Below are 72,089 nucleotides of genomic sequence, written 5' to 3'. Positions count from 1 at the left end.
AGAGTGGACTTAGTTGGATTCTAGAGTTCTGTTTGGATCTAAGTGTTATGTATATTGATATTGGTAGCTCGGGGAGCTAGTGGAGCAGCGGTTCAGAAAATTGTTGGTCAGCAGTCAGAGGGTTATCAGCAAAAGTTCAATAGTGTATGTGAGTTCCATTTGTGTGAATGGGTCTACGACCACAATGCCGGCCCATGTAGTTATGAGTAGGAAGACCCGAGGGTTAGCCCTAGGCATTGTTTGCTTGTATGATATTTAGGACGAAGGTCCAATGCCGAGCGGGTGCCCAAGGGATGGTTTGCATGATAGAGTATACTTGTTGTCTGTGTGATGCATGTATGTGCCTGGTAGGGAGGTGAGTGTGGGCGAGGTCCCGTATCTCACCAATAGTAGAGTATGGACGGTGTCCCATATCTCATTAGTAGCAGAGAATGCGCAAGGCCCGAAATAGGTATGGAGTAAGTGTGGACGGGGGCCCGTATCTCAGTTTCAGTAGGAGCTTGGACGGGGTTCCATGACTCGCTAGTAACAGGATAGGTGCGAGCCCCAAGACAGGAATATAGTAAGGTATGTTCAGTTATGTGTTATATGCTATTTTGTATTATGTGGTTAGCGGGCGGGGCCCAGAGACAGGCGGGGCCTAAAAGAAATAGATCTGTATCCGAGCGGGGATCGAAGCCAGGCGGGGCCTGGAGCGGCGGGGCCGTTGTAGCAGGCGAGGCCCGGAATAGCGGGCGTGGCCTAGTATGTGCAGTATGTGTTTATGCATAGTATGTGGTAGGTTGGGGAACTCACTAAGCTTCGTGCTTACGATTTTCGGTTTTGGTTTCAGGTACTTCCGGTAGCGGAGGGAAGAGCTTGGGGTGATCGCATGGCACACACCATTGATTAGTCATCCTGGGATGTTTTACTCTGATAATGAAATAAGTTTTGGAATTAACACTCTGAATTTATGTTATGACGTATGATATGTTTTTATGAATATGGCTTTGGTAATGACTTCAAGAAAATTTTTGGTACGAATTTTGGGATGTTACAAGTTGGTATCAAAGCCTTGGTTTGAGGGATTCGGACATACTTTCAGGTGTGTCTGAACTCAAACTAAGGGATTGGTATAAAAGTTTTCAAAATGAAAGTCAGTTTTGTAAAAAGAGTTTTGAGAAATGAAATAGTTTTAGAAAAGTGAAAAGAATTCAAAAAGAAAAGAACTTTGATAAGAGAAAAGGGTGTGGTGGATGCAATCAGCCGAACTCAAGTAAGTACCCCAAAATACCCATACAAGTTTATGTTATGACTATCAGTTAGTAGAACAGCATGCTAGATTAGGACTAAGGATCTAGGGAGGATGCCTTATGTGCCTGTTATATATGGTTTTGAGCTGCATGATAGTACTGGTTAGACAATAGTAGGATAGCCTGTTTAGGTTATGCTTGAGTTTATGAGATTATGCTACATGCTAGTACAGATTCTTGATATGAGATTATGATTGCTTGAGTATGTTATGGTTAGATTTTCCCTTGTCTGAATGTTGCTTGCTTTGTGCATTGTGGGATTCTGAGTGATGGGAGTTAGCCATTAGGTGAATACGTCACGTCACATGTGATCAGGGTTGAATAATCTCAGAGTGCTGGATTTGGCCCTATTGCGCAACTCTTGTTTGAGTCTAACCGTTGTAGGGACGAGTCTTTTACTCCAAGGATTATTTGAGCCTCGTCACATGTGATGGTATTCAGGTGATGGATAATTGGCATCACAAAGAGGCCTTCAGCAGCTGATAACTGGTTTGGGTGGAGTCAGAGGTTCCCTAGGGTAAGCCTAGGATGAGATAGTGCTGGGAGCAGTAGTAGTAGAAAAAGGGACCTAGTGGAGTCGAAGCAATTCTTGAGGAAAGTACGGATAGATGTGGAAGGTAGTATGGGCCCGTACTCGATTCGAGAAAGGCCGAGACGAGACTGGGAAACTTGTAGTGTGTGTGTATGATCCCTCAGAGGTGACGAGTATCCTGATAGTTATGATGATATGTTTTGAGCATGGTGACATTGCGTGAGAGACTAATGGAGGGATCAGGCTCAGGTTTAGGAGCCGAGCAGCTCGAGGAGCGGATGAGGGCGTTGATATCAGCTGAGGTTACGCGCAGTATCCTAGATCAGATTCCTGTGATCTTTGGCACGGTCAAGGAGGGTATAATGGAGATCTTGGATGAAAGGCTAGGAGCCTTCCGTACCGAGATGATGGATTTGATGGGAGCGCGTACTTTGACATTCCGAGAGTTTAGAGCTTGCGGAGCACCAAATTATCATGGGGGCTAGGGACCCCATCGCTAGTAGCAGGTGGTTAGCCGATGTCACCAACGCATTCCGTACGAGTCGGTGTCCCGAGGGGGACAAGGTCAGACTCGCCTCCTGTTTTCTAAAGGACAGAGCGAGAGATTGGTCATGCCATTGGTGATGATGCTGCGTTGGACGCGATGACATGGAGCGATTTCTCGTCCAGGTTCAGGGCTGAGTTTTCACCGATTATTGAGGTGCTGCAGTTGGCACGGGAGTTTCAGGATTTGATGCAGACTACTGAGACTGTGGTGGAGATCACCGCCAAGTTCAGGGAGAGGGCCCTTCTTGTTCCGCAGTATGTCGCGGATGAGGAGATGAAAAAGACCCGATACCATGAGATGTTGAGGGATGGCATTAGGCAATTTGTGTGCAGGTCCAGCTGCAAAACGTTGGAGGATATGATCGCTCGAGCTAGAGAGAGGGAGATTGATTTGGAGCAGATCCGGAAGAGGAAGCCGGATGAGGTTCAGGTAGCCACAGGCTCGGGCAAAAGGCCCAAGGGGTCAGATTCGAGATCTAGAGATTACCAGAGCCGCGACCGATGCGGGAGGTGCGACAGGACGCACAAGGGAGCGTGTAGGAGTGGTAGTGGTGGAGATTCGGGCTGCTTCAAGTGCGGCCGAACTAGTCATTTTAGCAGAGATTGTACTGCTACCACCACACAGGGATCAGACCTGATATGTTTTCACTACAGTCAGCGGGGCCACAAGAAGGCCTAGTGTCCTAGTTTGCTTCCGGCAGGACGGGTGATAGCACCTGCCCCTACAACACTGAGGATCACAGACGGCCGTCAGGGCTGAGCAGAGGCGCCTGCGGTAGGAGGCAGGGCTTTTCAGATGACTACCATGGAGACGCGAGGAACTCTGGACGTTGCAGGTCTGTGTCTTCCGTTTTCTGTTTTCTTTATTTATGATTATATTGTTATGGTTTTGCATTGTTATTGGTATAAGTATTTTAGAATTGGGCGGCTTGCTTGTGATTTAGTTATATGCCATCTGCATACCTTGGATATTAAAATGGTAGTTAGGGGTTGTGCCCAATGGAAGCAGGTTACTTAGGATGTAGTAACTATAGCATGCTTGTGTGGAACTCAGTAGTGGTCTGCTGGGTTCAGGAAGGTGTTATTGAGTGATGGATCGGTTAGATCCCTAGCTATGGCAAGCTCGGTTCCTCAGCAGATTGATTGCGGTATAGCAGAGAAGATTGGGAATTCTTCTCAAGCATTGAGCAGTAAGGTAGGCAGGATCAAAGTGGGGGAGAACCCTCCGAGAGTACAAGGGTAAGAGCACGCAGATCCAGAATGAGTACACGATCTATGAGAAGGAAAAGAAGTAGCACAACGATGGATGGATTGATGAGTTCAGGGTTGGGAGTTTGAGAAACTTCCCTACAGAGAGTTCATGTAATCGAGATAGTTAGTAACTGGTTGGAATTTCAGGATGGAGGATCGCCCGTAGGACTCGAGTGAGTCGGAATGAAGATTTTGAGAACGTTTAGCATGGTATGCTTAGCTCTTAATAGTCAGTGGCGGATACAACATGTAGAGCATGGTAGAGCGGCGGGAGAGCCGCAACATTTTTTCTGTCAGCAAGCCAGTGGTGGAAGGTGTTGTAAGACTACAGGGTAGCCGTAGCATTCACCATTGGTCAGTTAGCATGGAAGGTGTTGTAAGAGTAAGAGTAAGCCGTAGCAGTCCCTAGCACCTTAGTTAGCGGAGAGTGGGCGGGGGCCCGTATTTCTTAGTTAGTGGAGTTTGGGCGAGGCCCTTACCTCCTAGTGATCAAGGTAGGGATCAAGGATGGGTAGTGGACGAGAGTAGCATGGAGCTTGCTTGCATAGCCCTAGAGAGGTGAGACCTTGGGAGAGGCCGCTCCAGGATGTAGTTGGGTGAGACCCGTGGGCAAGGCCCGTGTTTGAGTAGCAGTATAGGTGAGACCTGAGAGCAGGGTTGCTCGGTAGTATAGTCGGGAGAGATCCGTGGGCGAGGCCCGTGAGTTTTAGTAGCACAGGTGGGACCTGGTAAGGATCTTAGGGTCAAGTTTGGGGATCGAGGATCCCAAGACTTGTAGCGCCAGAGTGGCAGGGTAGATGGAGCAGTATTAGGTGGCCGTAGTTTCTCCGGAAGTCGCTGGGAGCGACTGAGAGATTACGATGGGAATAACGACCAGTAGGAGTCCAGTAATCTAGAGATTGATAGATTAGTAGGGACCGGGGTGGTCTCGGTTCATCCAGAAGGCGGATAAGGGACAGCAGAATTTTCAGTCAGTGGCAGTAATGGTAAGAAGACTATGGTATAAAACAGCTAGTTGACCGGAGAGTGCTATGCATCTCACAGTAGGGTTGGATAATATCATAAGGAAGGGATTAAACCTATTTCGCAGCTCTTTTTTGAGTCTAACCGTTGCAGGGATGAATCTTTTACTCGAAGGATTATCTGAACCATTCGCTGTGATGGGTGCTTAGCACTAAGTTATAGTAGTAAGAAGTATCCAGTGAGTACTGGCGGTAATAGCCCGCACTGGAAGTAGTGGGAGTAATGGATTCGGTGAAGGATAAGTCCTTCACAGTGATAGGGGAGGTAGTTGGTTATGGAACGTTGCCTTAGGAAGGCCAGTAAATGCACACGAAAAGGGGGGGGGGGGTGGACCCCTAGGATGTCCAGCATAAGTACTCGGGGAGTACCGGAAGGATTGTCAGTTAAGTAAGTTGTGTTTCCAGGATGGACAGGGTTAGGGTGAACTCGAGGATATTATCAGCAAGGGTCAAGGGTCGTTAGAATGACCGGGTGGAAGGCCAGCGAAGGTAGGCAGCTGGTATTAGATTTTAAGCAGGGTGTTGAAAGAAGATTGCAGGGCGATTGGCCGTAGAGAAACTTTGAGGATGAGGTTTAGTTTAAGTGGGAGAGAGTTGTAACACCCAGAATCAGAAAGAACAAGAAAAGAAAGAAAAAGCTATAAGTCGAGGAGTCAACTCGTCGAGTCCAGGGAAGAACTCGACGAGTCGGAGTGGGATCAAGGTTACAGGTTAAGTGACCGACTCGACGAATCTGCGAGTGGACTCGGCGAGTCTGGTCTGGATGAGAAAATCCCTAATCTTAGGGTTTGCACCCTATTTAAAAGACCTTATGTCCTCTCCTTAGTCCCCCTTTTCGGCCAGAAGCTGCTATGCACGATTCCAAACCCTAAGTTTAGTGAGAGAAGGAAGAAAGTGAGTTTGGGGCTTTTGCAAGAGGAAGAATTGGAGGATTTGACCACTAAGAAGCAGGAGGATTCAACTCTTTGGTTGTGAACATCAATTTGAAGGTAACAATCTGTCACCTTGCCTTTGTTGCTTCTAGATCTTCTCATGGATGATCTTTTGGGGCCATTTTGGTATGATAAGGAGTCTTTTCGAGTTAGAAGTCCAGATATGAGGTAGCTACTTTAGATCTAGGTGTGTCTTGGCCAGAGACCCATAAAGAAGCAGTTTTTGGTGTGTTGGTAAAGCATGTTTGCCCCAAACCCTAGCCCTAGAGTGTTTTAAGCCTATAGCTCCTTGGGTTCACATAAAGTTTTCAACTTTACATGAGGAATAGACTTTGGAAGAGTGGATCTATGAGTTGGAGCCCCTGCATGGCTCGAAAAGCCACTGTATGGATTAAGAACTGAAGCTACTCAACGAGTCACATGGGTGGACTCGGCGAGTTGAATGAAGATAGGCAGGAACTCGACGAGTTGGAAGAACAACTCAGCGAGTCTGTTGAAGATTACTGTGGACTCGGTGAGTCTGTTCTTGGACTCGACGAGTTGGATCGCAGAACCTCAACCTCTTTTGGTTAAGACTTAGATCGGTGATTTGAGTGGTGACTTAGTGAGTTGGACAGGATGGGACTCAAAGATCGTTGAACTCACCGAGTCGACGGGGTGACTCGGCGAGTTGAGGTGTATTGTGAGAGTTTCAGAGCATAAGGACGCGACAAGTGGAGTCAGTCAAGCAGTCTGAATTTGACCAGGACTTTGACTTTGACAAGAGTGGACTTAGTTGGATTCTAGAGTTCTATTTGGATCTAAGTGTTATGTATATTGATATTGGTAGCTCGGGGAGCTAGTGGAGCAGCGGTTCAGAAAATTGTCGGTCAGCAGTCAGAGGGTTATCAGCAAAAGTTCAGCAGTGCAGGTGAGTTTCCCTTTGTGTGAATGGGTCTACGGCCACAATGCCGACCCATGTAGTTATGAGTAGGAAGACCCGGGGGTTAGCCCTAGGCACTGTTTGCTTGTATGATATTTAGGACCAAGGTCCAATGTCGGGCGGGTGCCCAAGGGATGGTTTGCATGATAGAGTATACTTGTTGTCTGTGTGATGCATGTATATGCCTGGTAGGGAGGTGAGTATGGGAGAGGTCCTGTATCTCACCAATAGTAGAGTATGGACGGTGTTCCATATCTCATTAGTAGCACAGCAGGGGCAAGGACCGAAATAGGTATGGAGTGAGTATGGGCGGGGGCCCGTATCTCACTTATAGTAGGAGCTTGGACGGGGTTCCATGACTCGCTAGTAACAGGATAGGGGCGAGGCCCAAGACAGGCGATGCCTTAGGATAGGAATATAGTAGGGTATGTTTAGTTATGTGTTATATGGTATTGTGTATTATGTGGTTAGCGGGCGGGGCCCAGAGACAGGCGGGGCCTAAAAGAAACAGATCTGTATCCGAGTGGGGCTTGAAGCCAGGCGGGGCCGCTGTAGCGGGCGAGGTCTGAAGTAGCGGGCGAGGCCTGAAATAGCGGGCGTGGCCCAGTATGTGCAGTATGTGTTTGTGCAGGGTATGTGGTAGGTTGGGGGAACTCACTAAGCTTCATGCTTACGGTTTTCAATTTTGGTTTCAGGTACTTCCGGTAGCGGAGGGAAGAGCTCAGGGTGATCGCATGGCACACACACCATTGATTAGTCAGCCTGGGATGTTTTACTCTGATAATGAAATAACTTTTGGAATTAACACTCTGAATTTATGTTATGACGTATGATATGTTTTTGTGAATATGACTTTGGTAATGATTTCAAGAAAATTTTTGGTACGAATTTTGGGATGTTACAGATTGCTTAGTTTATACTCTAAAAATTGTATACGGTTTAGATTATATAGTCATAGACTGACTGGTTTGGCCTTATTTCCTATTCCTTGTTTGGTTATGGTCCTAGGGTAGAGTCTTTCTTTCGAAAATATATTTGATCCTGTATTGTGTATATTTTGTATGCATAAGGCAATAGGTAGTGAGAGTGGAAGTTCCTAGAACAGGTTGTAGTAAGTGAGCTACGGATGTTCTTTTTCTGTTCTGTGGCTTGGAGTGTTACTGCATGAATGTTTCTTGCTTTGTGCTTTGTGGCACTCTTAATGATGTGAGTTAACTATTAAGTGAATATGTTGCAAAGGTTAAATAATCTCAGAGTGACATATTTGACTCTATTGCGCAACTCTCATTTGAGCTTAACTGTTGTAGGGTTGAGTCTTTTACTTGAAGGATTATTTAAGCTTTATGGCATGTGATTCTATTCATGAAGTAGTTAGCTGACATTAGTGGGAGTTCTTCATCAGCTGATGGTAGGGTGAGGTCGGAACCTAGGAGAGCCTAAGAGGTGCTTTAGTGAGTTTGGTTCCGTTGTTTAGCGAGTACTTGGAGTACCAGTTTGAGAAGGCGACCTAGAGGTTTCAGGATAATCCTTGAGGAAAGTATGGATAGGTGTGGAAGGTAGTATTGGGTCCGTACTATTGAAAGCACAAGATCCATAGTCGAATTGAGGGGAGTCATGGAGAATCTAGGAAGCGTGTGGATGATGATTTTTGGGTATGTTCTCATTAGTGTATGGTTGCATTTTGTTACGATGATGAGCACTTGTAGTGGAAGATTTGGTTTAGGCTCAAGTGCTGGCACTGAGCCGATTGATGAGTGGATGTGGGAGTTCATCTAGTCGGAGATCAACTAAGGTATTTTGGAGTAGACACGTGTAATCTTCGGTTCGGTCAAAGAGGGGATCATGGAGATTTTGGATAAGTGTCCGGGCACGTTCCGCACTGAGATTATGGCTATTGTGGGGGGCTCACACTCTTTCCTTCTGTGAGTTTCGTTCTTGTGGAACTCCGAAGTTCTTTGGGGAGAAGGACTCCATTGCTAGTAAGAGGTGGTTAGCAGATATGGTGAATGCCTTCTGGACGTGTTTCTGCCCCGAGAGATCGAAGGTCAGATTTGCTTCTTGTCTTTTGAAAGGCAGAGCTCGAGATTAGTGTGAGGAGCTAGATTTCGCTTTGGGAGGCGAAGCCATTGAGGCGATGATTTAGGATGAGTTTGTGACCTGTTTTTGGGTAGAGTTTGCACTAGCTATCCAGGTGCAACAGTTGGCGAGGGAGTTTCAGGACCTTCGCCAGACGACTAAGACTGTGGCAGGGATCACTACCAAGTTTAGGAAGAGAGCTCTTTTGGTTCCGCAGTATTCCGCAGACGAGGAGATGAAGAAGACAAGGAACATTGGTGAGCCTAAATGGCATCATCATGAACTTGTAATGACAATAATGAGTCCAGAATTCGGTCTTCTCCACATCCTCCGCTCTGATTGTCATCAAATGATACCCTGACCTCAAGACGATCTTGGAGAACCAAGATGCACCCTGCAACTGATCGAAGAGGTCATCAATCCGTGGAAGGGGATAACCATTCTTCACCGTCAACTTGTTCAACTCCTGGTAATCAATGCACATCCGGTATGAACCATCCTTCTTCTTGATGAATGAAATCGGCGCTCCCCATGACGAATTGATCCATCTACTAAACTTCTTGCCTAGTAGCTCCTGAAGCTGAGAGGAAAACTCTTGCATCTCATGTGGTGCCAAACGGTACGACTCCTTAACAATAATAGCCGCACCCGAAACTAAATCAATTCTGAACTCGACCTGCCTCTCCGGAGGCACACCAGGCAACTCCTTCAGGAACACATCAACGAAGTCTCTAACCATTGGCACCTCTGAAATCAAAACCTGCTTCCCCACTTAAGCATCAACCACATAAGCAGGATAACCCATACACCCGTGTGGAATATACTATCGAGCTATGGGAACAGAAAAAAGGTTGATCCCAATCTAGTACCCTCTCCATAAATAACCAGTTCTCCCCACTTGGGGTTCGAACTATCACCCGCTGACCCTCACAATCGATCAAAGCCCCAAATATACCCAGCTAGTCCATCCCTAATATCACAAACACATCTCCCATGGGAATAAGGATAAAATCAATCGAGTAAGGCACCCTAAAAATCTCCAAAACACAATCCCGAAAAACACTTGATGCAGAAATCCTATGTTCGTTGGCGATAGAAACTTGCAACGGACGCTCCATCTCTCCAAGTGTCATATCAAAACCCTACTAAAAGATTGAGATACAAAGGACCGACTCGCGCCCGAGTCAAATAACACAAGAGCAGGCAAAGAATTCACTAAGAAGGTACCTATCAGAAGCATAAACATAAGCATACCATAAAATAATTGACATAATGATAAATGTAAACATATCAGTAACAATGTCTGAAGCTTCCCTTGCCTCTTCTGCTGTGAGCTTGAAAGCGCAACCTCGAGCCCTCGGGGGCTCCGCCCTACCCTGCCACCCGTATGTGATCCTCATCGTAGCTAGTACTGGAGCCTATGCTGATCCCATAGTGAGCAAAGGACAGTTGGCCTTAATATGGCCAACCTAATCACAGTGATAACAGATCCTAGTGCTCGGTACTGGAACCTGCTGGCGATAATCCTTGGCATAATTCCCTTCCTGTAAGCATGGCGAGAGCACATAACCTTCTGGTAAGCATGGCAGGAGCACATAAAGAAACACCCTTTGACATCGGCTAACCACCTCATCACAATCATCAGATCCTGAACTCCATAAAAAACCTAAGGCTTCATATTATCGAATTCCCGATACTGGAAGGCCCTCTCTCCATGAACCCCAACGGCTACAAAAGTCGTTGTAGCTACAACAACAACAACCTCATAAAGTGCCGCATAACAATCATCGAAAAGCTCAATTATGGTGGTCTTGATAGACCCAAACAACTTCGGTATCGATCCCCAGACAGCAGTAACAACCTCAGCAGAAATCAACTCCCTAATTTGATCCTCAATCAACCTTGGCCTATCCTGACTGCCCGCTCCAGCTCCTTAACCTGATCCCCTCATGAGCACCATACTGAAAATAAACCAAAAAAATATCCAACAAGATGAATTTCATACCACACGAGCTATTTTAAATAACGAAACCCTGCGGGTTGTGACTTCCCTGCTACGTGTACGGATCCTGTGCTTCCGGTTGTATGGATCCAATACTACCTTCCACACCTACCCTATTTGTCTTAGAAGATCATCACAAAAACCCTAACAACACACACTAGAATATCCATACATCCTATTCTCACTCCCTAAAGAAAGGCTAGACATTCCTCAATTGGCCGACTGCTCACACATAACCCATCCATGAAACTTCCACCAACCCTACAACACTTGCATATGTTAATCATACATAACATTGGATCCTATAGATAGTTAATACTTGATTCTAACCTAAGCCCTTCATCAAATAAGAACAAGAAACAAGGCTAGACCAAACATTCTTAAGCTATAGAATCTTAGTTATGTACAACTATGATGCATAAACTAAGCAACTATAGTAATGATGTCAATTCCATACAAAAATAATACTAGGCTATCAGGTATCACATAGCAGGCAATTCTATCATGCAATTCTAGAAGATCCCTAGCCCACCACTAGCATGTTGTTCTAGTATAAACAAATATCAATAATAGTGTGGGAACTTGGGGTATACTTTCTTGATCTTGCTAATCATACACATCATCACACCCTTCCTTGGTTACTTTTGAAAATTATTTTGAAAACAGTTTAAGAAAACTTTTGCAGTTCCCTAGTTTGAGTCTGGATTCACATGAATGTTCATCCAATTCTCTCAAACCAAGGCTCTGATACTAACTTGTAATAATCCAAAACTCAAAGAAATTTAAAAAATTTATATCAAACATTAACCAACATTGTTTACAAAAAGTGTCATTGTTTCCAAACCATTATTCAAAATCAGCGTTTCCCAAGACCAAGAAACATAAAACAGGAAGATGTGTACGATCACACCTTTGCTTTCCCACAATCCTTAGAAGTACCTGAAACAATAAACTAAAATTGTAAGCCAAAGCTTAGTGAGTTCCCCCAAAGTACCAACACACTATATAACAAACAAAGGATGCATAAATGAGCCTTTAACCTGAATTGACCGCCTCATAGGACCTACAACCTATCTGGAACACTCTACGAGCCTTCGACATGACTGGACCGCCTTGTAGGGCCTATAGCCTATCCAAACCGCTTTACGGGCTGCCGGCCTGATTGGACCACCTCGTAGGGTATACAGCCTATCCGGACCGCTCTATGAGCTGTCGGCCTGACTGGACCGCCTCGCATGGCCTATAGCCTATTCGGACGTCCCCGGGTGTCCTGGCCTTCAGCACAAAGCAGGACCGCCTCAACCCAAACACAATATGTCAACATATGTAACAGATAAACATAAAAACATAACCAACAAATATAGATAATCATACATATCTACTAATTAGTCATATACTATCATAGTACTATCCTATAACCAAGATACATACTCAAATGGGCCGATATTGGTGCCTTCGACCCACGGGTACAGTAAGGAAAAGTCACATCTCAGTCTGAAAAAGGTATCTGACCGAACAAAACTCCAAATGATAACTCCACTGGTCACCTAAACACCAAATAATGACCAATATCAAAACCACTTAAATTACCTAAACTACCCTTAGGTCAAACTTATTCAAAGGTCAAAGTCAACAAACCAGCCGAGTCAACCTAGCCGAGTATGCTGGATGTACTCATCTGTATGTGGGGCGTACTCTGATTGACCCAGAAGTCGGGGCCTTGACCGCGTACATGCAGTGTACCGCTTGGTACGCCCAACATACGCACCTGGTCAACCCTTCTTCCCATTAAGAGCTTAATACATGAAGTCCTTACGTCTAAAGTCAAATCCAATCCCCAAATGACGTCCTTGACCATAAAGTTTCCAACTATATGGTATTGCATGGCAAAAAAGTGTTTAACACTAAAAACCTTAACTACTTAACCCATTAAGACCTTGTAACACATGCATGGAAGGGAATAAATGATCAAAACCACATTTTTATTCTTCTAAGCACCTCAAAACGTCTGAAAGGACAACCATTACTAGAAAACAGCCTTTTACAACGCGCAATGCGTGTCGTAAAACGCTCAGACGACGCACAAATGGGTGTCAAGGAAGGCCCTGTCATAAAGGAAGACGACACGCTATTGCGCGTCGTCTATTTACGACGCACATTTACGACGCGCGCTTACGATACGCAATGCGTGTCAAGGAAGGCCGTGTCATAAAGAACACGACATGCATTTGCGTGTTGTAACCTTACGAATTTTACGACTTGCATTGCGTATCATTAAAGCCTGTGTCATAAAGAAAGATGACACACATTTTTGCGTGTCATAATTTTAAAGGTCTTAAATATATATATATATATATATATATATATATATATATATATATATATATATATATATATATATATATATATATTTGATAGATTCACTAAATTTCAAATTAAATAACACATTTAAAAGTCTCATAATGCAAAATAATATACTTATATAACAAAACAATCCATTTCATGAAATAATTGTACTAATATTCAAAATAAATCACATTTAATTGTTATTTTATTAACATGAGTCAAAGTAGAAAAACAAATCTTCCTAATCCAAATAACAACAAACATAAAACACAAACTATTTTGGTAATATGGATCTTTGTTACTTGTGTAGAAACAATGTGATCGATTTGTTTCAAGATATGTAACAGTTGCTCTGCACGACTTCTTCCATCTTCTGGCTTCAATTACAGTTGAAGGAGCATATCTTGTAGCATATCCATACATGAGAGCTAATGCAGCATGAATGTCATCAGAATCTTTAATCTTAGTTTTATCTGAGAAGAAGGATAGAAATCTGCATTTCAAACAGTCTGTTATTGTCAAGAAGACTAAACATAAAATAAGCATAAACAATAAATAAAAATTATATAATATACATATATACCTCTGGAGAACACTTTTTCCAATGTTGTCAAGAATGTCTTTAAGTTTGTCTAACATAGTATCCAAGTGGGATGCTGCAACTTGAAAAGAAATTGACATGGACTTAGTTTACTTCATAGGGGTAATTTGGTAATTCCATACATACCAATCCCATGGCTTTAGCAAAACCAAAGTCGATTTTCGGGAATGGTGATATTTGCTTGTTGATAATCAGGATCAATTCCATTTCCATTTATGTCCAAATGATTTGGTGTGACAAATTTCCCAACAATCACCACTACCCACGATCCATCATGAAGTTCAGATACATACTATATCAAACCCTACAGTAATAATCAAGAAAGTTATCCAGATTAATTAATGAATAAAAAGAACCCACAATAACATTTCATTTTTTAATTGATAACAATGTTATACAAACCTTTCCATAGGACTTTTCACCAACAAGAATGGCTCTACAATTATCATGTAGTGCAGTAGCAACGTATTCAAACTATCACCGATTAGACTCTTATCACTACTTTAATGAAAAAAAATTGAACACATAATATGGTAATATTAGTGCTCACTATTCCATGTATATACCATATTTTTAACATTAAAAATAACACAACGCTTAATTGTTCTTATTCTTAAGTCATGAATCATAAGATATGTGGGTTTTTGAATTTTATTATTTTTATATATAATAAAACTATATACGAAAACATATAAGAAAAATTATATATATATATATATATATATATATATATATATATATATATATATATATATATATATATATATATATATATATATATGTATATATATATATACACGGTCCGGTCCGGTTTTTATACGGTTTCGAAAGTTTGAAACCACGAGCCAAACTGTAAATATAAATACAAACCGTGAAACCAAATCGATGTCCAGTTTGACCGGTTTCACGGTTTCAAACCGAACAATGAACACTCCTAAAAGAAATAACAATACAACCAGATGATTTACAAACAAAAAATCATTAGATTTATGCAAGTTTACCCACACTAATCCACCAAGATTATCTCTAAGATCAAGAAAGAAGAACGAGACACATATCCCTTGAAGTCTCTTCATTGCTGTCAATATTTCTCCTTCAAGTTAGTTACTCACAATAACAAAAACCGGTAACCTATGTGGTTTATGACCAGTTGATTTTTTAAAGGAAATCAAAAGTTCTCTGATAATAAAAGCAATTAAACTAATTCATAAAGGTTTTTACCTGAGTTAGAACATATAACCACATGTTGAAGTCAAAAAACCTACAAAAAAGAAAAAAAAAGTGATTAATGTATTGGGACATGATGGTCTTTTTAACCCTTTTAACATCCTTTAAAAAGTTAGACAATTTATGTATATAAAAGTTTTTATTGTAATTAATAACAATCATGGAAATACAGTTCTTAATGGAAAAAGGAACATCCCCTATACCAACAACAATAATTATAAGCAAGAGGAGTGGCAATAATGGAATATACCTTCAACATGTAATCAGGACATGAATCTTCTACAATCCAGTTTGATGCTTTCCGAGAATACTAACCAGCAAAATCAACAAGCATTATTCCACTTATGGAAAGGTTTTATGATCCTACATTAGGTATGTAATATGTTACTTCTTTCTATCTTCACACTATTTCTTTGGATTAATGAAATATCACCATTTTGCAGTTTAACTCCCTAATCATCTATTGTTTTCTTTATATTCTTTTTATTTATTGTTTTCTTTTTCAGGGGAAGCTCTTCTAGATGGAGAGAACATCAAGAACCTGAAACTGGAATGGCTAATGAGCCAAATTGGTTTAGTCACTCAAGAGCCTGCATTACTAAGCTTAAGTATTAAGGACAATATCGCCTATGGGAGAGATGCCACATCACTTCAAATTGAAGATGCAGCTAAAACAGCTCATGCACATACATTCATCAGCTCACTTGTAAAAGGATACGATACACATGTAACTAAAAACCAAAAGAGTATATGAAATTACAGTTTTACCCTTTTAACCTAATGAGAAAACATGTGTTGCTTTCAGGTAGGTAGGGCTGGTTTATCTTTAACATAAGAACAGAAGATAAGACTTTCGGTTGCAAGGGCAGTGCTTTTGAATCCTTGTATTCTTTTTCTTGATGAGGTGACAGGTGGACTTGATTTTGAAGCTGAAAGATCTGTTCAAGAGGCTTTGGATTTGTTAATGTTGGGTCGTTCAACCATTATAATTGCTAGAAGGCTTTTGTTAATTAAAAATGCTGATTTTATAGCTGTGATGGAGGAAGGTCAGTTAATGGAGATTAGGACACATGATGAGCTTATAGCTTCAGATGGGTTGTATGCAGAGCTTTTAATATGTGAAGAAGCAGCTAAACTACCAAAAAGGTAAATCCAGATGCTCTTAAACTCTTATATTATAGCAACTAAATTACAAAGTTATAGTTTACTTCTTATGAGTAATTTTTAATTTATGAAAAAACAATTAATGAGTTTATTTCATATCATTTTAGTATGCTTGCAAGAACCCACAACGAGACCTCAACATTCCAAATCGAAAAAGATTCCACCTTACAAGAACCATCATCTACCAAATTTACCAAATCGCCCTCACTTCAGCGAGCCTCTAACCTACACACAGCAAGATCTCCAGATTCCAATTACAACTCACACGGATCTCCAAAAAAACAATGGAAAATGGAACAGAAAAATAATAGATAGTGAAGTGAATAAAAGCATGGGCTTAGATTTAAATAACAAAATGGGATATGAGTGTCACAACTCTTAAGTTCAAAATAGTGAAACGATTAGATTAGATCATATTTATTATTTCAGTGGGAATAGAAAGTATGTAACCTTTTAGATCCCAATATATAACAGACACAAAATAAGAAGAATATGGGTGAGCACCTGCTTCTCAAGCTCCTTAACCCCCATCTCTGCATCCTGACAACTTTCTTCAGCAAACCTGAGCTGCACAATATAAATTCAACTATATATAATATATATATATATATATATATATATATATATATATACACACACACACACACACACATACATACATACATACATACATACATACATACATACATATATATATATATATATATATATATATATATATATATATATATATATATATATATATATATATAAAGAATACCATAATTAGAACCCACCTTCTCAAGGACATTGCCATTCTCTTCTTGTAGCATATCAAGTTGCATGAAATAGCACAAGTTAACGAATTGTACATCACTTAAGCTAAAACTGAAATTAAAGGGAACAAGAAAAGTAAAAATTTCCCAGATAGTGGCAGATGAAACGCTGAGGAGAGAATGAGGCAATCAAGGAGTCACAGATGAAAACAAGATGAAAGATGGAAACCTAGGAGGAATTGAGAAATTGTTTGATGTTTTGAGAGAGAGGGAGAGATAGATAGATAGATAGATAGAGAGAGAGAGAGAGAGAGAGAGGAAATAGAGAAATTGATCTCGAATCAGATGTATGAAAAAAAAACCTAGTCGATTTGAATGTCTCTGCAAACCTCCGGTGATTCACGTTCAACCCCAATGCCTTTGAGAATAATCTGAAAAGTACGCCTCCGAATTTCATGACTTGATTTGAGTACTCGATTTGAATGTCTCTGCAAACCTCCGGTAATTCCTCAGGCGGCGGAGGTGACGGAGCCATAAATGAAAAGAAAGTGTCTCTCTAGTTCAAGGCGGGGGAACTATACAAATCGTAATTGTTGTTATACACTAATGTACTCGAAAGACCCCTCGTGTAAAACCCTTTCTTCACCTCGTCATCTTGTTCGTGAAATCTACGAAATCCTTGAACCACCTCATCCATAACACTCACAGGAATCCCATGATTCACCACCTGAAAAATACCTAGGTTCGTGGAGGCTTCACGAATCATCTCCATCATCGATGCTCTATGGGTCGATTGAAGGTTTATGACCGGAATCTTGACATCAGCGGTGGATATATTGGGAGTGGTGTCCCGTGGGTGGAAGAAGATGGGATGGATTTTCCGGATTCCGGCATCGACGAGGCCTTTGACGTCGGTTTTTGTTTGGTCAAAAGCTTTGAGCTCTGATTGTCGATCGTAGCTTGAGCCGACTCAAGCAATGGTGGCAGCCATTTTCGTGAAGATGATCGTGTTATATATGCGAAGGTATACTCTAGAAATGTGAGTGAGGATCCTTGCAATTGTGGCCCTATAAATGTAAAGTGTTCGATTTCCAGTGAGAAATGAAGCGATAGAGATCGATCTATGGAGGATGTGGGTCGTTCTTTGAGGGATGAAAAAACCCTAGTTTCTTAGACTTTTTGAGGACGAGGTCTTCTAATTTTTAGATTCCCGCGAGGTATTAAGGAGGGGACACGATGTTTGATGAGATCGATAAGGAGGTCAGGAGTGGCAGAGAAGTGGATCGGAGAGGAGAGAGAAGGAGGGAGAGGGGAGAAGATGAAAGATAGAAAGAAGGTAAAAGACGGGTTTTCAAAATTTTGGGGATTTCGTTTTCCCCCTTTACTAAATGCGCGTTTTCATTAAAATTATTAAGAGACAGGTATAGAGGATGCACCTTTAAAATAAAGCGCCCTCCGTGTTTTTAATTTCTTTTCTTGAGACACTAATTTAAGGGCACACAATAATGCGTGACGTAAATCCTTAATTTTTTTTGAAGAGATGACACTTTTTTAATGTCACTCTCTTTTGCGTAACATAAAACAATGAGTGTCGTGGTTTGCGCCTCGTAAAAGGGTCTTTTTCTTGTAATGAACTTAAATAGATTGTAGTAACTCATACACAAAATACTCAACTAATGGGACCAAAAGGATACAAACTTCATGGCTAACTTAGATTAGATCTATGCATAGGTTCATCAAGTTCAAAGTTTTTTGCCTCACAGTGATGACAAATGGTAATGAGATTTTGGATCCAAAGAGTCCTACTCCTCAAAGATGATCTTCTCTTCTTCCTCTCTCCTTCAAGGTGACCAAAACACACAAAAAAGCTCAATAGTGCTAAAAAATGGATTAAGGTTTGTTTGGGGACGAAGGTAAGTTGGAGACTAATAAAAGAAGGTAGGTTGGGGACTTAAGGATCTTTAAATATGGTCCAAACTCTAAAAATTAGGGTTTGGGAATCACATACGCACGCCCCGCATACGATAGGTATGTCCCACGTACCTGAACTCGCCCCAAAAATTACAAAAATACCAATATAGGCCATTTTGCAAGCTTTCTCTTGCACAAGGACCAAAATACAATAATTCTTCATACTTAGGGTTAAAATTGAAAATACCTCGTCATTGGAATGTTACATGAGGTGAGGTGAGCTGCATAGGTGGGGAGTTCCTATCCGTAGAGCTAAGACACATTCGAGAGATATGATAATTAGCAAAGATAATAATAGTGTTGAAATTGATCAAATTCAAGACCACTTGTTTGTACGTTTTGAAATGAAAAACCTGGTTGAACCTAACTGTTTCCTCAGCTGAGAAATTGAGAAATCTAACAGTTAATTGTTATCTTAAAAAGGATGCACAATAAACCTGTTGCAACGCTTTTGATATGGGATGGTCAAAGCTATGAATACTCCCATGGAATCTTCTTTAAAGTGGGTCAAAAGTCAAGGAAAACCACTAAAAGATGTGACACTGTATCGTCAGATTGTTGGAAGTTTATTTTACTTGAGCGTCACCAGCCCGACGTCATTGCGCACTCCGTTGGAGTTATTTATCAGTTTATGTACCAACCATATGAGGGACACACACTTAGTTACAGCGAAACCAATACTCCTTTATGTAAAAGGCACTCAAACTTATGGTTTGATGTAGAAGCAATCTGCAAAGTTTTCTTTGAGTGGTTTAATTTGTGGATGCAGAGGTGACAGAGTATCAAGGCGTTCCACCATTAGGTTTTCTTTACAACTTGCTCCGCTGCAGTTTCATTGTGTAGTAAAAAGCAAAGCGCAGTTGCTCTTTCTAGGTATGAAGCTGAATACATGGCAACTACAACGGCTACTCAAGAATGTTTATGGCTAAAGAGACTGATTGACCGGTTCCTATTTTCTGTGACAATGAGAGTGCAATAAAACTTGCTGAAAATCCGGTGTTTCACGGACGCACGAACTACATTGACACTCTCATTTCCATTTTCTTCAAGAGAAGGTGTTACCTTGAGATATTGAGCTTAAGAAAGTATGGACGATAGATCAATTAGTTGCAGATATCTTTACTAAAACTCTCGTCATATATAACAAAATTTGAACCCTTTTGTAAACCTCTTGGTTTGGTTGACAGTGAATTTGCACGAAGGGGGAGTGTCAAAATTAGTGCAAATATGCTTTTAACTAAGTCTAAATTTGTTTCCTCTTTTTGGGTTCTGTTGAAATAAAGTAGGAGTTTTGAACTTTTGATACCTTCTTAGAGTCAACTTCATCCAGTATTTTTAGGGATTTTTCTTTAGTATAACTTGAAGCTTCCGTTAGCTTTAATTCTTGTTTGTTCTTTTACCATTCTACTGATTAATATATCCTCTATTGGTTGATAGCTTGTCTTTCTTCTTTTGCTTGATTCCTTATTGATTACAATAGAAAATATAATGCAAACTATGAATAAAACAAAAACATTTCTTGATATCCATTATTTTAAATCACGCGTCTGACCAAGTAATGCCTGTTTGCCCCCAATCACTTTGCGACACCTGGAGAGCTAACCAAACGGCGTAAGATGCATCCACAATATTATCACGACAACCCCTATTTGAGTCACACTCGTCGACCACCATAGCTCGTGCACTATTACCATTGTAATAAATATTAATATAATCAAAGCACCTTTCCCCTTTATTATACCACCTTGTCGATAATGCCACAATCAAAAAGTTATTCGAGTGGTATTCCCCGTCACACTCCGACGGCCCACCACCATCTCCGCCCTTCTCAAAGCTGTTGATTGTCATAATGGCCGGAGTACCGCCGGAGTCTAGAGCTGAGTGTTTGGTTAGACTGTAGTTTGAAGTTACGTTTTTGCCCCTTGATTGAGCGGTGGTGATAAGTAGGGAAAGTAGAACGAGAAGGATAACCGTGGGTGCCTTCATTTTTAGCCGGTTTTTATGCATGTTTTTGTTGAAGAAATTGAATATATAGTTAAAGGGTTTATTTATTTATTATAATTTTCTACCGAGCATCGTTATAATTTTGCCCAGTTGTGCGAGAAATGCAAGGCGTAAACGGATGGTTGACTTTTATTCCGTTAAATCTTAAAAAGAAATACAGGCAAAAAATATAAAAAATAGAGGTTGACTTTGTGTGGGAAGGTTGACGTTATCGTCAAATGATTGAAGAAATACAAGCGAAAAGCCGAAAAGCTAAATGAAAGACAAGAAAGCCTAAGTGTATTGATAAAAATCTTTTATGATACAAGTTTATAAGAAACAATTAGCAAATAAGAAGTTAGCTGTCAACAAGTTTATTTTATTGAAGTTGATTATTGCTCATTTATATACATACTAATTCACAACTCCCTGTGAACAGTAAATGTTTCTTATTGGTTGGTTTTTATTTTTTATTCTTTTTAAAAAAATTTCTTTTAATTTTTATACTTTTTTGGTTTTTTATGGTGAAAATGTCTGGTAACATGTCTTGCTGAAGCCACTTATACACGTGTTCCAGAAGCCAATAGGATTCAGATTAGTGCCCTGCCACCGTCACCGCTCTCACCTGCCACTTATCTATTAATTTTTTTTTACAGTTTTTCATCCACCGCTTCCTTCCTTCTAATGCTTTCATATTTTTTCTTTCTTCACGATCCCTTCCCTATCTGCTATTCGACTCACAGATTCCGCCAAAGTCGACGCCGGCGAGTCCGTGTCGACCACAGAAGATTCCGACGAGTCTGCCTCCACCACTGCAGAAGCAGGCAAGCCCTAATTTTGTGTAGCTCTACTTCAACTCCGGCCAGATCCATAACCAACGAGTCATTCTTCGATTCCGGATACATTCAACACCGGTAATGCCTAGGATGGGGCTTTCTAGCGATGCAACACCTCCACCAGGGTTTCTTTTGGTTTTGAATTTTCCGATTTTGAGATTATCTCAATTGTTGGTGTCAGGATCCGATTGCGAGAATTTGAGTAATTATTTTGATTTATGACTTTTACTTTGTATTCATGAACTAAATCAAAAGCTATGTTTGTTAGAAATGGTTTTCTATATTTGATTTCGATTGATGCGGTTATCATAAGAGTGTGAGCACCCTCGATGACTTCACCAGCAAAGAAAATTTGGATAAAATTTTCAGTATAAAAAGCACAAATGACCCTTTTGAATGGTCTTCCACCGCCGGGAACCCACCAACGACTTCCTTGCCATCGTCACCAGAAACCACCCGCCTGATCATATACCCGATTCACCAACAGCGACACCAACCAATTCCGCCTCTGTCCTTCCCTGTTGTTTCATGTTCGTCCTTCGATCTTATTTTAAGGTTTATGTATTGTTTCCTCCTCTGCTTCTGCTTCGTCTATGCACAGACGAACCCTTTCTTATCTCTAAACTTTCTCCATCTCTTAACTAATCTTGTCCTTCCCGTTTCAAACGGAAGAGAATAATCGCTTCAGGACTACGAATCGACAAAGTTTCAGCAATCGATTCAACACAGAACCATGGCCTCAACGGAATTTGGCAAACGGAAAAACGCCACGAGAAAGAACCGTGCCTGATACAAACACATTTATTTAGTTAACTGATTCTTATTTCCATTATGCATGCATTTAGATAGAGTCCACGTTTTCATTATTTCCCAGTGAAGAGTAGTTGTTTTAGTCCATGTCTTCCATTTCCTGCATGTTCCCATTTCCAGCTTAATTTTAGGACCTAGTTGCATATTTAAGTTGCTTGTAATCTATTGTTTCGGGTTACGAATGAAATCAGAAAAATTGTTCCAAAGTTGCTCTCCTTTTCCTGTTATGTTCTTAGGAGATCAGTCATCTCGAAATAGACTTTATCAATTGGTGCTTTCATCATTCGTTCTCATGACTCCCAAGTCAGAACACAACGGCTCCAACTCCGATAACCCTAAGGTCACCAACGCCGACAATCTAATTGCCGCCCTTCACGCCCACATGCTCCATATCGCTCAAATTACCACTGATACCAACGCCAAACTCGAAAAATTGATCCAAATCCTGACCGAACAACATGTTAATCAGCCTCCGCCGCCACCACCCCCACCGCCGCCACCCCCACCACACGTCCCGAATTAGACCCTCCGACCACCGAAAATTCTCCTGCCGACTTTTGACGGTTCCAATCCACTCGATTGGATTTTCCAAGACGAGAATTACTTCACATACTACACCATTCCACCGCCTCAACGACTTTCCTTAGTTGTCTTCTACTTTACCGGTGATGCTTTAAGCTGGTACAAACATCTTGCCAGCAAAAACCTTCTTGGCACTTGGCCTGAGTTCACCCGCGCACTTGAACTGCGTTTTGGCCCATCTACATATGAAAATCACCAAGCTACCTTGTTTAAGCTTCAACAGAACACCACTGTCTCCGCCTACCAAACCGAGTTTGAAAGAGTCAATAACCGGGTTATCGGTCTCTCTTCCGTATCCTTGTTTAACTACTTTATCTCCGGTTTACGCTCGACATTCAATCGGAGATTGCCATCCATAGCCCACAAACACTTCATGCCACTTATGGTCTCGCCAAATTAATTGAAGACAAGCTCCATGATAACTTTCTTCCTACTACTGGTACATCGGACCCATCATGTAACATCCCAAGTCAGAATCAAGAGTTCATGTTTCCTAGTGTAAATAAGGAAGGTCGACTCGGCGAGTCTCTAGGTAGACTCGGTGAGTCGAGTCGTAGTTCTGGTCACATGTTAAGTGACCAACTCGACGAGTCGGCAGATGGACTTTATATCCTTCACCCAGACCCATATTCCCCCAAAGAGTTCCAGGAGCCCTAATATCCGTGAGTGTGAGCTTGGAGAAGTGTTTGGAGCTTTAAGGAGTGAACTTTGTGAAGGGGGCTTGTAGATCAAGAGGCTAGCACCAAGGATTTCGTGTGAATCAAGAATCCACTCCAGTTTGGGCACGTTTTGGGAGGTATTAAGTTGTTATCTTAACCTTTTCTTCTAGAATCATTCATATGTGGAGGCTAGGGCTTTCCTTGGTTAAGGAATTTTATTACGGAAGCTAGATCTGAAGCTGAAACTTCAGATCTAAACCTCTTTTGAGTCCTAAGCCCATAAAGTTTCCAGTTCTTGCAAGGATGAGGCTCTCCTAAGGTGTAAAGCTCTATTGGAAGCCTAGTATGGTCATTTAGAGCCCCTAGAGCCTTGTATACACGTAAAGTTTGCAACTTTATGTGATAATCATGCCCTAGAAGCTTGGATCTACAATATGGAGCTGTTGCATGGCTTAGAAAGCAACTGTATGAATTAAGAACTGAAGCGACTCGGCGAGTCACATGGGTAAACTCGACGAGTTGTATGAAGATGGGCAGGAACTCGACGAGTTGAAAGAACAACTCGGTGAGTCGGGTCGCAAAACCCCGATCCCTTTCAGTTAAAGCCTTGGATTAGTGTTTCGGTTTGGATTAGTGTTTCGGTTGGGGACTCAGTGAGTTGGTCAGGATGGAACTTAGAGATCGTTGGACTCGGAGAGTCTTGGGGCGACTCGCGAGTTAAGTGTATTATGAGAGTTTTTTGGATAAGGGAACTCGGCGAGTCGACGGGGTGACTCGGCGAGTAGAGTCAACCAGGAAGGTTGACATTGACTTGGACCAAGGGTTGACCAGTTTGACTTCCAAGGGTATTTTGGTAATTAGTGGTGTTTATTGGTTTGTTTATTTGGTAATGATCAGTGGTGGAGCTCGTGCTGGTGGTCGGAGCAGCGTAGTCTTATTTTTTCAAGTCGGCAGTTACAGGTGAGTTATCCTGACTATATCGGCATGGTCTAAGGAACCAAGGCCGACCCTTTATCGGATGGGAATCTGGGTAGTTGTTTGTTATGTTATTGCTTTGCTATGTCTGTATCCTGGTAGTTAGGATGGTATATGTTAGAGACCTGGTTAAGGTCGGTATCCTGGAATATAGGATGATGTTATGTTAGTGACCGGTTAGGTCGGTATCCTGGTTAGGATGTTGCTATGTTATGTGATCTGCTATATCGGTTGATTAGTTGTGAATTGCTATATGATTATATGTTTATATGCACATGGTTGTTGGACTGGGTTTGGGTTGAGGCGAGTCCTGCTTTGTGCTGTAGGCCAACATACCCAGGGGGGACCGGTTAGACCAAAGGCCCAGCGAGCGGTCCAGATAGGCTGAAGGCCCCAAGAGGGCGGACCAGACGTGACGATGCTTGGAGAGTGGATCAGACAGACTGAAGGCCCAGTGCGGGAAGACCAGTCATACTATAGACTCAGAGAGTGGACCAGGAGGACTGAAGGCCCGGTGCGGGCGGACCAGTCATACTGTAGACTTAGAGAGTGGACCAAGCGGACTGAAGGCCCGGTGCGGGCGGACCAGTCATGTTGTAGACTTGGAGAGAGAGTGGACCGGGTGGACTGAAGGCCTGGTGTAGGCGGACCAGTCACAATTTAGACTCGATATGCATGGCTGTTCTGTTTATGATATGATATGTTATTTGTATGGTATTGTAGTTGGTATTTTGGGGGTAACTCACTAAGCTTTCGGACTTATAGTTTCAGTGTATTGTTTCAGGTACTTTAGGAGATCATGGCAATGAGAAGGAGTGATTGTACCACTCCTCATGTTTATAACTTATGTGATATGGTTCTGGGAAATACTCTGATGTTTAAACTATTTTGAAAACAAATGTATGAACTTAATGGTTTTGAATGAATTAAAATGTTTTAATTTGCTCGAATTTTACGGTGTTACAAGTTGGTATCTGAGCCTTGGTTTGAGTGAATTGAAGGAACATTCGTGTGAATCCAGTCTCAAATCAAGGAGAGATTTTCGAAAATAGTTTTCAAAATAAGTAAAGGAGGATGCAGAGGGTACGATCAGCCAGAGCCAGTAATTAGACCCCAAAATACCATACAAGTTATTTGATTATGTGTTATGTTAGAACAACATGCTAGTACTTGGCTAGGGATCTTCAGGGATTGCATGATAGAATTGCCTGATTATATGATGCCTGCTAGCCTAGGGTTTCCTTTGTATGAAATTGACATCATTACTGTAGTTACTTAGTGTATGCATCACGACCATATGTAATTAAGATCTTATAGCCTAAGAATGTTTGATTTGGCCTTATGTTCTCTTCTTATTTGATTGGGAGCTTAGGGTAGGATTTGATATTCGAAAGTCTATGTGGTCCAACGTTATGTATGGCTAGAATACACTAATGCTGCAGGGTTGGTGGAAGTTTCATGGATGGAAGGGTTGCGTGGGACCAGTAGGTCGGTTATGAGTTAGTGGTACTCCTTTAGGAGTGGGAATCGAGTGTTCATTATATGCTTTTGATAGGGTGTTGTGGTGATACTTGATACAAATATAGGTAGGTGTGGAAGGTAGTATGGGCTCGTACTACTGAAAGCACAGGACCCATACGTGTATCAAGGAAGTCCCAACCCCTAGGGTTTTGTTGGGAGCTAGTCCTCGGGGTTATTAAGAGGAATGCCTAATATTCTTGTGGCGTATTTGCAGTATGGCGATTACGAGACGTCTCGTGGCAGGATCCGGTTCGGGATCGGGATCAGGAGAGGGTGATCAGGGTGGATCGGTACCACCTGGGTTCGTTGGTCAGATGAGTACGGACAAGTTGGATGCTAGGATTCGTGAGATCATGCATGATGAGGTTGCTGCTATGTTCCGGGCCAAGTTGTCGGAGATGTTTGGGTCGATCAAGACCGCCATGGTTGAGTACTTGGATGAGCGCTATGCAGCTCTTGCAGAGGCGGCTGCCGCAACAGCTACATCGGCTGTAACAACGGCAGGGGGAGGAGCCGGTCGAGGTTTTCAGTATCGGGACTTCGATAATATGAAGCCCCCTACTTTCGATGGAGTTCAGGATCCAATCGTTGCTATGAGGTGGTTGTCAGACGTGGAGGGTTGTTTCTGCACGTGTTCAGGCCTTGCTATTAAGAGGGTGAGGTGTGCTCTGAACCTTTTGAGGCTCGGGGCAAACGATTAGTGGAGGTTGATTACAGGATCTTATTCGGATGCGCAGCGGGCCGCGATTACTTGGGATCAGTTTTGGGAGATGTTGAGTACTCATTATGTTCTGCGAGTTGAGAGAGAGGTTGGCTTAGGAGTTCCTGGAGCTGAAGCAAGATTCAGAGTCGGTGACGGAGATCACCAGGATGTTCACTGAGAGGTCGATGTTTTGCCCGAGTTTGCTTCGGAGCAGGCTCATATGTCCCGATATGTAACAGCCCAAAAATGCGAGCCAAAAATTTTGTTTTTAAAACATGTACTTAGCAAAACATTTAGAAATAAATCATTCAACGATCATTTCATTTCACAAAAGATGTTGCATAACGGAAAACATTGTCATATTCATAAAAGGGTCAGAGTACAATTTCCCAAGAAGATATCATAATGTGGAATACAAGCAGGTGTGTGATAGACCGCTACCGCGCCAGCTCCTTCCCCTTCAAAGAAGAGGTACCTGAAACCAAAACTGAAAACTGTAAGCACGAAGCTTAGTGAGTTCCCCTAATATACCACATAACATACAATCACATATCATACATACTGCTGGGCAATTCTGGGGTGCCCGACCTACCTGGTACGGCCATTCTGGGGTGCTGACCTACCCGTCGGTCCTAACAACCGACCCTCGGGGACTATTCCCCTCCTACTACCACTATCGCATATGATATATCATGCCAGCATATAACATATCATCACATACTGTCAGACATATCTGGGGTGTCTGACCTACCCTTCAGTCCTAACAACCGAACTCTACTACTATCACATATAACATATCAGGTAGTACCAAACCTAGATGATATCACAAAGACAATCATCTAACATACAACTCCTACTGGTGGGTCGGCATTGTGGCCGTAGACCCACCGCTACTGGAAGGTAACTCACCTCGAGATAGCTGCTGATCGGTGAGGAAATTGACTGTCTGCTGCTGCTGCCACTCCGGAAATCTTCAAACTATAATTCCCACAAAACACTCAGTCAAATACTGCTAACTGCCTTCAGGGTAAATTGACCATTTACCCTTAACAAGTCAAGTCACAGTCAACTGCTAGTTGACTAGACATAAGAAGGAAAACAAACATGATCTAATTTATACTACACTAAACAAGTCAAGAAAAGTACCCTCTAAGATTTAAATCAACATATTGCAACATAAAACTAATTTTTGGGCCTAAATTGTCAAATAAAAAAAAGTTGGGTTAAAATTGCCATTAACGGTTTTTCTTAAGGATCAAAAGAGTCAAAACAGTTACAATAAATGTTTTTATGAATATTATGCTCTTCAAAGGACTTGAAATGTAAATTGTAGCTTAATGGGCCAATTTTTGGGCTTTTCAGTCCACTAAGCCCAAAATTGCGAAAAACATGATTTTTAAGGGGTTGAAATGATAAATTCCTCAAAACAGGGGATGAAAAGTTAAACAAGACTATTTCAAGGGTTAAAATGCTTTTCTTTTCCAAAAAGGATCAAAAATGTAAAGTTTTTCGATTTTGGGCCAAAATTGTAAAGTTGCAAAAAGTTTGGGCTTTAACCGAAAAACACCTTTCTGGAAGGGCTGAAACTGCCAAAGAATAAGTTTTCAAATCATCATGCATATATTTACGGATCTTCACACTTTTATATAAACAATGGTCTTTCCAGAAAATATCGGATTTTCTGGGTTGTTTTCTTTCAAACTTCACAAAACATTTTCATATCAAACCTGCTTATGAACTCACTAACATTCTATTTGTTGACTGTTTTCAAAATAACTTGTATTCTCAGGTAATAGGTAAGCTGAGGAGTAGTACCATGTATGTTAGTGTGTTGTGCTTTTGAAAACTATCAAACATTTTATGTTATGTGTAATGTTAAAACAATGTACTTGATGTGAACAATGCCAGTTGTAATATATTGATGCATGGTGATGTTTGTGTTATGATTCATGTATATTCATTGTTATGATATTCAATTTAAGTCATGCGAGCCCTCAGACGTTTCCGCCGTCTGGTTCGGGGGTGTGACAAGACCGGAGGGTTTTGTGTGCTATGTGTATGTATGAGATTATGTGCAATGTGATATATGTATGCTATGTGATTGTATAGACCGGACCGGAGGGTCAAACGATATAGACCGGACCGAAGGGTCCAACGAGCTATGATCGAACCAGAGGGTCCAACGAGCTATGGGACTGGAGGGTCCTACCGAGACACATCGACCGGAGGGACGTACTGTAGCCTAGAGGGGCGTATGTGTTGTATGTGGTATTTAGGGAACTCACTAAGCATTTATGCTTACAGTTGTTGTGTTATGTGTTTCAGGTACTAGTGAGGACCGTGGATACAGTTGTTGGATATTGTTTTTGGTGATTGAAATTATGATTTAAAAATGAAAAATTGTTTTGAAAATTTACGTCATTACAGCAAAAAAAACTATTTATCGCTGCTGCTTTATACGAGCAGACATCTAGTAGACAATTAACTATAATAGGTATAATTTGATAAATTGGTTTAAATAAGTCATAAGCTATTTTAGATAGGCTAGAACCTACTAACTTATCACGAACCAAGATCTAATAAGAATGAAAATTTTAGTAGGAAGTTAATTATATATATATATATATATATATATATATATATATATATATGTATATATATATATATATATATATATATATATATATATTATATATATATATATATATATATATATATATATATATATATAGAGAGAGAGAGAGAGAGAGAGAGAGAGAAAGAGAGGTTCAGGTGTTTAAAGTAATTATTGTGTTATCGTATACATAAATGTGGGCCAATCAAAAAAATATATATATATATATATAAGGGTAATTTAGTAATATGATTAACAACTTCCAAAAATAATCCCTATAATCAGGGTATTGACTTTTAACCATAATTTCTCCAGGTTTTATATCTTTTTCTTTAAATGGCAACGTACTCCAATACCAATACCCCACCATCGCCCTTGACTTTCACCATCCTTCCAACGAAAAGATTCCGATTACGAACCCTAATCCCTCTTCCGATCCACCCTTCTTACCCCCTTTGATCCATCGATTTCTGTTCAAATCAATCAACCAACTTCTACCAATCAGGTTAGCTTACTCTCTTCTCTTTATTTGGCGTTTTTTTCTCTTCCGATGATCCATTTTTTTGTCCAGTTCGAGTTTCTCTGTTGGTTACGAGGTTTATTGCTTTACTTGTTTGATTGAATTATTTTTCTTTCTAGCTTTGTATTCGAGTGAATCGATGTTTGGTTAGATTCGATTTTTGATATAATGAAGTAACTTGAAGCTCTTTTTGAGTTAATTTTCACTTAGGGTTTTTTCATTCCGTTTTTGTTTGTTACAGGAATCGATAACTCAGCTTTATAATTCTAATTCAAGTGGAATTCGGGGGTTTGAGTGATATGGAGATCATTTGTGTTTCTTTTAAATTGTCTGATTGATGCGGCAAATGGATTGATTCAAATGGTGTGATTCATATTTCAATTTATGTTTTTTTTTCTCTGATTTGACACTTTATTTATGTGGATAGTGCAAGATCTAGACAAGGTTGAATTCTGAAAAAGGTATCAAGTATGTTTATGTAGATGATTCAATGGATGATATTGGTGAGATTCCAATTCTATTGGAATGGAATCACGCATTCCAATTCTCTTGGAATGGAATCATGAATTCCAATTCTGTTGGAATCACAGAAGTTGATGCTTGAAGAACGGACGACAAAATTGAAACGGACCACATTATTCTTTTAGAATGTATTAGTCGTTGTTACATTTTGATGTTTTCTTTCCTGTTTTGAAAGTTTTTTTTGGTTTTATTCTTTAACAATAAATATAATTCTTAACAATTGTTACCCGTATTCTATAAGAAATAATGTATTTTTCATTTTTATTCTTCAATTGATTGTTCAAGAATTTGTTATTTAACAAGAAGTTCTTAATGTCATGATTAAGAAATGGGTTCAAGAATATTTTTATTATTTATTGTTCAAGAATATTTTTGTTTTTGAGTAAATAATTAAATAAATAAACATATTCTGTCAGAATGTCCGAAATTAAAATAGTTATAATTCGTAAAATCAGATTTTTAAAATTAATAAAATTTATGATCCGTTAAAATATGCAATTTTCCTTTATTAAATCTATATTAATTGACTAAAATACCCTTGTAATTAAATTAGTTGATATATTTCAATTACATTTAATTCAATAATATATATTAATCCCTTTCTTAAAATAAGTAAAATTGATTGACCCACATTTATGCATACAATAACACAATAATTATTTTTAATATAATAACCTAGGCATATATATATATATATATATATATATATATATATATATATATATATATATATATATATATATATATATATATATATATATATATATATATATATATATATATATATATATATATATATATATATATCAAGGTTGTAGAAATCGCTCGGCGGTCGACTGACGATAAACAATTAATTGGACTAGGCGGGGATTAATCGGGGATCCTTAATTATAAATAAAATTATTTAAAAAATTAATATTCCCTAAAAAACTAAGTATTTGAAAATTTAAAATTTTAAAAATTTTAATTTAATATTTTAAAATTTGGAAGCTTAAATTTTTGAAAATTTAAAATTTTGGTGTAGTATTTGAAAATTAAATTTTTTTGAATGTTTAAAAAAACTCCCGCCTATGACCGCCAAGACCGCCAAGGGCCGCTAAGGACCACCAAGGCCGACTTTGACTGATTTTGACCAATTTCCGCCAAGCACCCTAATCATAATCGGTTTAAGACCGCCAAACGATTAATCGGCCGCCAATGCTGATTTTTGCAACACTGATATATATATATATATATATATATATATATATATATATATATATATATATATATATATATATATATATATATATATATATATATATATATATATATATATATATATATATATATATATATATATAGGAGTAGGATCAAATGAGAACACTAAAAAGGTTGAGAACACGAGAACAAATCTGGACCATTTAAATACTTAAATCTAAGGTCATTATTGAAAGGGGGTTTTATGAAAAATTCTTAAACTGTTGGCATTAAAATGTAACATTTAAATGGTTAAAAGGACATAACAGGAATTTCAACTTTACTATCTCCTATAATTTCTCACCCGTTCATATATTTCCTTTAATCTATTGTGTATATATTTCCACCTCTTCTTTTTAGGGTTTCATAAAACTCACGCCATCATCGATCTGGGCATCACCTACAACCCACCACGAAGATCTGTTTGCATCATCATTGGTCTCGGTAGGTGCAGCAAGGGCTGATCATGCAATTTTTGGTTGCTTCTCCTTCGATTCCGGTAGCATAAGCGAAGGGGAGGAGAACATTTGGCCTGATGGAGCAAGGCAAGCGGAAACATCAGCTCCGGTGAGGGTTTTCACCGTGGTGCTATGGTTAGTTCCGCCTCCTCATCGGGTCATCCATGCTTCATCTACTTCGAATCAATCCAACCGACTCACAATCGCTTCTTCCCCATATCTCTAGAGATCCCGATCAAAGAAAGGTACATTCGATTTGTTGCTGTTATTCGATTCAATTGCGTGTTTATATTCTGAAATTTGGTTTTTGATCCTAATAATCGACTTTCTATTTCCTGAATTTGCGGGTTGTTAGTCTCGATTGCGGAAATCTCTCTTAGTTTTTGTCTATAGATTTAAAATCTACATGTGATCAATCACATTGATAAACTATTCTTTCTAATCCTAATGTGATACATTCGTTTAAAAATCATATGAGAAAATTGCCTGGATGATTGAGCGCAGGAGAGATGGATCTAACATATGTGTTTTTTTTTTTTTATTTTAAAAAAAAGGCGATGAATTGTGCACATAAGGTGCTCGATAAAATGTCTATGAGAGCATTTTTGACTGGAATGATGGAAGGGATCTCGATGAGGCAGTTGCTTCGATTGGTAATGATTCTCTTCTCTTTTCTTTTTATTTTGACTGTAAATCAATGAAGTTTAATCAACTACATTTCTTTACTCGTATTTCTTTCTATTCATACATGAATCTAGCTATGGAATTAAGTTTTATGAACCACAAGATCTTATCGTGAAAACGTCTACTAAAAACCACAAGGTTTCTGCTATTTTGGTGTTCGGAGACTTCACTTCTGATCCTGGAAACAACTACATTCTGGCCCCTTTCAGGGGCAATTTCCCACCTTATGGGAGAGATTTTGCATACCAAAAAGCGACAACGAGGTGTACCAATGGAAAGAAACACAATCCTAATTTTTGAATTTTTTGGTAATAATTTCTTAAAGGGGGTGCGTGAATGGTTGTATTCATTTATGAATAGCATGTGTATTCATTTATGAATAACATTGTAGTTATGTTTGAATAGTTGTACTCATTTATGAATGTATTCATTTATGATAGAATGTGTATTAATTTATAAATAACAATGTATTCATTTGTGAATTGCAATGTATTCATGTGTGAATGACTGTATTTATTTATGTATATTAGTGTATTCATGTGAATGAGTGTATTTATTTATGATTAAAGGTATTCATTTTATGAAAAAATGATAATTTTTACATTTTTTTTTATTTTCAATTTATGAAAAATGCATTGAATTGTTTGTAATTTGATGTGTTTTCATTTATAATTGGAAGTGTATTGATTTGCGATTAGATTTCTATTCATTTTTTTTAAAAACAAAAACGTGAAATAGTAGAAAATAATATTTTTTTAAGATTTTCTTTTCAGATTTAAAATAAAAGGAAATATTAAATTTTTTAGGTGATTTTTTTGAAACGATCATAAATTATTTTTTGGAAAATCATAAAAAAATATTTATATATATTTTATTAACTAAAAGGAAATATTAATTTTGTTAGGTAATTAAAATCATTATCTCTAGATTTTAGGAAATCAATAATTAATATTTATATAAAGTTACTAATATATCGTTATAAAATGATCGGTCTAGAACTGTTTTCGTGTTCTCAACCTTTTAGGTGTTCTCATTTGATCCTCTCCCTATATATATATATATATATATATATATATATATATATATATATATATATATATATATAGCAAACCAACAAAATAAATTATCAGGTAAATCAAAAGTATGATGATTTATAAGAAAAAAAATTCTAAAAAAACACATTTATAATTCATTTTTAAGTAGTCAAGACACTTTTATGACAATTTTAGTAAATAACAATAAAAAACATCGAAAGAATGAATTATCAATATCTTTTTTTTTTTTGTGAATTATGTTATTTTTTATTCATTTAATGATTTATTTATTTTTTTCGTCAAAAAAATATACAGAAAAAAACTTATTTTCTTTTTACCAAAAATTTATTTCTTACCGGATCTATATGAAAATTATTAAAAGCTAATTATTTTAGTCAATAAGCAGTTTTAATTTTAATCTATGCATACATCAAAAACAACTTGTTAACAGTACCAAAAAGCTCATTATTCTAATAAAAGAATAGTTTACTATCATTTTGTCATGAGTCACTGTAATACACATTCTAATTAGTATTATGCCATGTGTCACTTTACCGCATCTCAATTTTAAATTTACCCCAATCAATGCAATAAATGTGGCTCAAGAAATCAAGATATAATTCCATAAAATCAGCATTCCGTTTTCGAAATATTATAAATAAAAACTATCAAAAACCTAATAAGTTAAATACTTTAAATGATTAGATGTATAAATTATGTAAATAAATATTTGTTTGCATGATTAATGATTGCTATTCTTATAGTCTCTATGTTGTTTTATTAATATCAACTAACCGTGTAGTACATAGGTTATCACCTAGTACAATAATATAATAACACGATAAGTTAATAAACACCTTAAATAAACACATCTCAAACACCCTTATTAATCCTCAAAACGAACGATTAGTTTGATCATTTATAACACAGTTGAATTCCCTTTCACAATAAGAAAAGTTAGCTAATTCGTTTTACTAATATTGTAGGTTACCTTATTGATTACACTTGGAATTATAGTTAATGCAAATAACGAATAAAAGTAGGATTTTATTTCATACCGGTACTGAAAAAGTAACCACAGCTTCCCCCCATTCACTTTGAGGCACCTGAAGTGCTTCCCAAACGGCTGTGGACGCCACCACAATATTATCAGGACAATTTTTTGAGCGACACTCGTCAATCACCTTAGCTTTTACACTTTTATCATGATAATATATTTTAATTACAAAAAAACACCCTTCCCCTTTATTATACCACCTGGAAGACAATGCCACGATCAACTCGCTATTCGAGTGGTACTTCCCGTCACAATCAGACGGCCTGCCACTATCTCCGCCCTTCTCAAAGCTGCTAATCGTCATCTGTGCCTGTGTAATATTGCCGGAAACAAGAAGTGAGCGTTTCTTGACATGTTGCTTGGAAGTTACGATTTTGTCCCTCGATTGAGCATTGGAGATAAGTATAATAAAGAGAACCAGAAAGAGGATGGTGGTTTGCTTCATTTAATCTTTAGTCTATGTTTGTTTGTTATGGTATATATTTCATTTTCATGTAACGAAATTGAATATATTGTGAAATGATTTTTTGTCGTGAGCATAGTTAGGTTCATGCATGCTTTCCGTCATTGTTGAAAATGCAAGCAAATAGACAAATTGAGGTGGAAGTTGCCTTCTTTCCAAAACGCGTTGAAGAAGAAAAAACCAAAAAAAAAAAACAAAAAACAAAAAAAATTGATAGTTGACAATCTCATTAAATTTTGGAAATTTAATTGTCTTTTACACCCGCAGGCAGCATTTTTACTTTAATTGTCTTTACGACCCTCTCCATTAACTGCATTACCCTTACTGATTCCATGGACCATGTATGCCTTCGTTTCCCTCTAAATCGATTTATCGTCTACTGTTCTTCATCATCAACAAAAGTACACTTCACATCAACCTCTGGATGAAAAATGGTGGTCCTCCATATGTTTGTTGGCAGAAAACAAGAGCATATATAGATATACTTCATATACTTGGAACTTTTTATCAATTTTCCACATAAATTCATACATAGTACATGGATATGAGTTTGACTTATATAGGTACACAAGCTCATAGCACATTTTAGTTTCTGTTAAATAGGTTAGTTTTGGTAATGATTGGTAGAATTATAGAAGATGATTTTTTTTCCTTTGAGAAATGGGGCTCTTTACCTAAGTCAACAATAATATTCATCATTAACCAATATACTGGTGGGTATTATATTATCATCACATCCAACCACTAAACCTATGATATAACTACTATAAATACACCATTCCATATCATTTTTTTTTTTAAAATTTAATTAGGGGTGTTCGCGGTGCGGTTTGATGCAGTTTGGTGTCAAAGCTGCAAACCACACCACATGTGCGGTTTGAGATTTTCAGAAATGACAAACCGCACCACAAATGTTATAAACCGTGTTATACGGTGCCGCTTAATACTATAAAAAGTGAACCGATAAAATGTTAGTTTTATGCAGAATCGTGGGATATAAAATTTTGAGGGTAAATTACACGAATGGTCCATATGGTTTGGGGTAATCAACATGGTTGGTCCCTAGAAAGAATTTTTAAGTCGGATTACCCCTATCATATGTTTTTATCATGCATTTGGTCCCTATTAAACATAAAAAACAATCTTACCCTTTCAATTTAATATTCAAAATTTTTATTTAAAAAATATATTTATTAAAACAATTCATATGGGTAATCTGCACCTTGCATTCAATATCTTCACCTCCTCACTATCGAGTTTGCCTCACTAGTCCTCCTCATTGGCGACTTGAACTCCTCCCTCCCATATCTTCAGTGGCGAGCTGCATTTGACTCCTCTCCCTTTCTACCTCTCACTCCATCAGTGATGGAACCCCAAAATAACCCATTTGTGACCTAAATACCACTGCAAGACTGCGATTTACCAAGACGTTGCTGTCGTGTACCCCGTCGTCAATGTCAAACCGACCATTATCGTCTAACAATCGTCCTCCGACCTCTCTCTACTCCGTCAATGTACTCTACCCCTCTTTATTTCACCACTGGGTAAACATCGATGGTTAATTTGCAATAATCGAGTAATGATTACTAGTTGTTCGGTGATTTTTCTATTTTGTAACACCGTAAAAATTAAAGCAATTTTTCACATTTTCAAAACACATTGTTCATTCACAATTATTAATAAAATCTCATTGTATCATATCTCTGTTCCACAAAACATTTCCCAAGATCGAAATACATAAAACTCCATGTGTGTGTGTACGAATAATGTCGGCGCCTTCCCGCGCTCCTCAATAATACCTGAAACACATAACACAAAATACTGTAAGCATGAAGCTTAGTGAGTTCCCCAAAATACCACTCTAACATATATTAGCCACTCAAGGCTATAACTTCGTTGACCCTCTGGTCAGTGTGTCTCAATGGGACCCTCTAGTCCCAACTCTCTCTATGGGCCCTCTAGCCCTAGCTCTATGGACTCACTAGTCCTAACTCTACAAACTTTGAATCATGCATATCACATATCACAATAACACATAAATAGCATACAATACACTAGCACATAACTCTGTTACCACTCTAGGTAATGTATAGTGAGAAGACTCACCTCAGATGTCTCGGTAAATCTCTGACTCGGTAGAAATATGGTCTAGCCTCCGCCTAATCACATAAAGTAAATACTCTCATAAATATAACTCTCGAGACTAGACTCAACCTTCTCTTGGTATCCTCAGAAGGGTAAAAGACCATTTTACCTCTCTCTTGACACAAAGACCCCATTGTTGACCAAACCCTCAAAGTCAATGGTCAAACTTTGACCCGACTCGTCGAGTGCACTTGGATGACTCGGCGAGTCTACACATGTCCACTATCCCTCTAGTCTCGCATGACACGTCGAGTCTTTCCCCTGCTCGACAGGTTACACCTGGCATGAGTCGCAGGGCCACCCCGACTCAACTCGCCGAGTCTAAAATGCAAAAACTTATATTAAAAATACGTACTGGGAACCGAGCATTACAATGATGAAGTACAAGATTGGATGTGAACTAACCGAGCAGAAAGTCACGTTCATGAATGGACTATAATCTGAATGGAAGGTTGTTCTCTTACCGTAAAAGGGCATGAGAAATTCAAGAACTACACGTTGGGGAAGCTAGTTGGGATACTGAGTTCACATGAAGAAGAAGTGAAGAAAGAAGGGAAGATAGTTTCTGGGATGGGATCATTGGCCCTTGTTGTGAAGGGTAAAAAGGCATTAGATGATGATGGTTCGAAGTCTGATCTCTCTGATTGCGAACTTTCTAAGGAGGAATTGCTATGATGATTTCTAATCCAAATAGATTTGCAAAGAAGAACTTCGGTCATATCAAGAACCAAAACTGGTAGGGCAGATATAGCTTTGAAAAGGGAAATGAAGAGAGTGCGAATAACTCTCAGAAAGAAGAAGCGAAGAAGGATATAAGGCTGATGGGAGACTCCGGCTATGATTGTAATTACTATCATGGTAAAACCATATATCCAAGGAATGCATGTTGAGAAGGTTAAACAAGAAGAAGGAGGGAGAGGATGACGAGGCATACTATTTATGAAAGTTGGAGGAGATCAACAAGAAGAAGAACGTTGATAACACCATGCCTTCTTTATTTGTCCAGGAAAACAAAGTTGGAGATGAATTTGGCAGAGTCGAGGTCTATTCGACTGACTCCAAAGATGAAGAGGTTCGCAGACCTACTCATGGAAGAAGCTTCGAGCTTCATGGAGAAGGAGAAAGCTTCGCAGTTTGATGGAAGGTGTTTGATGGTTACTATTAAAGTGTTATATATGAGGGGCTATGCAACAAATGGTGGATGTAGCATTGATAGTTGTTTCGCTGAGAAACCAGTTCTTGAGCAGATAAGCGAGTGCGAGCAGGTGATCAAAAAGGTAAACTATATCCTTGAATCTGTTAATATACCTATGTCTAGATATGAAACTGAATTGAACGGCTTAAAATACACCTTTTCAAGTTTCGATGATAGTCCAAAAAAAACTTGTTTAACAAACTCTAACTTAATCGATCAACTCGGCAGGGTTTCATCAAAAAGTGAAGAGAGACGCATGTGGATTGAAAAGTCGGAGTTGATTTGTCTAAGTCTAGGGGTCAGTCAATTTATTTGCAGAGAGATAATTTGTTCTTTTAAAACAATATAACAGCTTTTTTTATTGCTAAAAGACTTTATTTTAAAATTACTCAGTTGCATCTTAATTGTGAGACTCGAAAGAAAATTCACAAGATGGTTATGCCCTTTCTTGAAATGAAAGAGGACGAAATCGACGTAGAATGTTACAGGTGAGAATCCATCGTCTCATTAGATGTCACACCCCAAAACCGGAACGTCGGAAACGTTCTGGGGTGGATGACGTCATGTCAAGTATCACAACACATGCATTATAGTAATCAAGGTACAACAAAACATTGCATTAATAGTAATAGTTTTACACGGTTTACATTACAACAATTCAAAGTATACAAACAAATATAATAAGTACAGCAAGGTACTAAGCCGTCTTCATAATCAGCTCCGGAGGTGTACCTGTCTAATGTTAACCTGAGTATACAAGTTATTTGAAAAGCGAGTATCAGCATTTTTACAAATGCTGGTGAGTTCATAAGCATTTAGTGACGTTTTCATTCAAACAACTTTAATAAAAGTAGTAGTTTAAGAGATTTCAGTGTATTAGAGTCCTTTCCAGAAAATCCTATATTTTCTTTAATAAAAGCAGCCTTCTACCAAGACTGGTCAGTGTTATGTGGTAAAAAGTTATTTTCCCTAAATTGCTATCATTATCAAAATACTGAATTTGATTATTGAGGAAAGCAAATGACATCAGGGAATAACATATGCCTCAGCAGTGAGGACTGCTGACTAAGGCAAGGAATCATAGACTCCAGGAGATGTATCGAACGAACGACACGCCTGGTTCAGTCTAACAAATAGAGACACAGACCCCAGAAGGTACCAAATGAAAGGTACAGCTGGTAAGGTCCAAAACAGTGAATACAGACCGCAGACAATATCAAATGAAAGATACGTCTAGCAAGGTCTAAAACAGTGAATACAGTGGATACAGACCCCTGACAACATCAAATGAGAGATACGTCTTGTAAGGTCAAAACAGAGGAGACAGACCCCATACAGTATCAAATGAAAGATACGTCTTGTAAGGTCAAAACAGTGTGACTCTGAAAATGAATTACCAGCATACAGTGCAAATTGCTGGCAAAACACTGTTACCTTAAGGCCATGAATTATAAGGTAACCCGGGATACTCGTAACCATACTGACTAGAGTACCAGACTCCATACAAGCGTCTAAAATGTGACATTTGTCACCCGTTGGCTTGGTAGGTCGGGACTGTAGTTAGTAGTCTGGGTGCGGGGTTGTCAATCCCGTATAGATGTATACACACAATGTCCGCTCTCCGTACAGGAGATTCTGGTCACCAACTAGATGACAGAGAAGGCCGTGTCTTGAAGATGCATCCCAAATAGTGGGTAGAGACTTCCAAATAGTGGGTTTCTAATGTAAGTGTAGACTAGAGGTAGAGACTCTTAACTGAACTGATTGAAGTGAACCCATATGTCTATGCTTGTGTACATAATATATAACTAATGAATCAAACGACCTTTGGATGGACATCTGATCCCACCAGACCACATCTCAACGAAGAAAAGCAAATAGGGCGGACAAGCCTTCCTAAGTCCTTCAATCATTATTTATATGCATCTATACAAGCACAGACATACATCTAACTACGCTTGAGTGTGTATTAAGTGAAAATCATATCGTGAAGTATAAGTGTACAGTGAAATATCCGAGTCGTGAAGTATAAGCGTAAAGTAGAATATCCGAGTCGTGAAGTATAAGCGTACAGTAGAATATCCAAGTCGTGAAGTATAAGCGTACAGTGAAATATCCGAGTCGTGAAGTATAAGCGTGCAGTAGAATATCCGAGTTGTGAAGTATAAGCGTACAGTGAAATATCCGAGTCGTGAAGTATAAGCGTATAGAGTGAGATAATCGAATCGTGAAGTATAAGTGTACCAAGTATAAGTGTATCACGAAGTCGAAACGACAACTGGTGAAGTAAAAGTGTCTATCAAGTATAAGATGCTATAAGTATAAGCGATATAGAGACAAAAACCAGTATAAGCGTATCACGAAGGGAATGCGTTATCAAGTAGGAGTTTTAAATAAGTAAAAGCGAAGCAGTGGTAACAAACAAGTAAAAGTGTACGTCGAAAAGGGAACTTCGATGAAAACCTTGGAAAAACCCTTATATTCAGGGAAAATCACATTTGATATTCTTTAGTAAAATAAGTTTGAAAACTTTGTAAATCCTTGGAACCTTTATAAACCAATTTAAAATGAATTTAGATATGACAGTATAAGTAAGAGTTTTCAAACAATTGAAAACCTCTTTGAAAACCATTATAGTGTCCTACTCGGTAAAACAGTGTAAGGTGTGGTAAAATCTTGTGCATGCGGGTTATCAATCACATGTGATTGATATGATAACTGGCATGTTTAACTTATATTCCCCCCTATAAAACATGTAAAAACATTAAAAGGTTCATTCAGGGGTATGAACTCACCTGGTGTAAGTAGGTCCGACGAAGGCGCCGGTTGGGTGCTCGGTGTCACGCAAGGACTCGAACACACTCAATGACCTATTTAACATATGATAACATATGTTCACATACAATTAGTATATTAATACTAATTAAACAAATATACGCGCTCACAGGAGCGGAAAACACTTTGGTTAAGTGTTTGGGTGTCCTGGGTAGGGTTTAAGGGTGTCAATGGCTAAGGAATGGAGCTTACTATCCAAGAGTACACTCCCAATGTTGTGTTTACGGCCCAGGGACATCTCACCATGAGTTTACGGCCGTAAACTCATGGTGATGGGTTCTAGGGTGTTTAAGGCTTCTACTTGCATCATGGAATTATTCTAAGCACTTTTCCTAAAAGGCATGAGTGGTTTCAAGGCTCCTAAGGGCTTTATATTGGAGTTTACGGCCTAGGGACACTCCTAAGGGAGTTTACGGCCGTAAACTCTCACCCTTAGAGTTTTGTGAAGTTTCAAGCCCCTATTACCTTTCTAGCAATTTCTAATGGAGTGTGATGTTTTTTTGGGGGATTAAAACTATCATTTGGATGTGTTTTGGGGAGTTTACGGCCTAGACACTAGCTTGGGCCGTAAACTCCTTTTAGTCCCTCCATTTCTTGTGTTTTAGCCCTTAAACCCTTCCTAATATTTTATGGTAAATGTCTAAGGCCATTTGGGGAAGCAAAACCACACTTTGATCATGATTTGGGGTGTTTACGGCCTTGGTATAGACCTGGGCCGTAAACTCCTTTTTATCCTTCATTTTGATGTGTTTAATTGATCCAAACCCCAAATACTAAGTCCCTAAATTATGTATGAAGCCTAAGGGTGGTTTGGGACTGTTTTTGGGGCATTTTTACATGGTTTAGAGGGGTTTACGTCCTAAGCTTGTGTTTGGGCCATAAACTCTCTTTTAGGCCTCAAATCATTGTGTTTTTATGGTTAAACACTCCTAGGCAAGTTCCTTAATTGGTTCCTAGGCTTAAAGGTGAGTTTAGAGGCAACTTTGGCATCATTTTAGGGGTTTACGGCCCTAGAGTGTTCTTGGGCCGTAAACTCCTTACTCCTTGCTAGTAATATTTAGAACCAGCTAGGGCAAGTGGACTTACAATTTGGAAGCGTTTGGTTGCAGATTCAGGGTGAAAACGAGTCTAGAGAGAGAGTGTAGAGAGAGAGAGAGAGAGGGTAAAAAGCTCCAAATGGAGTTTACTCCCATTTATATATGGGTGGAAGTTGGAGCTCAGTGGAATTCTACCCGATACTGCCATTAAACGGGGCTTTTGGTCGTACCCGATTTAGTGGTCGTAATAATAAAACTTAACATTTTCCAACTAAATGGAAATGTGTGTTATGTATTTTTATTCCCATTTATCACGACTTAACGGCTTATCAAATATAAACAAATGGAATGTTTATTAAATTGACGACCTCTAATTAACGGAACTTTTATAAACTGGAATATTCCGTTAACGGTAACGGGGAAATGTAACGGAACAATTTGGGTTGTCACATCATCCCCCCGTTAGAGGGAATTTCGTCCCGAAATTCAGGTCTAGGAAAGGAAGTAGGTATGAATGGCTAAGTAGAGGTAAGAGAATACTTCCTATACGGATGTCCTCGCATTCCCAAGCGAACTCTAGTCTGTGTTTGTCATTCCCACAGACCTTCACATACGGGATGCGGATTCCGTCTAGTGTAGCTAGTGGGTTCCGACTGGTGTATCTACGAGGTTAGGGTTCTCAATAGATTCTATCAAGATGAGTGAGGCACGAAGAGTGTTGTCGGGAAATCACATATCAAGTCTAAGAAGTGGATCGACCGGGTGTGAATCTTGGGGTATATCCGAAGGTAGTAGCGGCCTGAATAGGGTTGGACCAAATCTCCATGGGGATTCTCATATGGTCCTACGCTCTCGGAATGGTAGAGCTTTCCAGTACTCAGAACATAATGTACTTCTATGGCAAGATCATCACTGGCGTGATCACCATTCCGAAGTTCCTAATGTTCTCACTCATACTGTGTGTGTAGTCCTTCAAGTTGGTTCTTAGAAAGCTCGGGTGGTCTTTGGTCTCGCGTTTCCTGTTAACTAGCTGATAGAGACTTTCTAGATCGTCGAGTGGGTTGCGTGACAATGGTTATTGGTTTTCTGAAGAGTGTCTATCTCAAGCTTGTGCAAAATGGACCTGCACTAACGAATCTTCAGATACGGAAACCTTGAGGGTCGGGGAGATAGGGTTTCACCAGACGAGTGTTGGACCATCTCAGGAGGTGGTTCTACTATTTCTGGGTGAGATAGTATTCGTGGAACACCTAATAGTCCAATGAATCTCTAAGACTTTGGTATATTCTAGCGTGGAAAGTGCATTCTCCTACATAACCCTTCGACTAACACCAAGGCTGGTGTCAAGCCTATGATCTCTTCGGGATCTGGGTCACGAGGCTTAACGCAACTACTTTCGCTCTTTGATCAAGTGTTCTTGGCTGCGAAGGTTATCCTGTGGTTCTCGATATTCTAGTGTTTACTTCGGAAAGTGAAGTCTATCGTCTACAGGGCGACGACGATTTCCTCCATACGAGAGGGTGGAGGATGATAGGCACTGCTCGTCTATAACTGGGCGGACGAAGTGCCTGAGTAGTGCGAGCACATTTTGCAACTACTCCTTCGAAGGTTCTGAGTTTCCTCAGTCTAGGTCAAATCTAGTGGGTATAGGGTCTCATCACTCGGAACTTTACTAGCTCAACCCGCAGTGATTCTCTTGATTCCGGCTTCTATGTTATGGAATAGGGTGAAGGGCTTTTCTAAGAGGTTCGTGGTAGAGCTCATGCTTGGCTTAACCACCAGTACTTGGTGTATGCAAGCAGTATACAATTGAGGTCGGCAGGATGTTCAGCTGTGCGTCTCCACCCCAAACCCACAACCCAACGAGGAACAGGGAACAGGGAGGAAACACACACCTTAAATCTTTTTGATCTCAATTATATGCCACCTTTATGCATATACCTGGTTATAGTGGTCAGTCTCATGAGTTCTAATCTCTATGCTTACGAACCTGACGTGCGAGGTGCGAAGGGTCTTTTTGGGGAAACTAAGAAGTACGCTTCGGATGGTTGTTGTCTTCTGGAGTATCTGCAATGTCGTTCACTTCGGTGTTCATCTGACTACGAGGGGTCGGTCAACGGCGCACGGTACCCTCTCTTGGGTACTTCGGAAGGTTTGAGATAAGAGGGACGATTGATGGGTTGCATTAGGTTAGCTTATTTGTGTTAGGTTTTAGGTTCGGGAGAACCTTTATTTGCCGACATGGCTATGGAGAAAGTTCTTTTTACACAGCACTAAGGATGAACACATGGTTGCACGAAGTCAAAACATGACCAATAGAGTCGTCGAAGTAGGCACACTTCGACATGATATATAATGAAGATCAATAGAGTCATGTGCCGAACAAGCACACAAGTTCTAGGCATATCGGGTTTCGTCCTATGTATCACTAACGCGGATACCTGGACCGATAGAGTCGACGCGGAACTATAGAGAGTTCTAAGCGTTTCCAAACAGAGTACCTTTTCATGAGTGGATTCTCACAAGGCATTTCTATAATCGCCTCACATATACTAGTCATGTATATTTAAGGTGGGGAGGACTGTTGACTGAGCGACCCCGCCCTAAATCCACAACCAAACGAGGAACAGGAAATGAAGCGGCATTCGCTCACTCTAGGTCTGTCCATCTTAAATATACATGGCCGTAACGTATATGTTCAGCCATTATAGTTTTACCTAATGAATTTTAAATTTTATAACAGTGCTGCGACTTTCGCCTTACTGGGAAGAATTTACATTTGAATTAGTCTTTTATTGTTCTTTTAGTTATCCGAGATCGAGAGACGTACCAAAAGCTAATGAGTGTCTTGATGCTTCTCCCTAAGCAGTAGAGTTAGGTTCCTCCTGTGTCTTTGTCTTTCCTTCGGTTGGGCAGTCCTTCTTGAAGTGTCCCATTTCACCACATATGTGGCAAACTGTGCGGGTCGCCACATTGGTAATTGATGCAATACGCTCCACCGGAGTTCTCCATACACGAGCCGTATGCCCCTTCATGTTGCACCTAGCACATAGGAGTTCCCGGCAGGCACCATGATGATGTTAGCTGCACTTGCTGCAGTGGGGAAGGTCTCCTAGGTACGGTCTTCTTGGAGTCGGGAGGGAAGGATTGACAGGGGTATAGACTGCCTCAGCTCGTTGCCCTTCGGAAGGTCCTTGAGCCGAGGTACTTCCCTCCTCAATCTTGAGTTTTCTCTTTAGTGGGTTCGGTGAAGGTTTTTGGGTGACTGGGTATGAAAGTGTTGGTTGCTGCTGTCCATCTCCAGGATTGGAAATCCCGACAGGGCCCTTGCTAACATTGGCGGTGTTAGCATTTAGGTGAGCCATGACAACTGCTACGGCTGCGGAGACTGCAACTTGGAACGTAGCTTCATCGAATAAGAGAGTAGGTTTCTTGCTTGTGGATTGGTTACGCTTCTTCGGTGGCATGGCTTTCCTACACGGAAAGGAATACAAGGTAATGAGAGACGATGATTAACCCTGGACATTTCTGTCCTGAACGTATTAGGCATAAATTTTTCCCGTGCCATGGGTACTTGTTGTCTGAGTGTTGACCTACATCCCTATGATGTAGTCCTGGTAATCAAGGTAGGAGTATGAGTATCGGAAAAGGCCATAAGATGCGAGTCGTTCCTACTAAGTTACCTTTTATACTGGGAAAGGTTTCACTCTCCGGCCTGGAGAGATTTGAGAATGGTTCGGAACGAAACTGCGGAAAGAGTGGCTCATGAAAGCTCATGGCTAAGCACTCTCAATAAAGGTGCGGAGATCCGCCCTAATCGTGTATCTGGCAACGGGAATCGACGATTTACCTAACACATAGCGTGAGTAGTGTAACCACTAACTCACTAAATTGTATTATTTTAAGGGTTTATTAGTGTGACGAACACGAGGAAAAGACAATTCCCGGGTTCCATGTACTGGCTCCCTCGGTCTGCCTCGTATCTTTAACTGGAATCGGCGTTGGTTTCCTTCGGGTAGTTACCTTGGGTTCTTTTCTGGTTAAGACATATTGAATTTCTACTCTGCCTTCCTTCTGATTCCAACTCTGGGTGTCACCACTTCATGATGGATGACTGGAATCTCGGAAGTTTAGGCGAATCTCTCACCACTGTCCCTAAAAGATATAGGCACTTGGTGAATTCAATAGTCTCAACCTAGTTCATTTATTTCCGAACAGGAAATCTTCTCAATGAACCTCTTCTGGGTCTGCATCAACTCTTCTGTCAAGCACTGAAGTGGATAGGGTTGTCTATAGGGTTTGCGCGAGAATGGAAATGTCTAAAGAATCCTAAGAGATTATTAACATTTCACTGGATGATCCATATCGAGTCCTGCTACGATTACACAGGGTATACAAATCATATATAGCTTAGATCCGATAGGCCTTCGAATATGTGATACTACTCTAGAACCACATCCCAACAAGGAAAAGGAAATAAAGGGAAACCACACATTCTTAGCCTATGGGATCCTTATTAAAGATAACCTTGGGAGTACACCCTTTGTAGTTGTAGGTATATCAATAAGGATCTTTTTAGTTCTTCACACAAGGTTAGTTATGGATTCTAAAATACCCCTATGGTATTTTAATTCGTGTTTGATTCTTATCTTCTGAGTTTCATTCTGGGATTAGTGTGGATCTTTTAGTGTTCTAAAATACCCCTATAGTATTTTAACTTTATGTTTGGCTCTAGCATTGCTAGTTGGTAAGTTTCAGACCTGCTGCACACCACTATCACTCCCGAGCACACGTTCATCGCATCTCGGATAAATGTAGTTGATCATGTTACATTTATCCCAGCTTACGATTACATAACTGCCCAGGTTTGACGGTAATGCTCAACATCCGAAGACTTTTATTCTTGTTCTTCTTGTGATACTTTTGTTCGAGTGTTTAGATTCTGGATGTTATTATACTTTGGTAAAATATGGTTATATTTTAAAGTATAATTCTTGTTCAGAGTGTTTCATCCCATTGTGTTTATAGGTTGTATATCTTTTATGAATTGATATACTTAGCTCACTATAAACAATGCTCTGATACCAATCTGTCACACCCCAAAACCGGAACGGCGGAAACGTTTTGGGGTGGATGACGTCATGTCAAGTATCACAACACATGCAAAATAGTAATCAAGGTACAACAAAACATTGCATTAATAGTAATAGTTTTACACGGTTTACATTACAACAATTCAAAGTATACAAACAAATATAATAAGTACAGCAAGGTACTAAGCCGTCTTCATAATCAGCTCCGGAGGTTTACCTGTCTAATGCTAACCTGAGTATACAAGTTATTCGAAAAGCGAGTATCAGCATTTTTACAAATGTTGGTGAGTTCATAAGCATTTAGTGACGTTTTCATTCAAACAACTTTAATAAAAGTAGTAGTTTAATAGATTTCAGTGTATTAGATTCCTTTCCAGAAAATCCTATATTTTCTTTAATAAAAGCAGCCTTCTACCAAGATTGGTCAGTGTTATGTGGTAAAAAGTTATTTTCCCTAAATTGCTATCATTATCAAAATACTGAATTTGATTATCGAGGAAAGCAAATGACATCAGGGAATAACATATGCCTCAGCAGTGAGGACTGCTGACTAAGGCAAGGAATCATAGACTCCAGGAGATGTATCGAATGAACGACACGCCTGGTTCAGTCTAACAAATAGAGACACAGACGCCAGAAGGTACCAAATGAAAGGTACAACTGGTAAGGTCCAAAATAGTGAATACAGACCACAGACAATATCAAATGAAAGATACGTCTAGCAAGGTCTAAAATAGTGAAAACAGTGAATACAGTGAATACAGACCCCAGACAACATCAAATGAGAGATACGTCTTGTAAGGTCAAAACAGAGGAGACAGACCCCAGACAGTATCAAATGAAAGATACGTCTTGTAAGGTCAAAACAGTGTGACTCTGAAAATGAATTACCAGCATACAGTGTAAATTGATGGCGAAATACCATTACCTTAAGGCCATGAATTATAAGGTAACCCGGGATACTCGTAACCATACTGACTAGAGTACCAGACTCCATACAAGCGTCTAAAATGTGACATTTGTCACCCGTTGGCTTGGTAGGTCGGGACTGTAGTTAGTAGTCTGGGTGCGGGGTTGTCAATCCCGTATAGATGTATACACACAATGTCCGCTCTCCGTACAGGAGATTCTGGTCACCAACTAGATGACAGAGAAGGCCGTGTCTTGAAGATGCATCCCAAATAGTGGGTAGAGACTTCCAAATAGTGGGTTTCTAATGTAAGTGTAGACTAGAGGTAGAGACTCTTAACTGAACTGATTGAAGTGAACCCATATGTCTATGCTTGTGTACATAATATATAACTAATGAATCAAACGACCTTCGGATGGACATCCGATCCCACCAGACCACATCTCAATGAAGAAAAGGAAATAGGGCGGACAAGCCTTCCTAAGTCCTTCAATCATTATTTATATGCATCTATACAAGCACAAACATACATCTAACTACACTTGAGTGTGTATTAAGTGAAAATCATATCGTGAAGTATAAGCGTACAGTGAAATATCCGAGTCGTGAAGTATAAGCGTACAGTGAAATATCCGAGTCGTGAAGTATAAGCGTATAGTAGAATATCCGAGTCGTGAAGTATAAGCGTACAATAGAATATCCGAGTCGTGAAGTATAAGCGTACAGTGAAATATCCGAGTCGTGAAGTATAAGCGTGCAGTAGAATATCCGAGTTGTGAAGTATAAGCGTACAGTGAAATATCCGAGTCGTGAATTATAAGCGTATAGAGTGAGATAATCGAATCGTGAAGTATAAGTGTACCAAGTATAAGTGTATCACGAAGTGGAAACGACAACTGGTGAAGTAAAAGTGTCTATCAAGTATAAGATGCTACAAGTATAAGCGATATAGAGACAAAAACCAGTATAAGCGTATCACAAAGGGAATGCGTTATCAAGTAGGAGTTTTAAATAAGTAAAAGCGAAGCAGCGGTAACAAACAAGTATAAGTGTACATCGAAAAGGGAACTTCGATGAAAACCTTGGAAAAACCCTTATATTCAGGGAAAATCACATTTGATATTCTTTGGTAAAATAAGTTTGAAAACTTTGTAAATCCTTGGAACCTTTATAAACCAGTTTAAAATGAATTTAGATATGACAGTATATGTAAGAGTTTTGAAACAACTGAAAACCTCTTTGAAAACCATTATAGTGTCCTACTCGGTAAAACAGTGTAAGGTGTGGTAAAATCTTGTGCATGCGGGTTATCAATCACATGTGATTGATATGATAACTGGCATGTTTAACTTGTATTCCCCCCTATAAAACATGTAAAAACATTAAAAGGTTCATTCAGGGGTATGAACTCACCTGGTGTAAGTAGGTCCGACGAAGGCGCCGATTGGGTGCTCGGTGTCACGCAAGGACTCGAACACACTCAATGACCTATTTAACATATGATAACATATGTTCACATAAAATTAGTATATTTAATACTAATTAAACAAATATACGCGCTCACAGGAGCGGAAAACACTTTGGTTAAGTGTTTGGGTGTCCTGGGTAGGGTTTAAGGGTGTCAATGGCTAAGGAATGGAGCTTACTATCCAAGAGTACACTCCCAATGTTGTGTTTACGGCCCAGGAACATCTCACCATGAGTTTACGGCCGTAAACTCATGGTGATGGGTTCTAGGGTGTTTAAGGCTTCTACTTGCATCATGGAATTATTCTAAGCACTTTTCCTAAAAGGCATGAGTGGTTTCAAGGCTCCTAAGGGCTTTATATTGGAGTTTACGGCCTAGGGACACTCCTAAGGGAGTTTACGGCCGTAAACTCTCACCCTTAGAGTTTTGTGAAGTTTCAAGCCCCTATTACCTTTCTAGCAATTTCTAATGGAGTGTGATGTTTTTTTGGGGGATTAAAACTATCATTTGGATGTGTTTTGGGGAGTTTACGGCCTAGACACTAGCTTGGGCCGTAAACTCCTTTTAGTCTCTCCATTTCTTGTGTTTTAGCCCTTAAACCCTTCCTAGTATTTTATGGTAAATGTCTAAGGCCATTTGGGGAAGCAAAACCACACTTTGGGCATGATTTGGGGTGTTTACAGCCTTGGTATAGACCTGGGCCATAAAATCCTTTTTATCCTTCATTTTGATGTGTTTAATTGATCCAAACACCAAATACTAAGTCCCTAAATTATGTATGAAGCCTAAGGGTGTTTTGGGAGTGTTTTTGGGGCATTTTGACATGGTTTAGAGGGGTTTACGGCCTAAGCTTGTGCTTGGGCCGTAAACTCTCTTTTAGGCCTCAAATCATTGTGTTTTTATGGTTAAACACTCCTAGGCAAGTTCCTTAATTGGTTCCTAGGCTTAAAGGTGAGTTTAAAGGCAAGTTTGGCATCATTTTAGGTGTTTATGGCCCTAGAGTGTTCTTGGGCCGTAAACTCCTTACTCCTTGCCTTCTTGGACGATTTTTGAGGTATAACTACAGCTAGTAATGTTTAGAACCAGCTAGGGCAAGTGGACTTACAATTTGGAAGCGTTTGGTTGCGGATTCGGGGCGAAAACGAGTCTAGAGAGAGAGTATAGAGAGAGAGAGGGTAAAAAGCACCAATGAAGTTTACTCCCCTTTATATATGGGTGGGAGTTCGAGCTCAGTGTAATTCTACCCGATACTGCCATTAAACGGGGCTTTTGGTCGCACCCGATTTAGTGGTCGTAATAATAAAACTTAACATTTTCCAACTAAATGGAAATGTGTGTTATGTGTTTTTATTCCCATTTATCACGACTTAACGGCATATCAAATATAAACAAATGGAATTTTTATTAAATTGACGACCTCTAATTAACGGAACTTTTATAAACTGGAATATTCCGTTAACGGTAACGGGGAAATGTAACGGAACAATTTGGGTTGTCACATTAGACGAAACCTCAGATGCATCCAGAGTTAGACTAGACAAAATCGAATCTTTCATAAAGTCCAAAGATCACAAAAACATGCTTAAACAACTTTTGGAAGAAAAAGACAAAGAGCAAATTAAATTTGAAATTGGACGATGAGGTACACTACTCTGAGTTTGTTAAAAATGAACCTACACCTACGAAAGTGCTAATTTTTGAGAATTCATTTGAATTTGCACGTATTTCTAAAAGTAAATCTAAAGTTTCGAAAGCTAAGGCAATTGTTTTCCCAAAATTTCAGACTGTCCTTAACTAAGTTTTTACAACTAAAGGACTGAACAAAAATCAAACGGTTAAATTAATGTCCATGGTTGAAGATGATAAAAAAGATGGTTTTGACGAATTCTTCTGGTCAACTCCAATAAACAATGTAGATGAAACTAAGGGTCTATCTGAAATGAACTCTTGGAAAACAAAGAGCAGGTATGTAGTAGAACCGCTAAACAAAGTCAATTCAAGCTACGAGAAGGGAAGTCCCAGTGGAATAAAGGACGTTCCAAGTGACACATTGTCTGTTTAGACCGAAATCCCTACCAGAAAGCCAAAACCTAGGGCTAGTATTCACAAATCACTTGAGCAGTTCGTAGCTCAAAAATGTCAAAGAAATGCTAGATATAACAATAATCTTAAGGAAAGAAAGCAGTTCTGGTAGTCAAAGAAACCCAACTTTGTTCATAAAGAAAAATCCAAATCCAATGCGAAAGTCTCTTCACTTACGAACCCTAAGAGTTTTCCACGAAATTAGTCTCCACTGGTTTCAAATCAAAAAGTTTTTCAAAAACCATCCTTTCAGAATTATGTGAAACCTATACAGAAAACCAAGTCTCATTAGTGTCTTGAAAGGAATTTTTCACATTCGGCCGAGACTTCGCAAAATGTCAAAGGCAAAGGAAAAATAACTTCTGAGTCTAACGTTCCTCTTAAAAGATCTGAATCTAATAAAAAGAGAGAAGAGAATATATTTTTCAAACAACAAGTCCAAAACAAACAAAGGAAACTATCCACCAAAGATACGAACTAAAAAGACAATAGGATTACTGTTTTTCAAATTACAAAGAAAGATAAAACAACCTTAATAAAACGAACTTATCTTGTTGATCCTGTTATTTCTTTTCCTATGAAAACCTCACGAGGGCCCAATCAACTTTGGGTTCCTAAATCTACTTAATTTTCGCAGGTAATGTGTGACGAGCAGTTTGACTCTGAATGGTATATCAATAGTGGTTGCTCGCGTCACATGACAGGCATGAAGGAGGAACTGCGAGAGTTTAGAGCACGGAAGGATGGAGGAAGAGTGAAATACGACAATAATTCACTCAGTGTAATTAAAGGTTATGGGATGATAACCATTGTCGAGTTTTCAATTCGCAAGGTCGCATATGTGGAAGGACTGCAACACAACCTCATTAGTTTTCGCAGTTAGTGGTTGGCACAGGATTAAAGGTGTCATTTGATGAGAAGGGTTTGAAATCATTGAAAAGGAAAATGTCCTACTAAAGTCAAAGAGAAAAGGGTAAGTGTATCCCCTCAATCTAGAACCCATCAAAGGGAAGTCTGCAATTTGCTTACATATGAAAGCTTCCGTTGATGATAGTTGGTTGTGGCACAGAAGACTTTCGTATCTCAATTTCAAAGACATCAACAAGCTAGTTCTTGGTGATCATGTGCGAGGGCTTCCACTCTTGAAGTATGATAAAGAACATCTTGTGCAGCCTACAAAATGGGGAAACAGATCATGAAGAGTCATCCAACGATCGGGAATACAAAAGTTATAGAGCCACTTGAACTTTTGCATATTGATCTTTGTGGTCCTTCTGCAATTGAAAGCATTGGTGGTAACATATATATTCTCATAATTGTAGATGATTTCTCTAGATTCACATGGATACATTTTCTTAACCAGAAATCAGAAGCCACTCCAAGGCTCAAGGATTTTATAAAGCAGATAGAGTTACAACTGTGAATGCTGGTTTGAAACGTTCGTAGTGACGATGGTTTGGAATTCAAAAACCAAGCGTTTGAAGAATTTCTTACTGCGAAAGGAGTCTCTCACAAATTTTTGGCTCTTTATACTCCTCAACAAAACGGAGTCGTTAAAAGATGAAATTGATGTTTATGCGAAGCTGCGAGGACTATGTATCGCAAATCTGCCGCTTTACTTCTAGGCGAATGCGATAGGATTTGCATGCTTGACCCAAAATCGTTCCTCTCTAAACAAGCAGTTCTCTGTCACCCCATATGAAATCATAAATAATCGCAAACATAATGTCAAGTTTTTCCATGTTTTTGGTTCTAGGTGCTTTATCTTCAACTCAAAGGAGCAAAGGAACAAATTCGACGTGAAGGCTAACGAAGGTATCTTCCTGGGGTATTATTTAACATCTAAAGCATATAGGGTTCTCACTAAAAGGTCCAAATGGATAGAAGAAACCTACTATGTTACTTTCAATGACAATTACTTAAACAAATTCCAAAAGAATGACAGTCCAACACAAGAGATATTTTCCAAACCAAATCCTGCTACCATTCCACTCTCTAATCTTTACGAGGACCTCTTGAAGCTATTCGAAAAACCTGAAAAGGAAATATCATCATAGTCCAAAGAAACAAACAATAAGGAAGATGGACTAAAGAAAATCATTGACGATGATGCGAAAGAAATGGAACATAAGCACCAGATTCCAAATGATCGTGAAGTTCCATCAATAGGTGCGAATGCTACACCATAAGGGGAGAATTCCACTTCAACCTCCTCACCTGATACACCTATTCAGGCAGAGACCGAAACTCCAATTTTCAGCTGAGAACCACCTTTCCAAGGGGAGAATCCGAATCCAGAAGACGATATTCATACATCATTCAAGGGGGAGAATGAAAATACGAATGATGATTTAGATGTATAGTCTGATTTTGAAGAAGTGAATGCTAAATTGGATCTAACATATGATCCTAATTACCCTCCATTGGCAAAATGGACTAAAGATCATCCAAAAACCCAAGTCATATAATATTTTTCTTCAGGAGTTCTTATAAGAGGTCAACAAAAATCGAAGTGAACTGCTTTATTTTTTAAAGTGGAATATTGCATGTTCAATTCGTTTATCTCCAAGATTGAACCTAAAAATGTCCAAATTTCTCTTGACCATTCTGATTGGCTGTAAGCAATGCAAGAGGTGCTCAACAAATTCGAACGAAACAAGTTCTGGAGACTTATTTCGACTCCAAAGGATGCATGCATTGCTGGTCTTAAATGCGTATTTCGCAACAAGTTGGATAAGGAAGGTAATGTGATCAAAAAAACAAGGCGCGACTCGTAGTAAATGGATACTATTAGGAAGAAGGCATCGACTACGAAGGAACCTTCACACCCGTTGTAAGGTTGGAATATGTTTGCATCTTTCTGGCATACGCATCACATAAGAACTTTGAAGTCTATCAGATGGATGTCAAGTGTGCATTCTTAAATGGGTAGCTTGAAGAAACAATGTATATGGAACAACTACTAGGGTTCATAAATGAAAAATACCCGGACAACTATTACATTATGGACAAGGCAGTTTATGGTCTAAAGCATGCCCCAAGAGCCTGGTATGAAACTTTAACTCGTTTTTTAAAACAGGCTAAATTTAAACAGGAATTGGTCGACCCCAACTTCTTTCGCAAGAAAGCCGGTGACCACTTGATGGTTGTCCAAATTTATGTTGATGACATCATCTTCGGATCAACTAAACCCAGCTTAACAGCTGAGTTCCGAAAGTTGATGGAAACTAAATTTGAGATGAGCTCCATGGGTCCGATTAACTTTTTCCTTAGCTTGACTATAAGATAGAATCAAGAAGGTATCTTTATCAATCAAGAGGCTTACATAAAGACTTTACTCTCTAAGTTTGGAATGGCGGGAGATTCAAAGGTGATGATATAACTCTCTATTGTTAAATGATAGGTTCATTGATGTATTTGACTGCTAGTCGTCCAAATATCATGTTTTCCGTCTACTACTGTACTAGGTTTCAAGCAAATCCTCGTGAACCTCACATGACCGCTGTTAAGAATATCTTCAGGTATCTCAAGCGAACATTCTCACTAGGAATTTGGTACCCTTCAATTTCGGGTTTCTTCATGTAAGCATTTTCAGATGCTGATTTTGGGGGATGCGGCCTGGATCGAAAGATTACGACGGGAGGATGTCAATTTCTTGATGGTAAATTCGTAAGTTGGCAATCCAAAAAGCAAACTTGCATCTCCCTTTCAACTGCTGAAGCAGAGTACATAGTCACTGCCTCTTGCAGTTCACAAGTAATCTGGATGCGAAGTCAGCTTCGCGACTATGGTATTAACATGAAGCGAATCCCCTATATATCGATTCTGAGAGCACCATTCATATTTGTCACAACCCAGTGCAACATTGAAAGATGAAACTTATAGCACTGATGTATCGCTTCACCAAAGATCATGTGGAAGATGGTAATGTTGAGATACAATTCGTTAGACCCCTGATCAATTGACTGACATCTTCATAAAAGCCTTGCTTGAGCAAACCTTCAATCGCATTCTTCAAGGCCTAGGAATGATAGAAGCTGAATGAGTTACGAAACAACCTTCACATTGGAATGTTTTAATTGTGAATTGGTGCGAACGCTCGTAGTGACTCACGGTCTACTTTTCATACTGCGAATTGGAGTGAAATGCTCGCAGTGACTCGCAGTCCACTATTCATTTGAAGGTTCGGAATTTCATGTATCCTTTTTATACTTCGTTTGTTACTTCTTATTTTTTTTTTCTTTTTTAGGAAAACAAAATCCAAAAAAATATTTTATTTGTTTTTGTTTTTTATTTTCAGAATATCAAAAATACATAAATATTTTCTCTTTTATTTCTTTTAGTGAAATAACAAAAAATAACAAAAATATTAGATAATTGAGCAGGATTGAAGATTCATATCTTGGTGATCTCAATTACAAATGATGGGGCAAGTAGAAACTTGTTAATCTATGCACTAGTTAAAAGTACCTAGAAGCATGTTGTTGCATGTAGTTTGAAGCCTCAAAGACTTTATGTTGATGTAACACTATAAATTTCAGCTAAAATTTTCAATTCCAAAATCACATAATTTCAAATTATCACTTTTCAAAAACCACAATTGTTTAAATTATCACAAAACACAAATCAATAATTTTTTGAAAATAATCCAGGATCCTCTAAAACATAAACTCCATCTCGTGTGTACAATCAAGCCGGCGCCTTATCGTGATCCTGAGAAGTACCTCTAACACATATCACATAACACGGTAAGCACAAAGCTTAGTGAGTTCCCCAAAATACCAAACACGTCACATTAGTCTCTCATGGTTGTATCTTGATAAAGACCCTCCGGTCAATGTGCCTCCATAGGAACCCTCCGCTCCCGCAACTCGGGTTGGACCCTTCGGTCCTAACTCAATAAAGCTCGAGATAATGCACATCATAAATCACAAAGACATAATGCAGGATATTACAATTCACAACATAAGCATACAAAGACCCTTCGATCACACAATGATACCAATCATAGTAAGTATAGTGAGAAGACTCACCTCGGAAAGTAAACATGTAGATCTATCACCCCACGAACAATCTAGACTCTGCCTACATAATATAATTATCTCATAAGAAATTGTAATAACCACTGTGCGATGCTAAACTAGCCCCTCTACTAAATCTGAAAAAGGGTGAAAAGACCATTTTACCCCTCCATGGCCTCTAGAGTCCACAGTTGACCAAACACTAAAAGTCAACGAAAGTCAATGCTCAAGTTAATAGTCCATGTTGACTCAACTCGTTGAGTGAATATATGCCACTCATCGAGTTCCTTAGTTTTCTCATAAATATCGTGAAAGTCCAACTCAACTCGTCAAGTTGTGTCATCAACTCGCCGAGTTACACCGTGTCAAGACTCGTCGGGGAAAACCCTGACCGACTCGTCGAGTCAGCTCACCGACTCGTCGAGTCCCTTCAGACCTTTTCCTCATTCAGACATTTTTAGGCAGAAATGACGTCTCATACTCTGGATCTAACCTTCTAAGGCTCACTTATCATGTAAAGTTGCAAGCTTTATTTTCATGCATGGCATCTAGGGCTCAAAATGCCATAACAAACTCCATAAGGGGTTTCATGTATAGAGACTTGTCCAAAGCTTAATAAAGCTTGGATCTTTGGGCTCATGGGACCTTCTTTGGTCCAGATCTGGGATCTCAACTCCATGAAAAGCTCCAACAACTCAAAACTACAAGCTAAGGGGGAAAAACCCAAAAACTCCCTAGAAGGAGATCTATAAAAAGGATTGCTCAAGGTGGTAGCTTTTTATCTCCAAACTAAAGCTAGCATAGAAAAAATCTTGACCCAAAAGCCTCTTCTCGTTCCAAGGCTTGATGCTCTTCAATCCACTTCCAAATATGCACAAGAACACCCAAAGTTAGCTCCTCTCTCTCTCTCTCTCTCTCTCTCTCTGAAGCAAATACTCACGATTAGGGTTTCTCACAAGGTATTAGGGTGAAAAGGGTGGTAGAAATGAGGGCTTAAGGTCCTTTAAATAGGACACAAACCCTGAAAATTAGGGTTTTCTGACTCAACACCTACTCGTCGAGTTGGGGTCTTCCAATTCGTCGAGTAGACTCTAGAATCATGCGGCCAATTAACTCCTCTACTCGGCGAGTTGGGGGATCCAACTCATCAAGTTGCTCTGAAAATATGAAAATAAAATAATTAGATATTATACCTGGGAGTCGGGATGTTCCAATTCTCCCCCACTAGAATCAGACTTCGCCCTCAAAGTCATCCTCTGGGTAGTGCTCCCGCATCTCGGACTTCGGCTCCTAAGTCCTCTCGATCCCTTCCGATGTTGCCACTAAACCGGAACCAGTGGCACCTCTTTGTTCCTTAAGACCTTCACCTTCCTATCCAAAATCAATATTGGCCTCTTAATGTAGTTCTTGCTTTCGTCAACCTGAATGTCCTCTAAAGGAACCACTGCCGTCTCATCAGTTACACACTTCCTCAGCTGGGATATATGGAAGGTGGTATGAATCTGGCTCTACTCTACAGGCAGCTTCAACTAGTAAGCTACCTTACTCACTCGGGCAATCACCTTGAAGGGACTAATGTATCTAGGGCCCAACTTGCCCTATTTCCTGAATCGGCTCACCCCCTTCCATGGGGATACCTTCAGGAGGACAAAATCTCTTGTGACAACCCGAAATTTTCATTCGGTCAAACCCTAGAAGTCAATCACTTCTTATTATAAGTTAATGTCATCATTTCTTATTTTAACAAATTTAGAGTTCGTTTGATTAGTTTAATATTATTCTTTAAACGAACGGGTGTAACAAAGTGTCGTCTCGGGTTTTGAAATTTAAAAACCGCAAACACCTCGCGTCTTAGAAGTTCCCGGCCAAATTGTTTTGTTTGGGTCGAAAAATCATCCCAAAAATCCGTAAACTCATGCTTATCCATGAGTTTACTCCCCAAGTCTAGTTATTATGTGTTTACTCCCCAAATACCCAAAAGATTAAACTCCAAAAGAGTAAACTAAAGAAAACCTCTCAAGTAACAAACTAGAAACAATTCAAGATCTTCAAAGTTGTAAGTGTTCTATCCATTCCAAGTTGATTAAACACTTAATATAGTGTTTGTGCATCTATTCATCCATTCATTTCTTGTGTCTTGATTAGATTTCCAAAAACACCAAGAACACACACTAAGTGTTCTTGGACTTTTTAGCATATTTCAAGCTCCCTTATAGTAAGTACTTCAATCCTTGAGTCTTATTGAGTTAGTATAACAAGTTTGCATTAAGAAAATATGCCAAGAACACATGGAACAAGGTGTTCACGGTCAAAGAATGTTCTTGGACCGTAAACACCAATTAAGGCACAAAAGTGTGCTACATTTTCCTAATACAAAAGGAAAATGTTAGTATTAGTCAAAAGAAAGAAAAAACTATCATTTTTACTATTACTTTATTTTGTTATCCTAATACAAAAGGATAACAATTACATTAGTACATTTTCCTATTACTTTATTTTTTGATACATTCACATAAACGATGAGTTAGACTAAGTACTGTTAGTATTAGTCAAAAGAAAGGAAAAACTATCAGTTTTACTTACAAAACATTTGGGTCTTGGTAGAAGACTACATTTCATAGTAGTAGGAAATAAGGGATTTTCTAGGGTTTTCATACTTATATCAGTTGTTCCATTTAAAGATTTATAAGGCATTCATAACAGTTTTCCAAAACAAGACAATGATACTTAAATACTTATGAATTCACCAGCTTTAGGCTGATACTCTCTTTCAAAATAACTTGTATTCTCAGGTCACCAGTAGACAGGTACGATGGCCAGGTTTTGAGAAGACGGAGAACAGACAAGACTCGTCTTTTATTTTGATTGTATTTTTGGTGTCTTATTACATTGAAAGAACACACATGTATTAAAACTTTACTTTTAATGCAATGGATGATGTTGTTGCTTGTTTACTACTTTACACTGTTGTGATACTGTACATGACGTCCTCCACCGCGGAACGTTTCCGCCGTTCTTGGTTTTGGGGTGTGACAGATTGGTATCAAAGCATTGTTTATAGTGAATATAGTATATCAACCCATAAAAGATATACTAACTATAAATACATTGGGATTAAAACACTCTGTCTAAGAGTTATACTTTTAAATAATAAAATATTTAAGTAAGTATACGTGCCTGCATTCATACTAAAATCAGTGTCACAATGACAAGAACAAAAGTATTACGATTGTTGAATATCACAAGTAAGCCTGGGGATATATGGTCAGTCTTGGGAATGGCATAGCCTGATCAACTATGCTGTTCCAAGGAGTGATTAGCATATGCCCAAGAATGGTTGTGATGTGGCAACAAGTCTAAAAACTTACCAACACAACCAAAAAGTAATACCATAGGGGTATTTAGTCTTACTGTAATTATCTTAGTCAGCTCGTCTATTTAGCTATTTCTTATATCCCTTTTCTCGCTTAGATTTTAATGGCTGGATTTCACCATGGCGATCCGTACTTCCCAAACCAAGGCAACGCTGGATGGCTAGAGGAAGAACCAGAAGATGATCACCCAATCCCTTTGGATGATCACCATGTTGAGGGTTTTTCCGATAGTTCTGACTTGGAGCCTGAAGTCAACAACCTACCCCCAGCTGTTCAAGACCCAAACCTGGACCCCCGTCTCGCATTTCAAGGACCCACACTTCTGTGGGCCACTAACTTGAATAAATGGAGTCAGGAATAGGGTCAACCCATTCCCTACAACGGAGACAGAAGTTTCTACAACCTCACTGAAGGAGGTTCTGCTGACAGGGTCCTACCTATCACGGTTCATAGGATTTCTAGGAACACGATACTGGGTCAATCAACTATCAATCGAGTCTTGGAGATTGATGCCAACTCTAGCGTTAACACCGTCCGCATTCGCCAACTAGAGTCTGCTCATCAAAGGACTCTGGTCCGCAATACAACTCTGCAGAGGGAACTTGCTGAAACTCAAGTCGAAGTTAGGGAACTTCGAGCTCAACAAGTGAGAGCTGACAGGCATATGAGGGACATAGAACGTCTACTATCGGGATCAAGAACCCATGCTAGCAGTTCTCGTCGCCGATAGAATCTCGACGACTCATCTTTTGGATATAACCTAGTTTATGTAAAAAATTTGGTCTTATTTCCTATCTTTGTAAATCTTAGACCTGTTAGGTCTTGATCTAGTCATAGTTCTGTCAAAATTTTCCTATCTTGGTTGATGTAAGGCCTACTACTAGGGAATTTTTCCCGAACTTGTTACATCTGTAATCCTAGTATTATTGACAGATATCTAATCATAAGGAAATTATTATCCAAATGCTATCATCTTCATTTAGTTATACTATTCATTTTGTTGTTGGACTATGGAGGGTTAGTCCATGAGACACACTCATTATTCATTTATTCTTATCCATGTCATCATCTTTTAAACGTATAGTTAAAGATGCCGCCACGCAGGAATCCCAGGCGTAACTCAAATACCGAAACACCTCTACCACCACCACCTCAACCTCCTCAACCACCTTCTCCTTTCGATGCCACTATGTTTCAGGCAGCCTTCACAGCAGCAGTAGCAACTTCTGTGTCAGCCATCAATGCTCCTGTCCCTAGTGGATCAGGAACAGGTGCACCTCCCTCGAACCACGGCGAAAGCCATGGACATCCCCGTGAATGCACCTATAAGTACTTCACGAACGCCAAACCCCGCAACTTGAATGGAACTAGTGGGGTTATGGTAATAAGGCAATGGATTGAAAAAATGGAATATGTCTTTGAAATCTGTGCTTGCCAGGAGGGCAACAAGGTCAACTTTGCAGCTTGTACCTTCTCTGACAGAGCACTAACATGGTGGAACGGCCATGTTAAGTATCTGACTCTAGTGGTGGCATATTCCATCAGCTGGGAACACTTGAAGGACATGCTGATGAGAGAGTATTGTCCTCGAGGTGAAATACAAAAACTCGAGTAGGAACTCTGAGGTCTACAAATGGTTGGATCCGACATATCAACCTACATAAATAGGTTCTGTGATCTGGAAATCCTATGCCCTGATATGGTTGCTCTCGAGAGCAACAAGATAGAGAGATATATCTGGGGACTGTCGCCCCAGATCTAGTCAAGTGTGTTAGCTTCCAAGCCTGTCACTTTCGATAGTGCCAAGGAGCTGGCACAATCTCTCATAGATCACAGGAAACCTCAGAACCAAACAATCCTTGCACCCGGACCACAAAAGGACAACAACAACAAGAAGGGGTGGAACAAGAGGAAGAGAGGGACTTCGCAAGAATCCTCCAAGAGACAAAAACTTGTGGCAATCAATGCTGCCACAGTAACTCTCGTTGTCCCTGCGAACCCTTTACCAACAAAAACTTATGCTGGAACTCTCCCGAAGTGCAACAAATGCAGCTTCCACCACCACAGAACTTGTAGAGAGATGCAGTGCTCTAACTGCAACAGGAAGGGGCATACCACATGTTTCTGCAAGACTCCAATAGCTCAGGGCGCTGAGGTCCCTAACGCCGGTATGGGCCAAGCTTGCTATGGTTGTGGCGAAGTGGGCCACTACAAGAGGAACTTGCCTAAAGCGGGGATGCCTGGAGGAGTAGGAAGAGTTATGGCCTTGGGCCACGAGGAAGCGGTAGCTGATCCTACAATAGTTACTGGTACGTTTCTCCTCGAAAACTCATATGCTTGCATACTTTTCGATAGTGGAGCAGAGAAAAGTTTCGTAAGTCACAAATTTACACACCTGCTTAAACAAAAACCATGTGCAACAGATAATTCATTCACAGTAGAAATGGCTAACGGGAAAACGGAGAGTACTAACTGCATATACGTAGGTTGTACTTTAACTTTATATGGCCATACTTTCAAGATAGACCTCATGTCGGTCCCAATTAAATGTTTCGACGTTATCATCGGCATGGATTGGTTGAGTCTTCTTCGCGCTGACATCATGTTCTTTGAAAAAGCAGGTCGTCTTAACCTTCCTAACAAAGAAACCTTAGTTATCTACGGCGAAAACCTAGTACGAGCCTTCGCATCATTTCGTGCATTCAAGCCCAGAAGTGCTTGCGAAAGGAATACCATGCATTCCTCGCACACATCGTCGATACAAGTCAAGAAATGAAAGACATTCAGAACATCCAAGAAGTACGCGACTTTCCCGACATCTTCCCAGAAGAACTTCGCGGTTTACCACCACAACGCCAAGTCGAGTTCAGAATCAAGTTAGTGCCAGGAGCTACCCCTGTAGCCAAATCTCCTTATCGTCTGGCACCGGCCAAGATGCAAGAACTTTCCAGTCAGCTTAACGAACTTCTCAAGAAGGGATTCATTAGGCCAAGCTTCTCACCATGGGGAGCACCGATCTTGTTCGTCAGGAAGAAAGATGGATCATTTTGCATGTGCATCGACTATAGAGAACTCAACAAGCTTACCATTAAAAATCGTTATCCTTTGCCCCGCATTGACGATTTATTTGATCAAATTCAAGGAGACAACTACTTCTCGAAGATAGATCTACGATCCGGATATCACCAACTGCGAGTGCTAGAGGAGGATGTTCCCAAGACAGCCTTCCGAACTCGTTATGGACACTACGAGTTTGTGGTGATGCCGTTCGGATTAACTAACGCACCCGCAGTATTCATGGATATGATGAGTAGGGTGTTTCGTCCTTACTTGGATCAGTTCGTCATTGTTTTCATTGATGACATACTTATCTACTCTCGAAGTAAGGAGGAACATAGTCAACATCTCCGTAGAGTCTTAGAAACATTACGAGCGGAGAAGCTCTATGCGAAGTTCTCCAAGTGCGAATTTTGGATCCGTCGAGTCGAATTCTTGGGTCATGTTGTTAGCAAAGAAGGAATACACGTGGACCCTTCCAAAATCAAGGCCATTGAGAACTGGTCAGCACCGAAGACACCTGCAGAAATTCGTCAATTTCTAGGTCTCGCTGGCTACTATCGCAGGTTCATTCAGAACTTCTCCCGCATAGCAAAACCTCTTACAACACTGACCCAGAAGGGCGTGGCCATTGACTGGGAAGAGAAATAGGAAAGAGCGTTCCAAACGCTCAAACGAGCCTTAAGCACCGCACCAATACTATCCCTCCCCAAAGGGATAAAAGACTTCGTTGTCTATTGCTATGCATCCAATCAAGGACTCGGATGTGTTCTGATGCAGCGAGGTAAAGTCATAGCCTATGCCTCGAGACAGCTGAAGACACATGAGGTTAACTACACCACCCATGATCTTGAGCTAGGAGCAGTTATGTTTGCTCTGAAGATCTGGAGACACTACCTGTATGGTACAAAAAGCACGATCTTTACAGACCACAAGAGTCTACAACACATTTTCGACCAGAAGGAGCTCAACATGAGACAACGACGGTGGGTCAAGCTACTCAGTGATTACGAGTGCGAAGTTCGTTATCATCCGGGTAAAGCCAATGTAGTAGCCGACGCCCTAAGTCGAAAAGAATATGTTGGTCGTAGAGTCAAATCTTTGACTCTAACTATCCATTCACACTTGTCCACGCAAATTAAGGAGGCTCAGCTCAACGCTTTGAAACCTGAAAATGTGGCAGGTGAATCCCTTAGAGAGATGGATAAGAACTTGGAAGTCAAGGGTGGCGGAGCCTTATACCTCATGGATCGGATCTGGACACCGAAACACGGTGGCTTCAGAGACTTAATCATCACCGAGGCTCACAACACTTGTTACTTCGTGCACCCGGGATCAGATAAGATGTATCTGGATCTCAAAAAGTTATATTGGTGGCCTAACATGAAAGCATATATTGCTACCTTCGTGAGTAAATACCTTACTTGCGCAAAGGTCAAGGTCGAATACTAGAAACCCTCTGGTCTTCTACAGCAACCGGAGATACCATAATGGAATTGGGAGCGGATCACTATAGACTTCATAACCAAGTTGCCCAAGACGACGGGTGGACTTGATTCCATATGGGTCATCGTCGATAGACTGACCAGGTCTGCACACTTCTTGCCAATCAAAGAAACAGACAAGATGGAGAAACTTACACGAACATACATTAGGGAGATTGTAAGACTGCACGATGTTCCCATATCCATTATCTCAGATAGAGATAGTAGTTTCACTTCGAGGTTCTGGCAGTCGTTACGAAGTTCCTTAGGAACTAGGTTGGACATGAGTACAGCCTAACATCCACAGACCAACGGACAAAGTGAGAGAACTATCCAAACCTTAGAAGATATGTTGCGAGCCTGTGTGATTGACTTTGGGAAAGCTTGGGATATCCATTTACCCCTTGTCGAATTTTCCTACAACAACAGTTATCACATGAGCATAAAGGCAGCTCCATTCGAGGCCCTCTATGGCCGAAAGTGCAGATCCCCTCTGTGCTGGGCTGAGGTGGGTGATACCCAGTTAGCTAAGGGACGAGTTCCTGAAAGCACTCTCACGGGTCCAGAAATCATTCGGGAAACGACATAGAAGATCGTTCAAATTCGTGAACGATTGAAAGCCTCTAGAGACCGACAGAAAAGCTATGCTGACAAACGAAGGAAACCGTTGGAATTCTAGGTGGGCGACAGAGTTCTACTGAAGGTCTCACCCTGGAAGGGATTGATACACTTCGGAAAGCGTAGAAAGCTAAGTCCAAGATACATTGGGCCTTTCGAGATTCTCGCAAGAATCGGCCCCGTAGGTTACAAAATCAATCTACCGCGTGAACTCAGTAACGTACATTCTACCTTCCACCTATCGAACTTGAAAAAGTGTCTGTCCGATGAGACTCTTGTTATTCCACTCGACGGGATCGAGATCAACAAGAGCCTCAACTTCGTGGAGGAACCAGTAGAGATCATGGATCGAGAAGTCAAGCAAACGAAACAATCCGTATCCCGATAGTGAAGGTTCGCTGGAACGCAAAACGGGGACCCGAATTCACTTGGGAGTGAGAGGATCAAATGAAATGGAAATATCCTCATCTTTTTCCTTAGTTACCTGTAAATACTTTATTTGCTTAGACTTTAATTTCGGGATGAAATTCCCTATAACGGGGGGATGATGTGACAACTCGAAATTTTCATTCGATCAAACCCTAGAAGTCAATCACTTCTTATTATAAGTTAATGTCATCATTTCTTATTTTAACAAATTTATAGTTCGTTTGATTATTTTAATATTATTGTTTAAACGAACGGGTGTAAGAAAGTGTTGTCTCGGGTTTTGAAATTTAAAAACCGCAAACACCTTGCGTCTTAGAAGTTCCCGGCCAAACTATTTTGTTTGGGTCGAAAAATCATCCCAAAAATCCGTAAACTCATTCTTATCCATGATTAATCCCCATGTCTAGTTATTATGTGTTTACTCCGCAAATACCCAAAAGAGTAAACTCTAAAAGAGTAAACTCAAGAAAACCTCTCAAGTAGCAAACTAGAAACAATTCAAGATATTCAAAGCTGTAAGTGTTCTATCCATTCCAAGTTGATTAAATACTTAATCTAGTGTTTGTGCATCTATTCATCCATTCATTTCTTGTGTTTGGATTAGATTTCCAAAAACACCAAGAACACACACTAAGTGTTCTTGGACTTTTAGCATATTTCAAGCTTCCTTATAGTAAGTACTTCAATCCTTGAGTCTTATTGAGTTAGTATTACAAGTTAGCATCAAGAAAATATGCCAAGAACACATGGAACAAGGTGTTCATAGTCCAAGAATGTTCTTGGGCTGTAAACACCAATTAAGGCACCAAAGTGTGCCTAAGTCATTAATCTAAGCCCTAGTTGGATGTTTAAGCCTTTCTTGACATGTTTGAACCTTCCCTTGATGGTTTTAAGCCTTGAAAAACACCAAAGAATGCCATGATCATGTGTTTACGGTTTGGGGAGCTCCCAAAACCGTAAACACCCTTTAGTGTGTTTATTTGGGCCATATTCCTTCCTTAGGCCTAAAAACTAACATAGACAATTACCTTGATGAGTTAGGGACTTGAAAACATAACAATACCAATTTCCATATGGGTTTAAGGTAGTAAACCCAAAAGGAAATGACCATGAGGCCGTAAACACCTCAAAAGGGGTGTTTTGTTGCCCTAGTCCCTTCCAAAGTCCTAACCACCAAGTAAAAATGCTTTAAATGACTTGCAAAACCTCAAAACAACTTATGGTAAAATAGAGAGGAGTTTACGACCATAAACTCTGAGTTTACGACCGTAAACTCATTAGGTCAAGGTCATGAAAACCGTAAACTCCAAGGGAGTTTACCCTTGAACCCCAAACACAATAGCAAGGTCCTTTAGCACTTAGATGCAATCCTTATGACTTGTAGCACTTAAATAAGGTGTTTTACATGCCTTAGGATGTCTTAACTTTGTCAATTAGTGATTTAGAGTCTAATTGGATACATATATGTGTGATTATATGTTAACTAGGATCATTGGGTGTGAACAAGTCTTCACTTGTCACCTAGCTATCCTACATCATTAAGTTCATCCAAACCACCATCAGCAGGTGAGTTCATACCCCTTAATCAATGTTTTAAATGATTTTAAATGCTTTAATGGGGGGGGGGGGGGGTAATACAAGTAGAAAACAGTATGTTATTAAATCACTCATATGTATTTTATAACTGTGTTTTCATCCAGCAGATTTCACATACTTCAAAATGTGATGCATGAAATGGTTTTCTATTTTAAATTATCTTGGTAACAAAAGTATTAGTTTTGAAATGTTTATTAAAATGACATCAAGTCACTCTTAATTATTGTTCAAAACTCTTAGATATCTTACAAAACCATTTTTACCTTCTTGAACAAAACTATATCTATACACTTATGTTTCTTATATATGTATTGAAGTTATAGTTTTCATCCTTCATTCAGTTTCCCACACTCTTGTGTAGCAAGGGTGTATAAACCTGCTTGGACAACCAATTAGCTTCCATTTAACTATTATAGGGATAGTTAGAAGATACAAAATATTATTCCTATTATAAGGAATTACATCAGAGTCAGTTCATTCATGAGTCTATACTATACATTACATGTTACATGAGTACGCTTACATGAATACCTTACGTGAATACCTTTACCTAGATACATTTACCTATATACACCTACATGAATACTTGTATCTCGATTCACGAGGATGATTTATTAGTATCTTCTGTGCAAATTGTCCTGCCTATCCCAATTCAACGGGATATCTAGACGGGACTAACCATTCCGAATCCCACCTATTAGCAACAGTGGTTGATGAACATCTACGGATGCCTACGGTTATTACTTATACTAGGTGTACCTTTACGGGACTAACCATTCATTTGGGCCTACTGTTCGCTACAGAGGTTGATGAACATCTACGGATGCCTATGCTTAATACTTATACTAGGAGTACCTTTACGGGACTAACCCTTCCTCCCACCTGCTGCAGCTACAGAGGACAATTGAACAATCTACGGATCTTCAAATGTTATACATTTCGCTAATCGCGATGTCGTGTTAATCCTAATACAAAAGGATAACAATTACATTAGTACATTTTCCTATTACTTTATTTTGTGATACATTCACATAAACGATGAGTTAGACTAAGTATTGTTAGTATTAGTCAAAAGAAAGGAAAATATCAGTTTTACTTACAAAACATTCGGGTCTTGGTAGAAGACTACATTTCATACTAGTAGGAAATAAGGGATTTTCTAGGGTTTTCATACTTATATCAATTGTTTCATTTAAAGATTTATAAGGCATTCATAACAGTTTTCCAAAACAAGACAATGACACTTAAATACTTATGAATTCACCAGCTTTAGGCTGATACTCTCTTTCAAAATAACTTGTATTCTCAGGTCACTAGTAGACAGGTACGATGGCCGGGTTTTGAGAAGACGGAGAACAGACAAGACTTGTCTTTTATTTTGATTGTAGTTTTGGTGTCTTATTACATTGAAAGAACACACATGTATTAAAAGTTTACTTTTAATGCAATGGATGATGTTGTTGCTTGTTTACTACTTTACACTGTTGTGATACTGTACATGACATCCTCCACCTTGGAACGTTTTCGCCGTTCTTGGTTTTGGGGTGTGACATCTCTGAGCTGAAACTCTAGCTCTAAACGGCGCCGGTCGGCATAAATCTTCTGATGACTCTGGGCCGTGAGTAACCTCTGTCTGACCTGCTGGATCTTCTCTGTCATCTTGAGCACTATCTCAGTGCCCCGCATCACTCTTTGCCCTACCTCTCCCCAACATATGGGAGTCCGACACCTCCTCCCATATAAGAGCTCAAAGGGAGGTATACCAATATTGGAATGATGATTGTTGTTGTATAAAAACTCAGCCAAGGGAAAAAAGTGTCCCAACTCCCACCGAAGTCCATAACACATGCACGGAGCATGTCCTCAAGCGTCTGAATCGTCCTCTTGCTCTGCCCGTCTGTCTATGGGTGATATGCGGTACTGAAATGCAACCGAGTACCCAACTCCTCATGAAATTTCTTCCAGAACCTGGAAGTAAAGCGCACATCTCGATTTGACACTATCAATGCTGGCACCCCTTGCCGTGCCACCACCTCTCGCACATAGATCTCGACCAATTTCTCTAAAGAAGAGCTCTTACTGATAGCCAGAAAGTGAGCACTCTTCATCAAGCGGTCCACAATCACCCATATCGCGTCAACACCTCGCGCGGTCCTCAGTAGTTTGGTGATAAAATTCATGGAAATATGTTCCCACTTCTAATGGGGAATCTCTAGAGAATGTGGACGTTGATGCTCCGCCTTAGCCTGATGACATGTCAAGAATCTCTAAACTACCCATGCCACATCTCTTTTCATACAGGGCCACCAGTAATCCCTCTTCAAATCCAAATACATCTTGGTGGCCCCCAGATGGATCGAGAATCTCGACTGATGGGCCTCCTCCATCAAAATACATCGAGCTCCACCCATATCAGGCATCCAAATCTGTCCATGGAAAGTCATAAACCCCCAAATATCCGTCCTAAATTTGGGAAACATGCCCGATCATCTGCTATCTCTTACGGTTCTCTGGTCTCATGGCTACCACCCAAGCCTCTCGAATGGTATCTAAGACTGGAGTCATCATCATCATCCTCCTACATATATTTCAGATCGAAGTACTCACTGCTCTGCGACTCAGGGCATCGACTACCACATTAGCCTTGCTAGGGTGATACAAGATCTCACAGTCGTAGTCTTTCACTACATCGAACCACCTCATATGTCTCATATTCATGTTGGGCTGATCCATAAGGTTCTTCAGGCTCTTATGGTCTGTGTATATGGTACACCGAACACCATAGAGATAATGGCACCAGATCTTGAGGCCAAACACCACTGTCCCCAACTCCAAATCATGGCACTACTAGAAAAACAGCTTTTTACGATGCGCACATAATGACACGCAGTGATTTACGATACACAAAAGTGTGCGCCCTAAAAATAATGTCATCTCTTCTAAAACTTGAAGGATAGAGGACACGTAGTTGTGTGTGCCCATAAATTAGTGTCAGAAAAGAAAAAATATACAAACATGGAGGGCGCTTATCATAAATGTGTGTCCTCTTATAACGTCGCTTTATATTTTTTTTTTCTTAAACGTGCATTTTTAAAGGGGGAAAATGAAATCGTCTGAAATTCTAAAATTTTGAGGAACCCCACGTATATCCTCTCTCCTCAGTATCTCCTTTCATTTACTCCTTGCTACTCTCTGTAAACCCTAAGCCATCGCCACCGCCACTGTCACTGCCATTGAACCTTAAAAACTCAATCCACAATTCACCTTCATTCACTCAATCCCGGCCCTTTAATTTCTGCAAACCCACCAAAACCCTAGGTTTTTCCTTTTATGCTTTCACATCCTTCCTTCCCTAGTCGTATGTTATTCTAAATCCTTATTTCTTTTCTCTATCATGAACGTGCCTCTATCGCATCACTCTGCCCACCGTCGTCGTCTTAGGCTCTTACGCCTCCATTGTGGTCTCTGTGCTCATCGTATCATCATACATGCCGCCTCTTCTAGTCATTCTTCTCCTTGACCCTACGCAACTAATATCAGCAGTACCTTCTTGTCTAAAGACCCATAAACTCCTCCATGCTTCCTCTTCATGGCTGCAGCAAACCCAAATCCTGAAATTGCTAACCTATGGCGAACTGTGATGGTGATTCACCGCCCAATACCGACGACTATGACGATAGTTCGCATTCAAGCTCTTGAACCAATACATTTCATTAAAGAAAGGGAAGGAAGATTCGATGAATGCAATCAGACGGCCAATTTTTCACTTCTCAAGGTCTGTTACGATCTCTATCTTTTATCAATTTTGTCTGTAAATTTTGATACAATGCTCATTTCTTCAATTACTTAGCGACATGGTTTTTAACATGTCATCATCATAACTGGATCTGGATCAGTAAACAACAGAGTACATGAAATTTAAATTGAAATTGGTATTATCTAGCTGAATCGATATCGATTTGACTCCAAATTGGAGTCAATCGAAGGATTATTTGGTAAGGTGCTCATTATTTTATTTTCAATAGAGACGCGTTTTGTTGAAGAAACTGATGCCTGCTGCTTTTAGATTCACTTCCATTTTGTTTCTTGAAATATTTTGATTGGGTAGGAAGATTCCCTCTTTCTTTCGCTAAAACCAGCTCATCGGTTGTGGTTCCACTGCATAAGAACAGAAAACATTTTATGTTCAAGCAGATTCCCAAAACTCTGAAGTACAAAGAGTGTAATTATGTTCAAGCGGATTCTTCTTCTAAAACATTATCTAAAGATTGACCAGATCAATATTGCATAACTTTTTGAGGTTCTGAATAAGATCTCTCCTCTGATGAGGGAGATTCTTGGGTTGGTTCCTCATGGCTAGATGAAATCATCTTCTCAGATGAAATTGTTGTTTGTATCTCATGTTCCTCATCATTTGAGTTTTAATATGTTACAGATTTCAAGTGG

The 72,089-nt window shown here is 39.7% G+C and overlaps 2 protein-coding genes across 3 annotated transcripts; both read right to left on the bottom strand.

Moving 5' to 3' along the window:
• Positions 1-20,178: 20,178 nt before the first annotated feature.
• Positions 20,179-20,625, bottom strand: LOC111920229 (putative ripening-related protein 1). Its single transcript, XM_023915813.1, has one exon. It carries the CDS (start codon positions 20,623-20,625, stop codon positions 20,179-20,181), a length of 447 nt encoding a protein of 148 aa, XP_023771581.1.
• A 6,375-nt stretch (positions 20,626-27,000) lies between these two features.
• Positions 27,001-35,352, bottom strand: LOC111920223 (putative ripening-related protein 2). Of its 2 annotated transcripts, XM_042900449.2 has the most exons (3): positions 34,838-35,352; positions 27,618-27,686; positions 27,001-27,183 (listed from the first exon to the last, which is right to left on the bottom strand). In XM_042900449.2, the coding sequence occupies exons 1-3, from the start codon at positions 35,279-35,281 to the stop codon at positions 27,169-27,171; spliced, it is 528 nt and encodes a 175-aa protein (XP_042756383.1). In that variant the 5' UTR covers positions 35,282-35,352; the 3' UTR covers positions 27,001-27,168. The 2 variants fall into 2 exon arrangements, with proteins under 2 accessions (XP_042756383.1, XP_052625570.1); XM_052769610.1 differs by lacking the exon at positions 27,618-27,686 and having other exon boundaries at positions 34,838-35,346.
• Between the last annotated feature and the right edge of the window lie 36,737 nt (positions 35,353-72,089).

This window comes from Lactuca sativa, chromosome 3, assembly GCF_002870075.4.
Source record: "Lactuca sativa cultivar Salinas chromosome 3, Lsat_Salinas_v11, whole genome shotgun sequence".
Classification (NCBI taxonomy): Eukaryota; Viridiplantae; Streptophyta; class Magnoliopsida; order Asterales; family Asteraceae; genus Lactuca; species Lactuca sativa.
The sequence above is the reverse complement of the archived record's forward strand: the minus strand, read 5'-3'. Positions and strand labels throughout refer to the sequence as shown.

Coding starts and splice junctions, on each gene's coding strand:
- LOC111920229 (XM_023915813.1), bottom strand. CDS start 20,625: ATGAAGGCACCCACGGTTATCCTTCTCGTTCTACTTTCCCTACTTATC.
- LOC111920223 (XM_042900449.2), bottom strand. CDS start 35,281: ATGAAGCAAACCACCATCCTCTTTCTGGTTCTCTTTATTATACTTATC. Junction 27,687..34,837: donor TGGTTACTTTTTCAGTACCG/GTATGAAATAAA, acceptor TGGGAATTATAG/TTTGAAGATTTCCGGAGTGG.